A 72,089-nucleotide genomic window follows, 5' to 3' on the forward strand; every position below is an offset into this window, starting at 1 on the left:
CTGAGTTGTTGCATGTCAGCTACGAGGCTTCTCTGACCCTCTGGAACACTGACAGTCTGATCCCAAATGACGTTATATTTGGTAAAACTAGAAGTCCAGGAAAAATTAGGGAACTCCTCAATGCTGTCGATTGACACCACAACCACAACAGTGGGCGGAACTATACCAACAATTTTGAGGAAGGCGCAGGGAACACGCAACTTTTAAAATATATACATAAATTAGAGCCAATTTGATGAAAACAGACCTATCCATGCCTCCCTTTACTAACTCACAGCACTGATTTCACTTGGAACTTTAGAATGCTACCTCTTTACTCTCCTAAATCTTAACATAAAACGTTGCCATCCACCCGCCTACTTCTGCATACGGTCAGGAATGCTATCACATAAAGAGGCAGGAGAGATGTTCTCTTACTTGCTTTCAAAAAGAAGATAGAGGATTTATAGACTTTCAGTGGAAATTTTCCAGATTCTTGGTGGCTAGACAAAAGTAAGGAATATTTATTTTCTGACTGATCCACATATGTGCAAGCTCAGTCATCTAAAACACAGCTAATTAGAAAGGTCAGTGATACCTTTCAAGCAACGCTGAGAAATAGACCTGAGGCAAACGGAAAATGTGCATGTTACTGATGAGTCCCCGCAGCATGGAAGCAGTGGGTAGACTAAGAATAATGCTTGTGCCTAGTGGAGAACTTTTGTGAGCATTTTTTGTAAGGCAAAGGAATGAATACTGTTGCTGGAGAGGTCACGGTCAGCAGGCTGTGTGCAGAACTAATCACGCAGAGTGGGTGGTACCATGGTTTACTGTGGCCGTACCGGGAATAGCTGCTTTATGAGGAAAGGGAAAGTCTAAGAGTAAAGAAGTCCAAAAGCTTCGCATGTCCATCCCCACCCCCTGCCAGACCTGGGGCTTTGGGGCTTGGCTGGGGCTGGGGGCCCTCTGGGACATGGGGGTACAGTGAGTGGTGTGACCCTTTGACTGGGCATGCCTACACAGTATGATGTCACTGTGAGGATTTAGATATGCCTTACTCAGGTCATGGCAATGTCAATCACTTCATCTGCATGTGAAAGTAGCACAATGAGTAAAGAAGACAGGCGAAGAACTGCTGGAATTGAATGATGGGGTTTGTGAAGAATATTGAAAGTACTATGGAATTTCAAAAAGAACAAACAGGTGTGTCTTAAGAGAAGTACCCCTGGAATGCTCTTTCGAAGTGAGTATGGGAAGACTTAGTCTCACCTATGGTGGACATAGTATCAGCTGAGATGGGTCGCTAGGATGAGAAAAGGGCAGTAACCTTGTAGAGGGGCAACAGCAAAGAAGATTCTTGATGAGCTGGATTGAACCCATGGCTGCAACAATGAATTCAAACGTAACGATTTTGAGGGTGGGACAGGAGAGAACAGTGTTTCGTCTGTGTTCACAGGATTGTCTTTACTCAGAACCAACTTGACAGTACCTCACAACATTCAGAAGAACAGTCGCATATAAGCATTAACTAGGAATGCCATTAAAGCACAGATGCCTAGGTTTTGCTATGACTTCATAGACTCAGAAACCCAGGACAGGACCAGGGAATCTACAGTCTCAGATTACGGCCAGTTCATGGATCAATTGTAGGACTCGCTGCACACATGCATCATCTCTAGTCCCAAGCAATGTGTTCACAGATAGAATATCCAGAATCCTGATAGTTACACTGCCTACTTTCTGTTGGCAAGGAGCGTTTGTGGTGCAATGGTTAAAGCCCGCTGCCAACAGAAAGGTAGACCGTTCCAACTCACTACACATTCCACCAGATAAGGATGTGCTTCCATAAAGTCTGCTTCCATAAAGATCACTGCCTTGGAAACCCTGTGGGGCAGATCTGTGTCATCTCATAGTGTGACTATGAATTGGAACCAATTTGATAGTGATGGGTTGGTTTGGGTTTGAGCATCTTGTGCTCAATGCTGGAAGAGAAAATCCTCCAATCTATGCCAGAGAGTGTGTCAAGGAAATGGAAACTGCCAAAAGCAGCTGCATATCTTCACGTAAAACATGTACCGTGTGATCCTTTCCACTGACTATTTATCATATTCAACTATTTATTATCACCATAAAAAAGCACCAGGGGCAGAATGTCTTTTTTGAACTGGGAACCTGTGTTAGGCTGAGCTGTCTAGAGAAACAAAACCAGGGACACCCATACAAGAAGGAGCTTTAAAAAGGAGAGATAGTTCACCTTGGTAAACCCCTGCACAGTCCTGCACCCTCCGCACAATTATTCCATGCCTGAGGCCACTGTTGCAAGTACCATGTCAATCATAGTGCAGAGGGCCTTCCTCTTTTTCTCCGCCTCTCCACTTTCCCAGACATGACATACTTCTCCAAGGACTGGTCTCTCCTGACAAAATGTCCAAAGTATATTCTAGGGGATACCCTAAAAAACAGATTTTTTTCAAAACTATCTATTTAAATTAAAAAATAAAAAACCTTATCACCTTCAAAGACTCTCCATGACACTTAGTACTTTTGTCAAATCTGCGATTCCATTCTTGGAAACATTTTTCAAACTCATCTGTTTGGATGGCTGACAGCACCTCTCTTGTTTTCTTGGTTTTTTTTTAACTCACCTCTTCTACATCATCAAATCACTGTCCTTTCATGTCCCTCTTTGAGGAAACATAAAGAAGTTACATAGAGCAAGGTCAGGTGAATCAGGTGTGTGGGGCAAGAGAGTCGTGCTGTTTGTTGTTGTTGTTTTGGGGGGCAGGTGTAGCCAAAAACTGGTGCAATGTGATGACTGCATGAGCCGGTGCATTGTCATGGTGACAAAACAGTCCCCCATCTGCCACAAATCAGGCCATTTTTGTCACACAGCACTACACAGTCTTTTCAGAACCTCTAAATAGAAAGCTTGATTAACAGTCTGACCTGGTGGAACCAACTCCAAATGCAGTATGAATCAATATTTTGTCCATTCGGGAAGTTGAAAGATATGCATAACAAGATTTGTCATCAATTGACATTTCACCTTTTTTGAGTTTTTCCCATAGTGCTGCCCTTGTAAGCAGAGCTCAATATTACAGCAGTTTCTGCAGCATTTTTCTTGAGCAAGAAACAAAATTTCACAGCCACACGCTTTTCTCTTAAATCAGCCATCACAAAAAAAATGAGGTTTGAATGAAACAGCTTTTATGACAAAATTCACTGACCAAAGAAAAGTTTCCCAGGTGATGACGCTGAGTGCACTAACTCAGAGTGAGTTGCTCCATGCTCACCTAGAGGGAAATTCTCAAACTACAAAAGTTCCCCTCAGTCCAGTGCAATTCCAGTTCTTTGGGGGTACCCTTCATTAGATGAAATCTTGCCAATCTTTCAGCTGGTTGTATTTCTTCCTAAACAGATTAGTTTGTCCTTTTAGCAGTTCATGGTATTTTCAGTTTTCTTCTTTACTAAAACATTCAAATGCATGAATTCTTCAGTTTTCCTTACTCCATGTCCAACTTTCACATGCATACGAGACAATGGAAAACAACATGGCTAGAGTCAGGCTCCTCTTAGTCCTCCAAGAAACACCTTGCTTTTCAATATTCTAAAGAGTCCTTGTACAGATATTTACCTAAGAAAACATCTTTGATCTCTTAACTGCTGCTTCCATGAGAAGTGATTGCGGATCCAAGCAAGACAAAATCCTTGACAACTTCAACCTTCTCACCATTTGTCATGATGTCAGCTATTGGTCCAGTTGTGAGGACTTTGGTCCCCTTTGTACTGAGTTGTAATCCAGACTGAAGGCTCTCATCCTTGATCTTCATCGCAAATGCTTCAAGTCCCCCTCACTTTCAGCAAGCAAAGTTGTGTAATCTGCGTATTGCAAGTTGTTAATAGGCCTTTCTGCAAACCTGATGTCACAATCTTCTTCATATAATCCAGCTTCTTTGATGATTTTCTCAGAATACAGATTGAACAAGTAGAGTAAGAGGATAAACCCAGATTTACACCTTTCCAGATTTTGTACTGTGCATATTCCCTTGTTCTGTTTACACAATGGCTTCTTGATCCATGTACAAATTCCACATGTACACAATGAAGTGTTCTGGAATTCCAATTATTCTCAAGATTATCCATAGTGTATTATGATCCACACAGTAAAATTCCTTTGCATACTCAATAAAACAGAAGTAAATCATAATCTGCTTCCATTCGTTAGACCTTCACTATCTGACAATGTTTCAAAGCTCTGCACAAGTCCTTCCATGTTTTTCTGTAAGCTCCACTGAAACTTCTTCACTTGGGTTGACCCTGCTGACATTTGAAATATCAGTGGCATAGCTTCCAGCATCAGAGTAACACAGAATTCACCACTCCATGACAAACTGACAGACAAGCGATGGAGGCTCCTTATAGAGACGATAAAAAGAGTCTTTTTGACACAGGTTCTATGGGAAGGTGGGGGTAGGGCAAATAGGTAGAACCAAGGGCTTTTCCAGGCAGTGAAACTATTCTGCGTAATAATATTATCATAGGCACATGACATTAGGCATGTGTTATGTTGACGTTCTAACCCCTGTATCTGTGAAAGTAGACTTGTTTGGAAATAGGCTGCTTCTTTTGTTGTTCATTCAGACACTTTTCTATTAGAATAGATTGGGTCCTAATCCTAATCCTTGTATGTGATATTTTATTAAAGTGGAGACAGACATGAAAACAGACCCATACACAGACACAGGCACAGGCAGACATCCTCTTACAACAAAGGCCCACGCATCTGTAAGAAGCAAGGAATGACAGCGCTATCAACAAATAGAAGACAGGCACAGAATAGCTCTTCTCTCAAATTCTCCCGAAGAAATCAATCGAGTCAAGGTCCTGATTCTTGCCTCCAGAAGTGTGAAACTATACATCCCTACATTTAACATCACCCACTTATTGGTCTTCTGTTAAGGCAGCCCTAGCAAACCAAGACACCGTACAACATAAGGATGGCCTAAGTCTATTCTAAAGGAAGTGTGGCCTTTAGATTTTATTTGAACTTGCACTTTTGTAAAAGTGGAGGGTCCTACGTAACAATCAGGAAACAACCTGATGATGCCTACTTGCGGGAGTGGCCTATATATAAGAGAGACACTGGGACCTTCTCCTGTCTCTGCTCCCTCACACTCCCTGCTTGTTGGAACTCTGCATCTGCCTCCAGGGGTGGCCCCTGTGGGCTGCTGACCCTGCGAGCCAACCTGGGAGCTGTCTGTACCTGACATTTTTCCATAGACCTTGGATCCCAATTACCTGAAATCCACCTGCCTCCCACCTCACCGTTCTGATTCATCAGCCTGCAACTACATGAATCTCTGGCTAGCATCAGACCCTTGGACTTAAGTTGGACTGGACTAGGAAGACTTCTTGATATAAAGTTCTTCTTATACAAGTATGAGAGTCCTTGTTTGTGTCTATAGTCAACCCAGCCTAACACAGTAAACTATGGACTTTGGTTAATAATAATGTATCATAATAGTTCAGCAATTATAACCAACATTCCACATTAATGTATGACTTTACTATTAGGAGTGAGGTAGTTAAAGTTTATTGTGCCAACCTGGCCAATAAACACATGTAGGGTTAATTGAAGGGCGGAGAGATACATGACTCCTTGAGCCCTGTCTTTCTAGTTCTCTTGCTTTCTGATGGTCAGACCAGGGTGCAGTTCCCTGCTTAGCCAGTTCCCTGCTTCAGCTGGCAAGGCTCACTTCCTGTAAGACATCCCTGAGGAGAAGGTACATGGACCTACCCCGATGCAGCCCTGGGTGCTGGAGCAGCCATGTGGAGACCCCTGCCAGTGCTGAGATACTTACACATTCACTGATTCGGCTTTCCTCCTGCAGCCGACGTCATTGCATGTGTTTTGTGAGATGGAGGAGCACTTTGTGGATTGGCATCAGACTTATGGGTTAATGTTGGATTTTTGGGCTTGGACAGCACTGGGTTGGGATGTTTTCTTGATGTGCACTTTCCCGTTATATAAAATTCTCTCTTACAAATATGAGTTTCTGTGGATTTGTTTCTCTAATGTATGCAGACGAACCCAAGAGAAACTGTTCGCAGAAGCAGAAGAGTGGGGATAGAGCAGGTATATGAAACTCTCTATTCTATCTGCTAAATTATTTGCATATCTAAAACTCTATTAATAAATAAAATCCTTTAAGAATGAGAGTAAGACGGAAGTAATCATTATGGTTTGCTGAGTGCTCACTGGGTAGGGAGCATTGAGCTGAGAATTCTCCACCATAGATCCATTTAATCCCAGCAGTTCAACTCTAAAGTAGCATGAGGGCTGGGGGAAGTGAAAGTGAGAGCAGTTAGCCCACGTCCTGGGTGACAGAGCCAGTCAGTCACCAGATTCAAACCCATGTCCACGAAACCCCAAAGCCCAGACATTTACCCAGAGTTCAGAACTATTCGGCTGACTTCAAAGTGCTTCTGCCTATATGGACGAACTGAGTGCACGCTTACTACATTTGATCAATCACTGGAAGCCAAAATTATTGGAATGTTAATTTCAGGCTAAAAGATTCACACAGTTGGTCAATGCCTGAGAGTGAGCCAGGTACTCGCACTGAGCAAACCTCTCAAGATCCTGCCTTCAAGAGCACCGGGTGACAGAAAAGCACTCAGGCGACTGCCTAAGAACAAAATCCTATTTCAAAAAAACCAATAATGATATTAGATATAAACATAAAAAAATAAGAAATCCGCTACGATCAAGTCGCACCTAACGCATAGATGAAGTAGAACTGCCCTGTAGGATTTTCAAGACTTGGCATCTTGATAGGAGCAGCCAGTTTCACTTTTCTCCTAAGGAAAGGAGCGTGGCCACTCACTGCAGATCAAGCTGTTAGGAGCCCAGTGCGTAACTGGCTAGGCTACCAGGGCACTGTGTCGTGTCAGCCAATAAAGCGAAAAGATTCAACGTTATTGGAGTGATTCAAACTGATGGCAACACATGTGTTGTAAAGTAAAATGAGCTTCATAGCGGTTTCTTGGCAGTAACAGACATGGAAGCAGATCCCCTAACCTGCTGTCACAGAGCTATTGGGTGGTTTTGAACTGTCAATTTTTAGGTTACAAGGGGAACACAAGTTATTTAACCACACAGTGATCTAATTTAAGTGACAATATTTTGTTTTAAAACCAAAGGTATTCTTCAAAAATTAAATGGCAAGAAAATAAAGAGAGAAATTGGATCTGTCCCTCAAGGACTTTCACAATGTAGTGCTCTGGGTGGATGTTCCAGGAACCCTGACTTCAGTGGCACTGATGGTGGGGGCAGTCACGCAAGAAATCAGGGATATCGAAACGCAAAATTGACATTAGATGATGTTAAAAATCATAAATATTCAGATGTGATCATTAAAATTAGGTTTGAAAAACTACGAACTGTCAAAAATAAACCTAAAAGAGATAAAACCTTCATTTTCTGAATCATTTCAAAATCCTTGGAGGCAGAATAGAGAGTGGGTAGAGGTCGAACAAAGTCAGTCATGAGCTGATCGTTATACAACTGTTGGAGCTGCTGGTAGGTGAAGAGGGTCATTACAACACTATTCTCTCTCCTCTGAATACGTTGGAAATGGCCCATAGTAAGAAGTTTGCTTGGATTTTGTTGCACTTATCAATCATTAACTCTAGAATTTATCTAACCTCACGCAAGAATTTCATTACATAAATATGGGATATGAGCATCAATTGTAAAAATAATACAAACAAGTGAAATTAAGACATACGTGAGCCATACACACGCATTTTGACTCTAATTGTTTTAATAGATCATGCCGTGCAGTTCTGTTCACCTTTCCAGGAGACAGTTTACCCCAATTTCTTCTGCTTCTCCAGATTGTCTATCCTTTGCTCATTTCCTCAAGTACCTGTGGCCAGAGAAGAATGTTCTACACAGAATGAGCAAGTGCACGGGGTGCAATTACTTCTTGATATTGCCCCCTCAAGGCTAGGCCAGAACAGCTCTCAGGAGTACTTGCTGCTGATCTGAACACAATACCAAGTCCCCTCTGCCCTTGGGCATCACCTACTATCCCAATCACCCACCCTTGAACCTAAGAGGTATGAAAGAGTCTGTATTGTTCCCACTGAGTGCAGATTGGTCTTCATTTGGAAGCGCATTCTAAGAATTCTAAGTGTTTAATGTACTGTTGCCATTAGTAGTTGCCTTCAAGTAGATGCTGATTCATATTGACCTCAGGACATCAGAACAAAGCATCGAGGAGTCCCCAAGCCATCTTCTTCATCATTAGTAGATCAAGTCCATCCTAGCCACTACTATGTATTGTGAGTGTCTTCCACCTTAGGTGGTTCATCCTCTAGCACTGCCTAGACAATCTGCTGTCATTGTCCATGTCTTTTATAGTGGGTGGTGTTTGGAAGTAGACCACCAGGCCTTTCTTCCTTGTCTAGAAGCGCCACTGAAACCTTTTCACTGTTGGTGACCTCACTGGTATTTAAAATACTAGTGGCATAACTTCCAGAATCATAGCAACACACAAATGACCCCAGTACGGCTAACTGATAAGCAGGGGGAAGAAGTGCTCTACGAAGGGAAATTATGGTCTAGGTCCTTACCATCAATAGTCAAGGTTCCCTGGTTGGTTATGCATTGGGCTGCTAAATGGAAGGTCAGCAGTTCAAACCTACTGGTCACTCCTCAGGAGAAGGAAGAGGCTTTCTGCTTCCTTTAAGATTGACACTCTCATCAACCCACAGGCACAGTTCTACTGTGTCCAGTAGGGCCCTATGAGTTGAATCTATGGGATGGCAGTGGGTGGACTGCTTAGTTATAAGGAGACTCTGGTCAGGAGTTGGATTGTAACAGAAGGTCATGAAATGGCACCGTTCAAGCAACCAAATATAAACCCAAGTCACAAAGCACCCTCAGAAACCCGTTTTCTGAAGTTGTTATCTCGTTTGCTTGCAGACATTTCTTTGACAGTGATGCCCAGACCTATGTTCACATTGGGCAGTCCGAGCAGTCTGGACCTCCTACCACGTGTCGATTCAGTTTCAAAAGTTTATTGTTGGGTTTTACATCGTACATGTGAATAAATATGCAGTGTTTCATTTCTAAAGGTGGCAAGAGGTGCGTTGCCTGTTATCCTGCTCTCCCCAAGGGGTCCCTCACTTCCTAGAAGAGAAGAACTAGGCCACAGAGGAGTTAAATGGATGTTTCAACTCTGGTTGATTTATTCAGTCAACTGCAGATATTCTTTTTCAACTCTTGTCACTTATCTCTGAAGTTTTGGCTTTTGATATTCAAAACATTCCTAATGCCTGCATTCGTATGCCTTTCATGAGGTTTCAAAGGCATCTAGGGGATTTCACTAAACCCAGCTGTTTCCGATTCTAAAGGTCAGGAAGTGTAACATTTCATACTTAAACAATGACCCTGCAAAAGTGAAATATTGATTATGCAAATTGATGATTTCATATTGTCGAAGTTACCATTGCATAATATTGAATGGAATACCCTCAGGGGCAGGTTCCAGTCTCACAAACAAATCGATGCTAGGTAAATTATTTTCTACTGGCCTCTCTAAAATAAGGAATTCAGATGAGATGATTCTTGTAGAGGGTTATGCCAGGGGCTGTGAGCCCCAAGGTCAGTGGTCAGAACCCCCCAGTCACTCCGAAAAACAAAGCACAAAACTGAAGCTGTCTGATCTCATACAGCTCTCTCTACAGGACAGCTATGAGTTAGAATCAACTCTGTGGGTGGAATTCAAAATCTCACATTCAAAGAAACATTTAGTACCCTAAAAACTTCAACCAGTAGCTATTTGATTTTCTTTGTGATGATAAGAAGGTTCTACATAACAATAAACTTCCAAGACACTGCCTGAAAGCCACACGCAGAAATTTGTCTGGAAAACGGGCATTTGTACAGGACGCTCCCTTCCTAAGGGCTAAGTCCATGTGGAACACGGAATCTGAGGCGAATTGGTGAATTTAGAATCAGTATATGACATTGTGTTCCCAAAGACCTGCTTCCTTCAAACCAAGATAGCAATATTAGACTTCAGCCATTACAGAAGTATGTTGTTGGCTAGAAAGAAATGCGCAAAGGAAACGAGGTGCCACGGCAGGAATTCTAACTCAGATGAGCGGTAGAGACACACTTCCCCACAGACCGCTCGAGCACAAAGGACAGTGAAAGGCAGACAAGACACATTTCCGTAGCAGTGGAAAAGACCAGAGACCGAGAAAAGGCTGGGCAGGAAAAGACATCACGTTCACATTACCCACACAATAGCTAAAGAGACTTAGATTTGGGGTCTGGAGACTAGAGGAGAGCAGGAAGTCTGAGGTGAGGGAGGTACATATCTGGGAAGAGGCGTGCACTACAGAGAGCCAGCCAATAGCAGAAGACCCGCCCGAAAGCCAGCCAATGGTAGGCCATCCATCATTACTAGAATTAAACCGACCCATCTCTACATTCTCTCAGGCCTCTAGACTAGCGAAGGGCTCTTTGGAGTTTTGTTCCAAAGCATCTCCTTCAATGAAGCCACTCTGACTGTTCAAACCTTTTCTGACTGTGCTCTGAATGGTGTCCCTCGGGCGACATGACAAGAACTGAGCAGAGAGTATCGAAACCTTCAGCTCTCTCCCAGTAACAGTGCAATATAAAAACCTCCAAAGTCACTGCCATGAAGTCATTGCTGACTCGTTGCGATTCTCTGTGGGTGTCCAAGACTGTCACTGCTTAGGTGAATAGAAAGCCCAGTCTGTCCCCCGCACAGCTGCCGGTGGCTTCCAAGAGCAACCATGGGGACCGCAGTCCAGCCCATAACCACGACACCACCAGGACATCGATACACTCAACAGTGATTATAATAGTTACAGACCTTCTGATTAATATTGGGGAAACACCTTAACTCACCTTTCATTTCTTACAAACCATGACCCCCAGCTATGACATTACCGCAACCTTGTTGCAAACGATTAACGTCTTCTCTTAGACTGTTCGCTTTCTCCTCTGTGTAGTTCACACCTGTGCTCTTCCACAATTCTTGGCCTGTGAGATTTCAGCACATCTGTGAAGGGCAGTCCATGCAAGCGACCATCATCCCACCTCAGCTTGTGCCATGTTGTCTCTCAGAGTTAGGATTTTCTCACTCATCGTAGGTCAATTTGTTGTGGTGGCTTTGGTTATTGTTATGTTATTATTATTGTTATGAATCTAGGAGATATTATGCAAAATCCAGTAGGGTCACCCACCCATAGTGGACAGATTTCAGCAGAGCCGACAGACTAGGAAGAAAGACCAAGTAATCAACTTCTGGATATTAGCCAATGAAAGAATTATGAATCCCAACAGACTAGTATATGATGTAGTGCCAGAAGTTGAGCCTGCTTGCATGGAAGGCACTTTGAAAGAACGGTAGCTGCAACCGTGGGCTGGAGCACACTAAGGATCGTTAAGATGGCAGGACCAAGCAATGTTCTGTTCTATTGCACACAGAGCCTTCAAGAATTGGAGTCAACTCAGAGACCCTCGAACAGCAATTGCTGAAATCACTCTATGCATCTCTCAGCACTCCTTCCCCTCAAGAGACACAGCTTGGAAGTTTGTGGTGCAAAAAAGGCTCTTGGGACAATACGCAACCAATAGGAATCACTGGGAAAGGGCCAGGTCTCTGACCTTCTTGGGAACATTTCTGAAAAGAAGTCTACAAATGTCCCTTAAAGATATCCAACAGAATTAAGCCAATTGACCACAACTTAGTAATACTTCTCCATCTTCCTGTGTCACTCTCCCTACACTCACTTCTGTTTCCTGTGATTAACTCCCAAATAAATAACTTGCGTCTGCTTGGGTTTTTCCCCCCACAAACTCTGCTTTCAAGAAAATGCAGATGAAGAGCCTACTTTCGCTATCATCTAGAAGCTTCAATCTCATGAGCAAGATGCTCTAACTTCATTCTCTATTATGGTAAACATTTTGCTGGTATTCCCCCTCAAATTTTAGAATTGCTTTCTGTGTGGTATATGCATCTCTCCTATGTAAATCTGGGTATCTCGAGCTATTTTTAGCATCATCTCATTATCTGACTGCCTATATAATTGTATGATTTGAAGAAAAATACCCATTGTTTAATTGCTAAAAGTCATAACCAGACTATCAGGCACCTTGCCATTTACATCACCTAAAGAAAATTTATGTCCAAATTTTCAAAGTCAATGTCAAAATTCTATACATAGTTTGTTTTCAGAGATTGCTATGATGTATAATGGTTTTTTAAAAAACCTTTAAACCCACTGCCACCAAGTAGATTCCTACTCATAGTGACCCGACACAGGTTTTCCAGGATTGAAAATCTTTACAGGAGTCAACAGTCTCATCTTTCTCCCATGGAGTAACTGGTGAGTTTGAACTGCCAACTATGCATTTAATAGAACATCACCTAAGCCACAGCATCTTCTCAGCTCATTAACATACATCATAGAGAAATAAAAATGATTTGGCTAAGCTTTAAAACTCTTTAAATAGAATTTTTAAAATTGAAAGCTCAGTATTAATTTTTAATTGTCAGACATAGGCATTTATAGAACATAATAATAATTTTAATCTTGAGCTTTAATCCACAGCAAATCAGATAAAAGCAACTCTATTTTAATACAAAGTATCCCTTCATTTTAAAAAAGCATGCAATTCTTCAATAGCTTTTATTATCCATGACAATAATAATCAAGGTACTTCCTCTCTTTATCTAATATATCAGGCTTGTTTGTGAGTGATAAAAGCCTACGCCAGTCTGATTTTTTAAATGGAGGATTTTGATACATTCTTTAGCTCAATATTGCCTGAAAGAGTTACAATAAGTGGCCCACTTAATGGCACTATCAGATTGAGTCTTTTGCAGTCTGTAAATCACTGTTCATCATTTTCATTGTCTTACAATATAAGCCAACTGACTTAGATCAGCTGTTGAAATCACTTTGAATGAAATTTAACACCTCCCCTTCAATTAATAGATTCATAAGATTATTATTGCTTGGAGATAGGAAATGAATAGGCATATTGTCCTTGAAATTAAATTGCCACTCAAATCAATGCAAGAACTTACTGGCATTACATCTTTTGAAACTTTTGAAACTTAAAATGATTACTTAAGCATTTGCAGTACCAAGATTCTCTCAACATTTCTAAAGTAACTTTAATCACCAGTTTGCTTACATTTAGTTTTTCATTTATGTATGAGTTATATTACTTTACAGAAATGGCTTTTACAATTTTGTTTTATTAACTGGTACTTCAGAGTATCCAATGACATTTTCTTTTTTAAACAACTGAGCCTCATAAAAGATATTGATAATAAGAACATTTTAATTCAGTCAATTATAGTGAAAGGATTAAACTTTAATAAAAATATATCACTGCTCTTTTTAAAAATAGTCATTTGTTAATGGCATGACATGGTGGTGTCATGATGAAAATTCAGCTCTTCCAGCTCCAACCTTAATAATAAAACACTTATCCCTTAAGTATTACCATTTCCATAAAGAATACCTTTTTAAAAATCACTATATGCATTGCAGCAAGTGCAATTGAAACACACCTCTCACTACCAGTTGCTGGGGAATCAATTTCCACTCATACTTACTTCTTCTGCCATCATGAGTCAATTCTGATTCATAACAACCCTATAGAACTGCCTTGTCCTAGACTAAATATTTATAGTAGAAAGCCTCATCTTTCTTCTCATATGGCTGGTGGTTTCAAACTGATAACCTTGTGGTTAGCAATACAATTCATATAAACATACAACTCACTATGCCACCAGTATGATTTTCATCTACATTTTTAAATCATTTTATTGGGGGATCATACACCTCATCACAATCCATACTTACATCCATTGTGTCAAGAACATTTGTACATTTGTTTCCATCAACCAGTACGATTTTTAATAGCTTCATCTTTTATTTTATTTTAAGGCATTTCTGGGTGGACGTAAGCCCCTATCCTTTTGGTTAGCTCATCAGAAGACTAACCATTTGCACTAGAGTGGCATTCAACGTCAGAAAGTAAGGTCTTTCCTTTATGGAATAAGTGCCTCCTTAAGCTGATCTAAAGGCCATATTGGTCCATTCCCAGCTGTCTGGATTCCAGGAAAAATGGCCTCATTGTGCATGCAAGGCACCTGCAGCAACCTGATAAAACATAACTGATAAGCTTTATCAAATCAATGATCCATAACAAAAATTCCTCTAAAATACAGCTTGACAGAATGGACTGTAATAATTCTGTGGGAGTCATGAAGATTTCTCACATTCATGGTACTGCGCTTACCTGACAAACTACAACAAACCTCACTTGCAACAAACCTTGACCGTGGGTGATGAGGTGAATATCACTTATGTGTGAGGTAAATATTGCTTACTTGTAGTCATGTCTGTGTAACTCCCATCAAATGAATGGGTGGGACCTTGCCTATCAGCTTGTGTGTGAAACACCAATGACGGGATGAGTCAATTCTGCCAGTCCTTTGGGTACGATAAAGGAATCTCAGAAACAGGAGGGACGAGAATCCCATGACCTTCCAGAAAAAGGAGCCAGCAGCAGAACACATGCAAGATCCCTATCTGAAGTGGTGGAAGCAAAAGAGGCACCAGTGGCCTCAGCCCAGTGATCGGGGACAGAGCGGAGGAGCCATGTAAGGACCATGAAGCATAACACATGATTAGCATGAAGACTATGAGACAGTCTTGGGTTTCCTGACCCAGAGAGCAAGGCAGAAGACAAGAGTACCAAGGAAGTCCATGTTTAATGATCTTTGAAACTGTCATATCTTCTCTATTTACATTCAAGGTATTGTCTTTAACAGCAATGTACCAACTCTACTTTGTTTTTTCATTGTATCTGAGTGCCTAGTAGTTCTCTGCTTTCAAAGAGCCTCATTATCTGGCATCAAACTGGCAGTATCTTGTTGTAAATGTGTGCATATGTTTACCAACTAGTGCAAAAATTATTCAACCTGTTATTTCTGTGTTGCTTTAATTTATAGTTCTGATGTTGCATAAGCTAAGAAAATGTATTCTTTAGTGGGAGTAATAAGGCCTGCTAAATTTCTGCCATCTCTATATCTGTCTTCTGATATGCACACATAAAGGCCAGCCTCAAACATTTAAATCATATAAAGAATGTTATAGGATTGTTATAGGATTTCAACAAATCAGGAAGCATAAAGGAAATGTATGTACAAGGATAAATGAATTTTAAATACTACTACCAGATCTTATAAACCTTTATTAAGCATAAATGTCAGAATGTGAACTGTTGCTTCTCAAATACCCTCCATCTGGGCCTAAGCACATCTGAAGGCGGGTTTCCACCCTTTGAGCACTTCCTTGAAGAAGTCTGTGATCTGCAGTCCTAACAATGGGCTAAATGTGAGCAGTGTGAGGATGGTATAGGGCTGGGAATAGTTTCATTCTGTTGTGCATAGGTTTGCCACGGGTTGAAATGGACTTACTGGCACCTAACAACAATACAGAAATGCTCTGCGTCACATGGAAGTTTTTGGAATTATTGAAGGACCCAGATCATGTTTCTCTTTAATTGTCTTTGAGATTTGGGAGCACAGAGAAATCTCAGTGGGCAAGATGGTGGATGGAGTGGATGGAGTAAGGTTTCCCAATGAAATCCTCATGACAGCCCATGCTACTCTTGAAGAATGAGCAGGTATATTGTGATGGGGAAAATATCTCACAACAACTTTCCTGGCTTTTTCCTCATCTATTCAGTCTTCTGGGAGCCCTCCTGGTATAGTGGTTACTGAGTTCCTAACTGCAAGGTACACTGCTTGAAATCTCCAGCTGCTCCTGGGGAGAAAGATGAAGCTTTCTACTCCAGTAAAGAGTTCCAATCTTGGGAACCCATAGGGGCAATTCTATTCCCTCCTGTAAGGTTGCTATAAGTCAGCATCAACTTGATGGCAGTCAGCTATGTAGTTTTCTATTTTCTTAAAACTTCATAATATCCCACTTCCACCCCACTGTCATCCTATATTTTTTGGGGGAAAAATCTATTAATATTATCCCTTTGGAGTCCCCCAAACAGTCACCATAATCTTCTCAAGTGATCCTTTGCTTTGAATTTAAACTGGAACCTATTTTATTTTTAAAGCACCCTGAGACTAAGACCAGTGTATTGGAAGAAGCACACCAGCCTGTGTGATCATGAACTATAGATTGGATCAGGTATCAGTCATCTAAGAACCAGAATAAAATCATACCCTATGAGATGGAAAGGGGGAGTACGTGGAGTGGAGACCCCAAACCCATCTGTAGGTAATTGGACATCCCTCACAGAAGGGTCACAAGGGACAAGCCAGTCAGGATGCAGTATAGCACCGATGAAACACACAACTTTCCTCTGGTTCCTTAATGCTTCCTTCCTCCCCTCCCCCGACTAGCATGACCTCAATTCTACCTTACAAATTGGACTAGACCAGAACCTGCACATTGCTACTTATAAGAGCCCGCAACACAGGTAATCCAGGATAGATAAAGCCCTCAGGCCCATCAATGAGAATAGAGATGCCAGGAGGATAAACGGGGCTTAAGCGGAGAGAAAGGGGGAATTGATCACAAGGATCAACATATAACCCCCTCCCAGGAGGACGAACAACAGAAGAGTGGAAATTACTTCATTTTTTTAAACAACCAGTGTATTACTGAGACTGCATGTCAGTGTTCATCCACTGGTCATAGAGACATGCTTAAACAGTCCTTGTTTTGAATAAATCCATGCAGGTATGAACTAGAATCTGAGGAGCAATACTTCTTGACTTACCCACCCACAGAGGAGCAATGAATGGATGTATGATTTGAAAAGTAGACTTCCTATAAAATTTTCACTTGCTACTTCAAGGTAGTCCTAAATTTTTCTGCTTGTTAAGGTTTTCTTAGAAAATAGTACTGTAACATGTCAGTATTGCTTTAGAACAAATGATTTATGAAGTGGATTATAATTGAATTGTTAACATTTATTAATGTATATAATTTATGCCCATTGTGTCATTATGCGAAATATTTTCAGAATATAAGTTTTCCACAATGTGGTTAAGTGAATAGAAGGCTGAAAAGTAAGGTGATTAATTCTTCATAAGCTCAATTTCATAGGAATTGAATGTCAAAAATGAAGAGCTTTTAGTAGCATCGGATAAAATATTGCTTTTCTTTTTAATTAGCTATCTACTGTCCTATAAAAGGTCCACTTGGTAAAAATGAATTTTTTTAAAATCCAACAATCCATAGATTCCAAATTGTATATCAGTTTTTATTAACATCAAGTTGACACAGGTACAAACGTACTGGTAAAGATTTCGATGGAAAGGATCTTGCATATATATAATAAATTTGTTTGAAAATTACACTAACCACAATAGTGCCAGGTTTCTTCTCAAATAGTGTGATTCTGTAAAAAGAAAAACCTTTATGGAAATTGGAAATATTTGTTTCCTCATGTCTGATTTCAATTACATCTTTTCTTTTCAAAAGCAATATACAAAATTTTTGCAATCGTTAAGAGGAAAACAACACTCTTTGATTGACAGATGAAAGAGCTGTCACACAAAATTTTATTATTTCAAGTAGTTGGAAAAATTATTTTCTACTACTTTAGGAATCTCAGAGTATAGTTAATCTATCCATCAAAATTTAGCAGACAATTTATCTCAGTGGGAAAAAAAAAAAACTCCTGTTCCAAAGGAGATTACAATCTAGCTATATAACCAGAATCTTAACTGGTGCACTAACAAAACTACCTATATATTTAATTTACTAAATTAAAATCCTGGAAGTTGTGACTAATCAGATGTAATTAAAAGATTTACAGATATTGTTATTATAGTCAGCTGGCATCAAGTTGGCTAATGGTTGATAGTGACCCAGTTGTTACAGAATTGGACTCTCTTAGCTGTGCTTTTTTTCTTCTAAATTTTATTTATTTTCCTGTTGTTGAGACTTTCAAAAATGGCACAGGGGTAGTGTCTGACTTCATAAGGGGGAAGGAAGAAAATCACCATCAGACCTTGGCCAAGTCCTATGACTCTGAGGACAGATAGACTACCCCTCCACCATTCGCTACCATATTCTGACACCAACGTTCCCTCCCACAGATCTCTTCTTCTCTCCTGGGTTCCATAATCCATTGTGATACCCACACAGATGATTTATGGGGGTTACTAGAAAAGTGAACAGCTTGAAGTTTAGGATCAGAAATAGGATCAGGATAACCTGTTCTCCCAGGTGGGATAACCTCTTCCCAGCCATACCAACTGAGTCTGGGACCCCTTGGTTTTTCAGCCAGGCAACTTCTGCTTTGCTCAGGCAAGTGTTATAAAGCTCCTTTTGTGAAGCAGAAATGACTAATGGCTGAAGGCTGAAGGCACTCAGCTCTAGCTCCCACAGGTCTGAAAAACTAGCTTCCTTGATTAAATGTCTGGAAGCATCCATTCCAGAAGGGAGCCTCCTGACCAAAGGCATTCACCTTTATTCACTCTGAGAGATGTGAAGCTTTCTGCTCTGCTGTGTCCTATCTTGGACTCCTGGTTCTACTGCCTTGGCTGCCATTGGTTCTCTGGTAGGTTGCCACCACTTCTTTGTGTCCCTACCCTTTTGCCTAGCATTTCAATCTTCAGTGACCTCAAGGTCTAAAGAAGCATGCTGCACTCTGGCTCTACTGTTCTGATGGTCATGAGATTCCCCCATTCCTACGTCTGAGATGATTCACTTTCTATCTGGTGAGATGACAAAACTGACCACCTTCTCTTTAGAGTCAGAGGGCAATGAAACTGTGACTGATGCGCAGCTACTTTCTCAAATAGAGTAGACCATGGGGATGTGAGTGGAGTAAAGTCTGTGGGAATGGAGTCCTCCAGATCTCCATTTGCTGATGGGGGCACAACTCAGGTTAAGAGGAAATAGCCACAAAATCTAATAATCTGAATTTGGAATGTAAGAAGTATGAATCTAGGAAAATGGGAAGTCATCAAAAATGAAGTGGCATGCATGAAGATCGATATCCTAGGCATTAGCAAACTGAAATGGACTAGAATGGGCCATTTGAACCATAAAATCCTATGATTTACTATGATAAGAATAACAAAATCAAAGGTGATAGCATTGCGTTCATTGTCAGAAAAGACATTTCAAGGTCTTTTCTGAAGTACAATGCTGTCTGTAATATGATAAAGTCGATGTGACTTCTGGGAAATCCAATCTTTACAGCTATTACTCTAACATAAGCACCAACCACTAAACCTTGTGATGTAGAAGTTGAAGAATTTTACCCACATCTTCAGTCTGGCATTAATCAAGTATGCAATCAAGATGCATTGAAATGCAAAAGTTGGAAACAAAGAAGGAACTGTATTTGGACAATATAGTCTTGGTGATAGAAACAAAGCTAGAGATCATATGATAGAATTTTGCAATACCAAGGACTTGTTCACAGCAAATACCTTTTTCCAGAGCACAGAGACTATGCACATGGACTTCCCCAGACAGAAGACACGGAAATCAAATTGACTGCATATGTGGGAAGAGAAGTTGAGGAAGCTCAAAGTCAGCAGCAGAAACCAGGCCAGGTTCTGACTGTGGAACAGATCATCTATTTCTCAGCTGTAAGTGCAGGGTGAAACTGAAGAAAATTAAAACAAGTCCACAGCACCAAATTTCAAGAACATCTCAAGAACAGATTTGACTCCTTGAACACTGAGGACAGAAACCTGATGAGTTGTGGGGGGTGTGGCAGTATATCATCTATTGTCAACTTGAGGAAGAGGTGGAGTCAATCCTATCAATCAGATCACAGCTTGGTGACCTCTTTTGGAGACATGACAGAAATAAATAGCTCACTGGAGGTCAGATAGACTCTCTGCTACACATTCCTGTTGAGAAGCCACAAAAAGCTATGCTGATGGAGCCAGAACCTTGGAGCTAGAGGAGCCAAGTGAAGACCCACACCAGTGCTGAGATGCTTCCACCACCATTGGATCCACAAGACTTTCCACCCACTGGCATTTGATCTTCCTGTCTATGGTGTCATTGCATATGTTGTGTGAATCTGAAGAGGGATTTATAGGAGAATGTATAGATTGGTATCAGACAACTGGGCTAATATCAGATTTACGGACATGATCTGGACTGGGTTTGGAGTCAATATACAATTATTATTTGATATAAAGTTCTCTATTACACACATATGAGTGTCTCTGGATTTATTTCTCTAGTTAACCTGGACTAACCCAGAAGACATTAAGAAAATCATAATGAAGAAAGCAAATGGTCATTAAAAAGAAAGGAAAGAAAGATAACATGCACGTGGATGTCTGAAGAGCCTCTGAAACTTGCTCTTGATCATAAATTAGCTAAGGCAAATGAAGAAGCAATGATGTCAAAAAATTGAATAGAGAACTTCAGAGGGCAGCTCAAGAAGACAAAGTAAAATATTATAATCAATGTGCAAAGACCTAGAATTCAAAAACCAGAAGAGAATGTCATACTAAGCGTGTCTTAAAGTAAGACAATTCAAGCCTCAAGATGCAAGATAAAAAGATTCCATGAACAAAGTATTGAATGATACAGGAATCAAAAGAAGAGGGAAAGAATACAGAGAATCACTGTAGCAAAAAGAACTGGTCGGCATTACCCCATTTCAAAAGATAGCATATGAGCAAGAACAAAGGATACTGAAGGAAAAAGTCTAAGCACTGAAAGCATTATTCAAAAATAAGCCTCCAGGAACTGATGAAATACCAAATGAAATGTTCCCACAGCTGATGTAACTATGCCAAGAACTTTTGAAGACAACTACTTGGCCAACTGAATTGAAGAGATCCATATTTATGCCCATTCAAAATTAAGGTGACCTAGCAAGATGTTCAAATTATACAATAATATCATTAGTATTATATGCAAGTGTGTTAGGCCAGGTTGACTAGAGAAATCCAGAGACACTCATATTGGTAAGAAAGAGCTTTATATCAAGAAGTAACTGTGTATCAACATCCCAGCCCACTCCAATTCAAATCCATAAATCCATAATTCCGTCTTCAGTCTCATGCAGTCACAAACAATGATGCCAAATGCAGGAATTTCACAGGCCAGCGGGTGGAAAGTCTTGTGGATCCAATAATGGTGGACGCATCTCCAGGACAGGTCGTTCTCAGAGTGGCTGCCCAGCATGAAGGTGAAGGAAGAGAGTGGGGGGGGATTTCCAGACCATCCTTATAAGAAGGCCAGGAGGCACCATTGGGCTGTGGCCTGAGTGTGACCACTCCCACACATTTATATGTTCAAGTTGACACGAAATTATGTAATTATCACAGCAAGTAAACTTTTGCTGAAGATCTCCTAACAGCTGTTGCAGCAGTGCTACCAGAGACTCAGGCCAGATTCAAAAGAGGATATGGACCAAAGGATATCATTGCTGATGTCAGATGGATTTTGGTTGAGAGCAGAGAATACCAGAAAGAAGTTTGCTTGTGTTTTATTGACTATGCCAAGGCATTCAACTGTGTGGATTATAAAAACTATGATTATCCTTGAGAAGAACGGTAATTCCAAAACACTTTATTGTGCTAATGTAGAACATGTACATAGAGCAAGAGGCTGTTGTGAGAATAGAGCGAGGACATACTACATGGTTTAAAATCGATTACACGGATCTACGTATGGCCTCCTCCTTGGGGGACGGACAACAGAGAAGTGGGTGAAAGGAGACACTGGACAGGGAAAGATATGACAAAATAATAATGTATAAATTATCAAGGGTTCATGAGGAAGAGGGAGCAGGGAGGGAGGGAAAAAATGAGGAGCTGATGCCAGGGGCTTAAGTGGAGAGCAAATGTTTTGAGAATGATGAGGGCAATGAATGTACAAATGTACTTTACACAATTGATGTATGTATGGATTGTGATAAGAGTTGTATGAGCCCCTAATAAAATCATTAAAAAGAATAATAATAAAATCTGGAAAGGTGTGCAACAGGGTTGTATCCTGTTACCATACGTATTCAATTTGTATGCTGAGCAAATTATCAGAGATTATATGAAGAATGTGGCATCAGGATTGAAGGAAGGCTTGATAACAACCTGAAATTTGCAAATGACACAACCATGCTTGCTGAATCTGTGGAGAACGTGGGACACTTACTGATGAAGATCAAGGATTGCAGCCTTCAGTATGAGTTACAACTCAATGTCAAGAAGACCAAAATCCTCACAAATGGACCGATAGATAACATCATGATAAATGGAAGTTGACGTGGACTTGGTCTTGCTGGGTTCTACAATCAATGCTCATGCAAGCAGCAGTCAAGATATGAAAGGTGAGTTACCTTAGGCAAATCTGCTGCACAAAACTTCTTCAGAGTACTGAAAAGCAGGGACGTTCCTTTGAGGAATAAGGTGCCCCTGATCCAAACCATGGTATTTTCCATTGCTTCCTATGCATGTGAAAATTGGACATTGGATGTCAGGAAAACCAGAGTAGAGTTGATGCATTTGAACTGTAGTGCTGGAGAAGAATATTGAAAGTTTCTAGGACTGCTAAACAGACAAAGCAATCTGTCTTGGAAGGAGTATGGGCAAAGTGTTCTTTAGAGGCAAGGATGGTGAGACTTCATCTTACATACTTTGAACATGTTGTCAGGAAAGACCAGTCCCTCAAGAAGGACGCCATGATTGGTAAAGCAGAGGCCCGGCAAGAGAGCAAGACCCTGAGCAAGAAGGATGGACCCTGTGGCTGAAACAATGGGTTTAGGCATAGGACCAATTGTAAGGATCGTGTGGAGCCAGCAAGTGTTACGTGTTGTTGTTGTATGGGTGGCTGGGCAGATGGCACCTAACCACAATAATTTAATTGATCACACCCAATCATGTTGTGGGAGTTAGAGATCATCTGGCCAGAAAAGTCATACCAAGAAAATTCATACTAACAAGAGCCTGGTGGTATGGTGCTTATGCATTGGGCCGCTAACCACAAGGTCCACAGTGCAAAACCACCAGGTGCACTGTGGGAAAGAGATGTGGCTTTCTCTTTGAGTTACAGTCTCAGAAACCAACACAGGCATACTCTGTCCTATAGGGTCACGTGGTGTCAGAACCGATGAGAAGGCAGTGAGAGGGCGAGTAAGAGAAGACTGTCGACAGCAAAACATATACGAGTTCAACAGTTTCCAGATGCCTAATTTGGGGACACTAACTACTGGCTTTGACACTGTGCAAGCATTCCCACCTTCCTCTTTTGTTCCTCAGTCATTAACCTAAAATCACAGTCCCAGGTTCCTGTCGAATCCTTCAAGTTGCTATTGTAAATTGGATCCACATAGATAATCCTTAAAAGAGTATAGTGCTCAAGGCAGATATTTATTGCTAGTTAAGCTAAACCAGTGTTTGATTTTGAGTTTGACTCCACTTTCCCTCTGACAAATCTGACATATGAATCAACTTAAGGGTCTAAAGCAGCGGTTCTCAATTTGTGGGTCGCAACCCCTTTGGGAGGTCGAAGGAGCTTTTCACAGGGGTCACCCAATTCATAAGAGAAGCAAAGAAAAATAATTTCATGGGGAGGGGGATTCACCACAAATGAGGAACTGTATTAAAGGGTCACAGCAGTAGGAAGGCTGAGAAACACTGGTTGGTCTAAAGCAATCTGGAAAAGTTCAGACATTTAAAAATATTCAAAAGACACGGGAAACCACACAAATGTAGTCTAGAAAATCCCGGAATCATTTACAAACGCAAACACCATGGGCACATCCACATAGTGCCTGGTTCCATTGTCCTTCACTGTCCTGCACACCACAGATCGTACTTCTGTTGTAAATGGAAGGTTCAGGGCAGCCCTGCATGGAGCAAATCTGTCAGTGCCATTTCTCCAATAGCGTGTGCTCACTTCCTATCTCTGGGTCATGTTTTGGTATTTGTGACAGTACTTCACACTCTTTTATACCGCTATTGCACACTTTATCATAGACTATAGTATCATGTAAACAGAACTTTTACATTCACTAGTCATGCCAAGAAGTTTGGACGACTCATTTTATTACAATATTTGATCTATTGAGTTAGTCTGAAACTAAACCTATCTTACAAGTAAGCCTATAAATGTTCACCATAGTAATATCAGTAGCTGTTGAAAATTTCATTGGCGACCTCTCTCTGCTCTGTCTTCTCATCCCACAGGTTGTGATCATAGAGTGATTCTCTGCCATGGCATGGTTACAAAATAATGTAGAGTAGCTAGAGGTGCACTATTCATATTTTTCCTGTATCCTTATTAAAACTTATACAGTGTTCTAAAATTAGATGGTGTTCTATCTGTCTATCTTCTAATGATTATTGGGTTGTGACTTGGGTTGCTAACTGCAAAGTCAGCAACTCAAAACTACCAACCATCTGGCAGGAGAAAGATGAGGCTTTCTATTACGGTAATGATTTACAATCTGGGACTCACAGGAACAATTCTGCTCTATCCTAGAGGGTTGATTTGAGTCAGAATTTTACACTACTTGATGGTAGTGAGTGACCCTTTAAATGAGTAAAATTTGTAATATATAAATAATAAGCAAAAATAATAAGCATATTTTTATTATTTTAAATTTTGTTCAAAAAGCAGCAGCAGCATGGTACCAGTATGGAGTAAGACCAGGAAGAATTACAGTGCAACAAAGTTGGCATGGACGCCCATTCCTACCTTTAAAACCTCCACTCCAACCACGGGACCCAGCACAAGAGGTGCTCTTTAAGCAGTGGTTGAATCAATGGATGAATGAACCCCAAATGAATACCTGGAGTCTTTTTCTTTTGAAAGAAAATCAAAACAAAACACCATGTCCAGGATCTGACTCAGCATTTCCCATGGTCCTATCTGCATCATCGTCCAGTCTTGTACTTATCTGGACTACCATAAATTCCTTTGGTTGTGTGCTCGCTTCGGCAGCACATATACTAAACTCCTTTGGCTGTACTGGCCATAAGCACAATATGGTATTGAGATGCACATTTCAATCTTTGAGCATTTAGGGGTAAATATGATTGCTTAAATACCCAGACCCTTTGAGAACTCAATTTTCAACATTTGTAATCTTTGTCCTCTCCAAATCAACAGGCTTTAGCCACTCCTAATAAAATTCACTTAAGATTCTGCTTTTACACTTTTCATAATGCTAATTAATTCATCAACCCCATTATCACACATTTTTCTGTAAATGTCAAACAGGATGCAGCTGACTAGGTCATTGCCCTTAGTTATAAGTTCACGGACACACACATTTTCCTTGAGAGGAGTCAACTGGGGCTAAACTTTGACTTTTCATGCTTCCATTACTTGGATGTCAATAATTGTGTACAATGTTCACATTTACAATTTCACTACATGTCACAATTTCCAAACATCAACGAGGAATGTCATTTACTGACATATGAATCCTTTATTACTTTGCAAGTGCCCTTTTCTTTGTGAAAATAGTTTTACATAATTTTATTTTAATATTTTTTTCAGTATCTGTCCTCATTTTGAAATAATAGGTATTCTAAAATACAGTAATATTTGAGGTCTCCTAGACACTGAGTCTGAACCAGAGATTTTATCCTAGGGAGTGCTTCAGGAAAAAAACAGGAAGGGAGGGATGGTGAAAGAGAGGGAGGGAACAGGGGTGTGTTAATGAGGGTTTAAGATAAAGCCTAGCCTTGGTAGGCTCCCACAGTGAATCCTGAGTAAGTTTATATATATATATATATATATATATATATATATATATATATATATATATATATATCACTGTCATTGACTCAATTGTGACTTTTGGTGACCCCATAGGGCAGGAGAGAACTGCCTCTGTGGGTTTTCAAGACTGTGACGCTTGATCAGAGTAGAAAGCCCTGTCTTTCTTTCTCAGAATGGCTAGTGGTTTCAAACTGTTGTCCTTGCAGTTAGCAGTCCAACACTTAACCACTATGCCACCAGAGCTCCTCAGAATAAGACAGACACTTGGAATTTTTCCACCTTAAGGCCAAGGAGTCGACAAGTTCTTTCCTATCTGCTTCTATACTGATGGATTCCTAGAGGCATAATTGGTTAGGACTTGGGTTACTAAAAATAAGGTCAACAGTTCAAATCCACCAGTTTTTCCATGAAAGAAAATTGAGGCATTCCACTCCCATAAAATTTCACAGTTTCAAAAAATGAGAAGAAGTTCTACTTTATCCTATTGGGTTTCTCTGACTTGGAATTTATTCAATAGCATTGAGTGAACGAGTCCAGGTACTGCCAGAGTTTATTGCACATCTCCCCCAGCAGTTAGCTGACTCCCTCCTATGAGTTGGCATGAAGTCAGTTCCTATTCATAGAGAGCCCATAAGTATCAGAGTAGACTTGTACACCATAGAGTTTTCTACTCCAGTAAAGAGTTACACTCTTGGAGACTGACAGGACTACTTCTACTCTGTTCTATAGGGTTGCTAGCCTGTTCGATAGGATATTTAGTGCCTTTCAGGGTCTATGACACCTTCTTTGCTCATTTTTCATGTCATAGAGTATTTATGTATAAGTAACCTTTCAATGGATTAACTTCAGTGGAATAAACTATTAAAGGAACAAGACTATTCAAAGGAGGATCAAATGGATTTAAGAATACACAAACTCTGTGTCTTGCTCTACTGTATCTATGCATGTTTATGACTGAGCCCATCATTTAGGGACCATCATTGGGCATCAAGGCTACACCCTGGTCTTCCTTGTTGCTACATCAATAAGAGATACAGAATAAGAACGAGGGCTCTGGGGGTCTACTACATACCCTACTTGAAGGGTTGCTATGGCATTTAGAATATGCTCTGTACATGTCTGTACTAGAGACAGCAAATGAAGATTAAGAATAAAAATAGCATGTGTAGTCATGGTACCATCTAGTCAATTTTAACTCATAGCTACCCAATGAGATAGAATATAACTTCCTCATAGGATTTTCTATGCTGTAAGTTTTACATGAGCATATCACCATGTCTTCTCTCCAGTGGACCAGCTAGGAGATTTGAACCACCAACCTTTCCATTAGCAGCCACACAGTCACTGATAGAACCACCCATATTCCATTAAAGAACTGCAAATATGCAACTTCTACAGCAGTACAATATCTATACTACATTTCTTCACAATATTTGTGAAGAAATGCATACACAGGCTTAGAAGGCTATAACAAAAACAACAACACTCTTCAGAGATCCATCGACTATTTCCAGACAACTATTATGGAAGGATTTGAGGTGAGATAAAAAAGGGGCTTATTTCATGAATCATGGAAGGTGAAGTTGAAAGATAAATGCAGGCATGAACTTGGAGATTAAAGAATTTCCTCTCAAGGCTGTGGTGTGAGTGGGTCCATATCACTGGAGCACCAGCCTCCAGCCAACTCTGAATTTTATCTGCTTTCTTCTTTCAGAGTTCTTTACTTCAATCCACTTCATGAAGATACTCTGACACATCTCCTTCATCATATATAGTTTTAGCTGCCCAACACTAGGTTATATTGAGCACAATATTAGAAGGTAGCAGATGGATATTGGGCCTTTACTCAAGTACTTCCTCAATGCAAGAACACTGTTCTATTAAACTGCCATTCCGTGATAATCACCTTCCCAACATGATCGCTGAAGATAAAGTGGGTGCATAAGCAAAATGGTGAAGAAAGCTGATGGTGCTCGGCTACCAAATGTTATAGCATCTGGGGTCTTAAAGGCTTGAGGATAAATAAGCAGTCATCTGGCTGAGAAGCAACAAAGCACACATGGAAGAAGCACACCAGCCTGTGTGATCATGAGGTGTCAATTGTATCAGGCATCAAAAAACAAAAAAATTATATCATTGTGAATGAGGGGAAGTGAAGAGTGGAGACCCAAAGTCCATCTGTAGGCAACTGGACATCCCCTTACAGATGGGTCATGGGGAGATGAGCTAGTCAGGGTACAGTATAGCAATGCTGAAACATACAAATTTCCTCTAGTTCTTTAATGCTTCCTCCTCCCCACTATTATGATCCCAATTCTACTTTACAAATCCGGCTAGACCAGTGGATATACACTGGTACAGATAAGAACTGGAAGCACAGGGATTTGGTAGTTAGGTATGATGCAGTCAGGTAGCTATGCAATGATGTAGGCATACTCCACTTTGTGATCCAACACAATCAGCCTCCATTTTACCATAACACTGATAAAGTTATTTTTAACACAGATTTTTACCTAAGGACTTGGTCTTTGAAACATACCCATGCCAATTACTGAGGAATTGATGTATTTAGATAGCCAAGAAGGATGCAGATTACTTGTTATCTTTGGTTTCTGCCTTAGGGAAACTTACAACTATTTCTGCTGCAAATAAAGTAGTTACCACACTGTTGAGCTCCATCTAGACCAGCAGTTCTCAACCTTCCTAATGCCGAGACGCTTAATACAGTCCCTCATGTTGTGGACCACCCCCAAACATAAAATTATTTTTGTTGCTACTTCATAACTGTAATTTAGCTACTTTTATAAATCAGGCGACCCCTGTAAAAGGGTTGCTCAATCCCCCCAAAGGGGTCACGACCCACAGGTTGAGAATCACTGATCTAGACCCTGGGAGGTCGATGGCTTGGTTTCCTGGTGCTGCTATAACAGGAATACCAAACGGGGTGGCTGTGAAGAATAGAAATGTATCTTCTCCTTGTTCCAAAAGGGAGAAGTGCGAACCCTGAGTATGGCTCCAGGGGGGATCCTTCCTTCTCTGTCATAGCTTCTCGTAGCTGCCAGTCCTTGGAGGCCCTGGAGTTATGGCTGCATCTCTCTCCTCTCTCCTCCGGGGACAGCATCTGTCTCCCCCTCTGTACTCACTCTTCACTGTGTCCATGCTACTCTTTATATCCCACAGTAGTGATGCATTTTAAGGAACATCCTACACTGACCATGGCCCCCTCTATAGAAAACCCCCTGTTCTAAAAAGGATCTCATGTCCAGGCATGGGCGTCAGGACTTTGACAGATATATGAGGGACTAACACTTTAATTCACAGCCACCTAAAACTCTAAATCACTGACATCCAGTCGATACCGACTCACAGAGACCCTGCAAGACAGGATAGAATTGCCCCTGTAGGTTTCCAAGACTGTAACTTTTTATGGGGGAAGAAAGCCTCATCTTTCTCCCACAGAGCAGCTGGTGGTTTCAAACTGCTGATCTTTTTTTTTTTTTTTCCAAACTGCTGATCTTATGGTTAGCAGTCCCATGTGTAACCACTATCCCATCAGGGCTACGCTAGAACCCAAAGTGCCCACTAGAGCCACCCAGTGCCTAATTTCCACTTTCATCTGTCTGACACACTTTCGTGTAAGAACCCTAACTTTTCTGAATATGTAGTCACTGTGTTAATAATTCTGAGCACTTGCTCCACATCAGCTACTGTTCCAGGCACTGGATGGTTCTAGTGGACACAAGAAAGTGTGGTAGAGAGAAGAATGTGGAATCACTGACTCTTCACCTTCCAACAATAAAACCCACCAAACCTACTGCCTATAGGATAGAGCAGAACTTGTCCATAGAACTTGTCCCATTTCTGAGACTGAACATCTTTATGGAAACAAAAAGCTGCATCTTTCTCCCACAGAGAAGTTGGTGAGCCCAGAGGTGGGATGAGTGTCTGGCCCACAGATTGTAAAAGGTAACCATCAATGCTAGCTACCACACACCTTACCAAAGAGAAGCAGTTCTAGGTGTCACATTAGGGGTGAGTTAATAAAATGTTTAAACAATATGGCCCCATAGTGATGTTCTAAATATCCAAATGGTCCTTGGCAGAAAAAGGTCCCCCAAAGCAGGACCACTGGCGTTATAGTTAGTAGCAGTTCTGTGTTTCCGCCACTATGCCACCAGAACTCTTCTCTGCAGCTATAGGGAAATCCAGAGAAGGCTGAAATAATTCAGACGAAAGGATTCTCATTTAAGGCGTTCATGGAGCTAGCACAGACTGGGCACTCATTTCTCCCTGGCCTACTTCCAAGTCCCCCTCTGAGCTCAGGAAGACTCAGTCTGTTTAACAAACTGTGATCTGTGCCTGTGTGCTGTGCTGAACCAGCCTAAAAGTCCTTGTCCTAACATGATATACTCCCACTTATATAAAATATCTAGAATGTTCAAGTTTATAGACGCCACAGTGATTACCAGGGCTAGTCAGGAGAGAGGAGGAAAGAGAACTCAATGCTTAGCATACACTGAAAGCAATGATTAAATTGTGGAATAAATAAGGGTGATGGTTGAACAACATGGTGAGCATAATTCATGGCAATTAACTATACATGTAAATATTGTTGAAATAGAAAATGCTTTGTAACCATATAACATGAACTACCAAATTGAGGGGAAAAAGATTTAGCTCTTATCTATAGCAAGTACATAGTTTCAATAACCAACAAAAATTTATTAATTGCTATGTCATTGTGTGCTAAGCACTTGGCATATGTTACCTCTCAGCTTTAGGACAAGCCCCGAAATAGTTTGTGTTATACTCATTTCATATAGGATGGTATGAAATCTAGCATAGCTAACCAACATGGAATCACCTTGTGGGGATTGGTGGACTCAGATTTTAACTCATATGTGTGTGGTATGTGGAATTCTATGCTTAATATCTATGCCCAATTGTGTTGTTTGATGGAAATGCATAAAAGCAGTAAAAACAGGGGAATAAGGCAAGAAGAACGTGAAAATAACCTGACGCAGTGTCCCATAATGGGACATTCTGAGAATCCTTTTCCAATCCCTGGCCCTAATGGCATGGACAATGACAAATGGTTCCCTTGGGTCCAATTCAGGCTGTCTGCTTGGAGGTAAAATCTTATTCAAGTAAAGTAAGCAATAGAATGTTTCCAGGTTAGTGTCTTTCGAAAAAAGGCATACTTTTATTCCTTAATCCTAGTTGTAAGTTTTATTCCACCTAGAATTGGCGCCATCTATGAAGCACTACAGCAACACACACACACACACACACACACACACCACAATATGACAAACCGACAGATGAATGGTAGGAAAAAAATGATGAACCAAAATTCCTGAACTGAAGATTTCAAATGATAGCTCAAGAAAACAAGGTGAAGTATTACAATAAACTGTACAAAGACCTGGAGTTTGAAAAACAAAAGAATACTCTCAGCACTTCTTAAGCTGAAAGTACTGAAGAAACCCACAATCTTGCAAATCTGAATTTGCAATATTGAAGGAGTCTATGGGCAAAATATTGGAAGTATAAAAGTAAGATGGAAGAATATAGAGTCGCTGTACCAAAACACAGTCGATGTTCAGACATTATAGGAGTTAGCATATGATTAAAACTGCTGGTACTGAAGGAAGAAGGTCAAACTGCACTGAAGGTACTGGAGAAAGTATAAGTCTCTGGGAACTGATGGAACCCCACATGAGATGCTTCAGCAAACGGAAGCGATGCTAAAGGCACTGACTTGTCTATGCCAAGAAATTGAGGAGACAGCTACCAGATCAGCGAACTGGAAGAGATTCATATTTGTGCCTATGCCAATAAAAAAACCAACAGATTTCATAAATCATTGTACAATACCATTAATATCAGAGACAAGTAAAATTTTACTAAAGATAATTCAAAAGCTATTGCAATAGTACATGTACTGAGAACGACCAGACATTCAGGACAGGTTCAGAAGAAAACTTGGAATGAAGAATACCTTTGCTTACGTCAGATGGATCTTGGCTGAAAGCAAAGATTACCAGAAAGATATTTACTTGTATTTTATTGGCTAGGTAAGGTCATTTGACTCTGTGGATCATCACAAACTGTGGATAACATTTTGAAGAATGTAAACCCAGGGTATTTCCTTGTGCTCATGCAGAACCTGTACATGTATAACAGAGACAGCCATTCACACAAAAGAAAGAAGAACTGCTTGGTTTAAAAACAGGAAATGTATGTGTCACGGTTATATCCTTTCACTGTAAGTGGTGGTTAGATATTGTGTCAAGTAGACACTCCAGGCAAGAGGTGGAGTTCAGTCTGTCCATCAGCTCACAGTCTGATGATGCCTCCTTCAGGGTGTGGCCTTTATTAGAAAGAAACTGGGAACATTCCTCTCTCTCTCTCTTCCACTTCACTTTCCTCCTGCAGACTCTGTGTTTGCCTGCAGGGGTGGCCACCTGTGGGCTGCCCAACCTGGAGAGCTGCTGGCTCCCTTCCACCAACCTGGTGGCCATGTGACTCCACACTAGCTGCCCTGTGAGCTCCCTGCTTTTCACTGCACCTTTGGGCATCACTGGCCTGCAGTGAGTTTGAAGAGGGCCCGGCCCTGCACTGGACTTAAGGACTTGAGTTGAATTGGCTTGAGGAACCTTCTGGATATAATATTACTTCTTCATATAAAGTTCTTTCTTGTACATAGGTGAGTGTCACTGGTTTGTTTCTCTAGACAACTTATCCTAACACACCCTACTTACGCAGTCTGTGTGCTGAGCAAATGATCCAAGAAGCTGGGCAATATGAAGAAGAACGCAACATCAGGATTGGAGTAATGCTCCTTAACACCTTGTGATATGCAGATGATAAACCTCCTTGCAGACAGTGAAGCCTTGTAGCACTGATTGATGAAAGACAATGGCTATTGCCTTCAGGATAAATTACAACACAATGAAAAGGGGGTGTCTGTGTGAGATTTTCACAACTGATAAATAACCTCATGATAAAGGGAGAAAAGCATTGGAGCTGTCACAGATTTCATTTAACTCCGATCTGCGATCAAAGCCCATTGAGGAAGTAATAAAGAAATCAAATGATGTATTGCATAGGCAAATCTGCAACTTTAATGTGTTACATAGTGAAGATGCTAATCCGAAGACTAGTAGTGTAGTTAATTACTTGATATGGTCCTTCTAGCTATTGTCCTCTATTCTGTGATGTATAATAAACCCTAGCCTCTGCACCTATGGTTAGTCCCATTTTGGAGTGAGTTATCTGTTATGCTAATGAGTATCAGGTGAGGCATATTTTGAGTCCTCATATGACTAGAAGATGGGACTGAAGTCACTATGCTTAGTTTCCTTGGAGATGCATCTGCAGATTAACGATCTTCTTTGAAATCTGTGTTAATATAAGAACTAACTTCTGGTTTTAAGCTTTTCCTTAAATAGGCCAAGGAGCTGTGGGGCAGAGGGGGTGCGTTGAGCTGCCAACCACAAGGTCAGTATTCTGAAACACTGAAGGAGAAGGAGAAAGCTTTCTACTCCTGTGAAGAATTGCAGCCTAGAAAACCCACAGGAGTTAATGCTCCTCTGCCGGGTCGACTTGCTCTGACTCAGAGTTGACGTGGGGGAAGTGAATGCAATGGGCAAACTACCAGTTGCCTGCTGAATGGAGGAAAACAAGAGGCTGGGATCACGGATCTGGCTGAGACTAGAGTTAGCCTAGCTAAAGTGCACAGAGGTGATCAGCATGTCCTTTTCCTGATTTTTTTATGTCAGTAAGCAAAAATCGCACATCTATCAAAGTGGCAGACAGAGCAAAGCATCATCTTTGTGATCACTACTTCATGACTGAGCATGCGCAAGAGACTAGTGCGGTGTCACCCACCGAGGGATACCTATCATACACCAGCTACCACCCGAAAAGACTGTGAGCCCCGGAGTTGGATAGCCAACTTCACACAGCACTGGTGGGCTTCTTTGCCTGGCTATGCAAATGAGACCTGGTTTCGCTTTCAGGCTTTCTGCATCTCGGTTGCACAGTGGTTACACATTGGTCTGCGAGGTCCGCAGTTGCTGCTGTCTGTGAGGTCCGCAGTTGAAAACCATCAGCTGCTTCGCGGGAAAAAGGAAAGGCTTTCTACTTCTGTAAAGAATGACAAGTCCCGGCAACTCACAAGGGCAGCTCTACCCTATCCTACAGGATGGCTGACACAGTAGCTGCATCGATGATCTCAGATATAAGAAAAAATGTGAGAATGGCATAGGACCATGCAGTGTTTCATTCTGTTACCCATAGGCTTGCTATGGGTCGAAGCTGACTCGATGATACTTAACAACACAGGGTTGTTGGCATCGACTAAATGACAGTGAGTTTGTTTGTTGTTCATAGTTGGGCTGGACAACTTTGGCAAAGTTCCCCCTCTGGCTCTGGATCTGGTGTCTGGTTGCTTCCACCTTAGCTCTCTGTCTTGGGACTTGATTTGTCCTCTCATCTGACCTGATTCCCCAGCTTCTTCAGCCTTGTGAATGAGAAATATACTTCACATAGATGTCTGAACATAGGTTTGGGGCTTACCAGATCTCACAATCATGTGAGTCATTTCCCGGACAGTTCTCGGGTGCAGGGAAATGTTGCAGCACATTTCGGGAGCAGGAAATGTAGTCAGTCCAGCTGCTGTTAGACAAATGTGCTGACAAGGCATTTCTAGAGTTGAGCAGAACATCGGACTAAGACTCTCACGATATGGACACATTATGGCCAAGCTACATTGGGTTAGATAAGAACATAATTAGATCTAATCACTCCTGGCTGAGCAATCTTCACAGCATTTGAACTGATGGGTACTTGGTAGTCCTGTGTTCACAAACTCACACAAAGATGCCCAAGGAAAACATATCTGTTTAGGTGATGACAAGGAATATTGATTTTTAATTATTTCAGAAGAGTGGCTAATCATATAATGCTATTAACAAAGTAACAACAATATTACTTATATTTTATAGGTTCATCTTGTTATTTATTCCTTAAGAAAATAATAAGATAGATTATTATAACAAATAAAAATATGTTCCTCATTTGAGTTTTCTAAATATCATATTTTTAAGTATGAAATAGAGACGATACAGCTTGAAATCAATGGCTAACATGAAAAAGACAGAACTGTTAAATATCTGTCTACAAGTCAAGAGAACCATAGGTTTACTGGAAGAATTCATGCAGGCTGAGTTCTTGTAAAACGATGTATTAATGCCACCCAACGAGGAGACACGGTCTCACTCTAGTTCTACACACCTTGTTTTCAAGCTGTGTGTCCTGGATGACAGTCCTTCTCCAGACTCTCATCAAAGTCCCAGTTGCTCTCAGGAATGTGACCAAGGAGTGGATTGAGTGATGTACAAAGTAAGACAAAAAGTACTGCAACAAATATCATAGAAATCTTTGTTAAACAAAATGTGTGAAACTATTATTTCTCTATACACCTCCAACTAGGTCTATACACTTCTGATGGCAGTTTTCCATCTCTCCACGTCTTCTCTGAAGAATTCTGTGATCTTTGATTTATGCCATACCAAAAGGGAAGTCTTGACATTCTTGAGTGGTTCAAATCTGATTACTTTTCAATATTCTTTGAGATTTTGGAACTAAAATAAATATGAATGGGCAATATCAGGGCTTTAGAGTAGATGGGGTAAGATTTCCAAAAGAAATTTCTGTAGCTCCCTCTTATATAAGCACGATGCTAAAATTACAGAAACTGGGGCACTGGCTGGGTTTTTGTAATAATGCTGGCCGAGCACACACAGGAAGAAACGTGAAACTGCACTTGATCGGGAAAGACTGGCGCGGACCTCTTTCTTCATGCCCAATATCCTTCGTCATAAGATTTGGTGCGATAAGTCTAAAAAAAATTCCTATAGAATAACCCTGGCTACCCTCGAAGAATAAACACATTCATCATTATAAGGGGAGGCAGGGCAGGTCGCTCTAACTGCCCTGGCCTTTTTCTCACTAACCTATGTAAGGTAGTAGAGAGGCGCCAGAGACCAAATCAGTCGAATTTAAGCAAACTGGCTTTATTAGGGAGAAAAACCCAGCCTGGGCAAAGTTCCACAGTTCACAACTTCCAGTGTCAGGGGAAGCCAGCCCCTAACACATCATTACGGGTCCGGTAGGCGCAATTGTACAGCGATAATAAGTAAAGATCATAGTAAAGTTATAGAGAGCATGAGAGATAGAAGTGAAATATTGAAATAAATGGAGTCATATACGTTTTATGGTAGCATGCTCACCTCAGCCCCACTTGATGGTCCACGTGGAAGGAGAGAGCCCTCTTAAATGCTAGCCCAGGCTTTTTATATTCTCCGGGGACATGCAAGCCCCCTAATTACAGGTGAGTACATACATCACAGGGAGGGGTTGTGCCATAGGTAATACAGTAATGAGAGGGGGTGGTCTAGGGACATACATGCAATAGTAAGAGGAGGGATTGGGGGTATACATGTGATAAGATGGGGGGATCACTTAACTTTGGATGTCACAGAGTCAGTTTGGCCTGTTCCCTGACTCAACTGATAGAGATCATTATTGGAAGGGTGAGAACGCTTGGTCGCAGGCCTCGGGGAGGAATAGTTTACTGTCCCCAGTAGCAGGGAGTGAGGCCTGCCATATAGTCTGGTGACTAACTGCCCTAGAGGCCTACCCTGTAGTCTTGTGACTAACTGCCCCCGGGGAGGATGTCTGTAAGCATCTGACCTCTCCCCACAGTCCGGGCAGACGGAGTCACGCTCCAGGCTACAGAAGTGGTGTTTATATAGCAGGGAACATGTAACTGTGCTGTCTTGAGTCCATATAAGGTAAAGTAGTCAAGATTGGGAGATACAGGTATGTCCTGGTTTCTGGAATGTAAGGTGTCTTCCTGGTTCCCGGTGTATTTGTGCCGGGTGCAGAGCAGTGGATGAGAACAAAGCAGGCACTGAGCCAAATGGTTCGTGAACAAAACGGGCCATGACCAAAACGAGCTGTGAGTAAAAGAAAGAAAAAAAATTGCAAAGCTGCTTTACATTAGCCAGTTCTGGTCAGCCCGCAGGTGTGTGGGAGATTCAAGGTCACTCTCTGCTAGTTGTTTCAGCCAACTCTGATCAGCTCTGCATGGGTGGGGGAGATTCAAGGTCCGGCCAGACAATGTAGATTTCCATTTTCTGAAAAACTCTTCATAGTAAGTATTGTGGTCATCTTGTGTCTTTTGAAAAAATTATCAAGATAACCCTTTGGTAATTAAAGAAAGAAAACAAATAGTGACCATAACCTACTGAGTCGACCGCTCTGCCTTACATTTAATTAACTCAGAAATGCCCTTTGGAAACTACTGTCTTGATTGGCCCTTACTCTTTGGCTTGGTTTGGTAAATTCAAGACTCATTCATGGTTCTGATTTGTTCTATGCAAGTTTCACTAACGTTGTTTTCCATGAAAGACTGATAGAAAGATCATTCTTTAAGTTAGCTGCTCATCATGCAATCTCTATTTATTTGTTAACTCTTTCTTGTGGATAGGTTTCCGGAGCAGATGATCTGTTTTACATTCAACAACTCCTACACATTTTGTTTCCACTCGTTCATTGCTTTCCTCTCAATGTGCCATTCCTTATTCTGCATTCTTCCTGTTTCCATTCCTCCTTATTTCTTAACCTTCTAAAGTCTGTCATCGGGTAAGGCTGACCCTTGGTATTAAATAGTTGATTATTCTATCACAGGGGTGAATTCAGTTCCAGACCTGAAGGGTGCCTGAGGGTCACTCTCTTAGAGTTCTCACCTGTGTCTTTCCAACAAGTAACTCTGGTCTGTTTTATGATTTTGAGCTCTGTTCCATGTTTTTCTCCCATTCAGTCCAAGACCTTCTACTGAGATTCTTTCAGAACACTTGGCAGTGGTAACCAAGGACCATGTAAGTCTCAGGTGTGTGAAGACCAAGGGACTCGTGGTCAATTATTCCATTGTACTAACTGTTTTCATGTGTCTTTCTTTTTTACTCTGTCTTCTTTCCTCTGGATGGGGAGAGAGCCATGACTGCTCACAAACTTTTAAGACCCCAGTTTTTACTTATACAAGTAGAAGGTGGAACAGTTTTTGTGAACTGTATCACGCCAGTTGAGATTAAGATTCTGATTCATCAGGTCTAGTGACTCATTCTCTTAAGGACTTTAGTTGTACATAAGAATTATTCATAATTTTGCCTCCTGTATACTGCACCCTAATCAAGTACATAGTCATACAATATTTTTAATATCTTTTTTAAGGTGCGCTAATGAGACTAAGGCAAGTGCTATGACTGTGAAAACTTGTCTGCAGTCATCTACTGATGACAGAGACATGTTTAAGCAAGTTTCGTGTGGAATTTGCCTTTGCATATAGGAACTGGAACCCTATTAGCTTACCCTCAAAAATGTCATAGTGAATACCTTGACAAGAGTCATTCAGGGAGTAAATTCGTAAGTCTGAAGTTTAATGCAAATAGAGTCCAGAAAATTCCAGAGAAAATGGGGGACAGGAGTAGGAGAGAATGAGGAACTTGTAAAAGAAGGGAAATATCAGAGAAACAAAGACTTTATATTTGTGTTGGTAGTTACATAATTTCATGTCAACTTGATAAAATGTAAGGGTAGAGTGTAGCCTGTCACTCAGGTAACAGCTGATGATGCCCCCTTGTGGACATGGCCTTCTCATGAGGATACTGGGAGCTTGCTTTCTCTCTGTCTTCGTCTTCCTGCGGACAAGGCACATGGAGACTTGCTGAGTCCTATGGAAGCCTTTCTCTCTCTGCTTCACTTTCCTGCTGTCCGCTCCCTCATTGAGTTGCTGGAGCCACACTTAAACCTGAGAGACTCCTGGAGATGCTTCCACCACCACTGGATCCACAAGACTTCGCACCCACTGGCCTGTGATCTTCCTGCCGCTCGCATCATTGCATGTGGCAGTGTGAGTCTGAAGAGGGATTTGTGGATGAGTGTCAGACCCAAAGGCTAATATTGGACTCATGGACTTGATCTGGACTGAGCCGGGATGTTTCCTCAATATATAATTGCTCTTTGATATAAATGTCTCTCACAAATATGTCTCTGGATTTGTTTCTCTAGTCAACCCGGCCTAATACATGTGTATATATCTTAATATTACACAGAGTACAAAGTTTTTGTGCTCTGAAAGAAATCATCCCGCATTCACAGCCTCACCATTCCCCATCCCGACCTACACTGTCCTATATGGTAGTTACCAGTCACAAGCAGCCACTGAGCACTTGAAATGTGTCTGATCTGAATTGAGATATGTGACAAGTGTAAAATACACATGAAATATTAAATCTAAAAGGAAAACATATCACTTGAGTTCTTAATACTCACTACATATTTAAATTATATTTTGGATATGTTGAGTTACATAAAAGATATTATGGAAACTATTTTTACTCATTCCCTCTTTCTTTGTGTAATGTGGCTACTATTTTTAATTAGAAAGTTTAAAATTGCTCACCTGAAATGGGCAATTTTATTTTTGTTGACTCTGCTAATTTGAACCATACTGCCAGAACACATGGTAGTAAGTTTGCCTTAGTTGCCTAAGAAGACCTGGATTAGTTTGTGTTAGTCCAGGTAGACTAGAGAAACAAATCCAGGGAGACTCATATATGTATAGAGAAGAATTTTATATCAAAGAGTAATTATATATTAAGAAAACATCCCAGCCCAGCCTAGATCAAGTCCATAAGTCTGATATAAGTCCATATGCCCATCGTAGTCTACAAATTCCTCTTTAGACTCACACAGCACAGTATACTGAATGTAGGAAGATGACAGGCCTGTTGGTGGAAATTCTTGAGGATCCAGTGGTGATGGAAGCATGTGTGTGGCTCCATGTGGCTTGGCATTAGGGATGTGAAGTAGAGAGAAAGTCTGGCTTCCAGTGAGCCATTTATCCCTGTTGCACCTCCAAATGGGGTCATCAAGCTGTGACCTGATTGACATGCTAAACTCCAACCCTTGACTTTTAATACCCTCAAGTTGACCTGAGATTATGTAACTATGACAGCATCTCACCCTTCATCCTTGAATACACTCTAATTGTATCCCATTTTCCCTCCATCCACGATGCTGACTCCTTTCCTTGCACCTTGTGGAAACCAAGCAAATTTCCTCTATTCTCTACAGCTTCTCTGCAGACGCTCTACCTTCTGATTCTAAGGTTGTTCTCAGCATGCTTGTTCATAAGAATCATCTAGGGAGTTTCAAGTAGCTCAATATCCAACCCCATTTTCAGAATGCGAAATCAGAACCTCTAGCTGTGGGGGTGAGGCTTCTGAATTTTTAAAAAGAAGCTTCAGGCAATTCTAAAGTGCTGTCAGAAGAACCACTCACTGAACCAGCTCCAACTTTCTACCGACCTCCACACTGCCTGGTGAGAATGGATGGGACTGGAGAGGAACACACAGCTGGCAGCAGAAGTGTGAGCCTGGGCTGTTTAAATGAAAGGCCACTCTCAAGGGGAATTCTGACCGGTTTTCCCATGTGCATTCACTATCTATCTACCATCTAGAGAAATATTCTCTCCCTTCCTCACAAAGCTTCAACTCTTCCTTCCCCATCCTGACACTCAGTCCAGGACCTTATTTTCTACTTATGTGGAAAGCAAAATAATCACTGAAGACCTTTCACCAGCGTCTACTCACTCTATCTACCTACTTACCTACATAAACTTACACCCTCTGCCTTCCTTCATAGCCATAGTTGAGGTCTACTGAATAGGAATTTCTAAGACAATCAGATGTATGGTGGTGCTATCAATTAAAGTCACTGACTGCATGTGACCACTGAGCACTTAAAATGTGACTAGAATAACTGCGTAACTATGCTTATCTAATTTTAATTTATTTAAATTTGCATAGCCTTATGTGTCCAGTGGCTATTTGTGATGGTCAATGTTATGTGTTAAGTTGGTGAGACCATAATTCCTCAGATTGTGTGGTTGCCCTCCATTTTGCGATATAATGTAATTATCCTCTATTTTATGTGTTGTAAATCCTAAGTGTGGGTATATCCTGAGTCACAGTCTCACAATAGGGCTTGACTCAAGTTACATCCTTATTGTGGTACAATGGATAATTTGAGCCAGGTGTTGTATCTTCCATCGAATGACTGGATAAAACCATTGAGATAAGACATATGGGAATTGCTGTATTTTGGCATCCTACTGGGTATTAAATGAACCATTGGAGAAACAACAATGATGGGATCACACTACCATCAAAAAAGTAAAGCCAGGAGCTGCGCTGCTGCCAGACGCCCCAAGATGGTGACGTCTCTGGGTTCCAACACCTACAACAGGCAGAACTGGGAGGATGCGGACTTCCCATTCTGTGCCAGACGTGTCTTGGAGAAAACCCCTATATCCGAATGACCAAAGAGAACTACGGCAAAGAATGCAAGATCTGTGCCAGGCCTTTCACAGGGTTCCGGTGGTGCCCTGGAGTCCGAATGCGCTTCGAGAAGACAGAGGTGTGCCAGACCTGCAGCAAACTGAAAAACGTCCGCCAGACCTGCCTGTTGGACCTGGAATATGGGCTGCCCATCCAGGTTCGTGACGCCGGATTGCCTTTTAAAGATGATATGCCAAAATCAGATGTCAACAAAGAATACTACACGCAGAACATGGAGCGAGAGATTTCTAATTCTGATGGGACACGTCCAGTTGGCATGCTTGGGAAAGCGACATCCACCAGTGATATGCTGCTCAAACTGGCCCGCACCACACCCTACTACAAGAGGAACCGGCCCCACATTTGCTCCTTCCGGGTGAAAGGCGAGTGCAAGAGAGGAGAGGAGTGTCCCTACAGACATGAGAAGCCTACAGATCCAGACGACCCCCTTGCTGATCAGAACATCAAGGACAGCTATTACGGCGTCAACGGCCCCGTGCCGATAAGCTTCTAAAGCGGGCGTCGACCATGCCCCGTCTGGACACGCCAGAGGACAAGACCATCGCCACGCTGTACGTCGGAGGTTAGGCGACACCATTACTGAGACAGACCTAAGAAATCACTTCTACCAGAGTGGAGAGATCCGGACGGTCACTGTCGTTCAGAGGCAGCAGTGTGCCTTCATTCAGTTTGCCACCAGGCAGGCCGCAGAGGTGGCTGCTGAGAAGTCCTTTAATAAGTTGATTGTCAATGGCCGCAGACTCAAAGTGAAGTGGGGCAGATCCCAAGCTGCCCGAGGAAAAGAAAAGGAGGAGGACGGAACCACAGACTCCGGAATCAAGCTTGAGCCCGTGCCCGGGCTGCCAGGCGCTCTGCCGCCGCCTCCTGCAGCTGAAGAAGAAGCCTCTGCCAACTACTTCAACCTACCTCCGAGCTGAGCGGTCCTCCAGCTGTGGTCAACGTCGCCCCGCCCCTGCCCCCAGGGTTTGGGCCACACGTGTTCCACCGCATGGGACCACCCCCTCCTTTCATGAGGGCTCCAGGACCAATCCACTACCCTTCTCAGGACCCACCGCGGATGGGGCCCACGCCGCCGGCAAGCACAGCAGTCCCTAGCACACCGGTGCCACGCTAGCAAACTCCAGGAATGGGTCTTGGATTAAAGCTATTTTTTCCGTCTTTGTAGTCTCCCTGGTAGCTGAATGTGTTCAGATGTGGGGCAGGCAGAACTGCAGCCGGCCTCTCATGTTGAAGGACGGACAGATCTCCAATAAGCCGGAGCAGTCAGGCTGTTGCTCTCACATTGCTAAGGAGACCTAATGACTGCCCCCAGCTGTGCTGGGAGCGCTGGGCGTTATTATCCCAACGACATGTTCCTTTTTTACCTTTTTCGGAGGTGGGGGGGGCTTGACCTGCAGTCCAAAACAAAAACAGCTTTTGTCCATTTTTCTGTCCATTGGGTATTTTCCTATTTCTTACCTAAGAAAGATAACCAGGACTAATCATTGTGGAGACCTGAGCGGGACTTGACTCTTCCAAAGTCACCCCTTAGAAAGAGACCAGCAGCTGGGGTCTCCTCTTCCTCATTGCTACAAGAACTCTGGCTGTGCTTTGACTCCTCTGTGCCGCCAACCACAAAGAAAGAGGACGGGACCTGATATGCTTCCAAATCATAAGGATATCCAGATTCTGGGGAGCTGGGTATGACCAGAGCAGCCCGGTGTTTGGAATCAAAATTATTTACCACACCTGTGAAACAAACAGGCTTGGCGTGTTTGTGTGTGTGCCTGGGAGCCCCAACTCAGCCGGGACTCTGAACTGAAGCATTCACCTTCCTGTGTCTTCCCTGTGCTGTGCAGGGGCGGGAGGTCTGATCGTAGAGCCTTTGGATAGAACTGAGTTGTAGAGGGTCAAGGAAATGTAATGTTGTGTTTCGTTTTGTTTTAAAATAATTAAAATGGGTCAGTTTTCAAAAAAAAAAAAAGTAAAGCCAGGAGCATGTTCTTTGGAATCCAAGATTCTTGCACATTGAATCTCCTTGATGTAAGAGACAGAGAGATATGATACCAGAAGAGTGGCAAAGAAGCTACAGCAAGAGAACTCATCAGAGATATGAACCTCTTAGCCCACAGAGCAAGTAAAACTGAATACCTTTGGGAAGGAGGCTTCCTTGTGGAATAGGTTCCTTCCAAGTGCATAATCAGTGGAGGCTCAATTAATCAACCCGTGAAAACTAAAGCCGAATATCTTGAGGCTGATACTTTCTTAAGGTAGACTAGCGTTTGCACCAGAAACTTCGATTTATTTATTTTGGACATGTATTGATAGCGCTAAAAGAGCTTTGTAACTTTGCTCAATCAGGAGAAGAAAACTGGGAGGCCAAGGACCAGAGTGGTGTGTCTGCAGGTACCACTGAAAGCAGGTACTACATTGAAGAACAGTATTTTGAACATTTCTGATCATGAACTGTAACCTGAAAACTTCCCTAATAAAACCAATAATAGTGAGTACTGCCTGCAAGTTCAGTGTAACCACTACAATGAATCATTGAAGCCCGCAGAGAAGTAGCAAGGACTTTGACAGCTGATGTCATAATTGGTAAAGAACATTGGAGGGTGGAAGCAAATCTCACCTGTGCTTCATAGGAATTGGCCTTGAGCCACTACATTTGTTTCTTCTTTCCAATTGTGAAGTCAGAGGTGCTCAGATGCTGCCTCCCATCATTCTTCCATTTACTCAAAACCTACTCGGTCACACCCTTACGACAGGAACAGCCTCACTGAAGTGGCAAGAGCAGTTTCCTGGGGAATGTGATGTGTGTCTAATATATATGCTGTTGTCCTGCCAAGGCTCCCTTTTGTTCACTGTTTCCTACATCTGTTAGTTCTTGAGACAAGAGTCCTATCATTTCGCTTGACAATTCTGGGATTCACCAGCTTCTACAACCCTGTGAACCAACAGCCTGCCATCTGAGCTGCCAATTGTGGCCTAATCAGCTCTTGCAACCATGTGAATCAGGAGAAGCCTCCAGACTGGAAATTATTCTCTCTCTCTCTCTCTCTCTCTCTCTCTCTCTCTCTCAGCATTTGTCTGTCAGTTTGTTGGATTGTGGTGGCTTGTGTTTTGCTGCTATTTAAAATACCAGTGGACTCACCCAAAGTGAACAAGTTTCAGTGGAGCTTCCAGACTAAGAACAGAAAGAAGGGATAGGCTGTCCACTTCAGAGGGATTAGCCACTGAAAGCCTTATGCATAGCATGGAAACATTGTCAGATGCTGAAGACCCAATGAATGGAAGTAGACTATTATCAGAGATGGTGCCAGAATAGGAGCCTCTCAGGTCAGAAGGCACTAGAAATGTGACTGCGACGGGGCTGCTTTTTCAAAGTAGAGTGGGTCCTGGTGAAGTGAATGTAATAAAGCTCGTGGGAGTAGAACCTTTAGAATCTTCATTTGCTGATGGAATACAAGAAGAAACAACTGCCCAGATCTAACAATTGGACCTTGAGCTCCATAATATAAAACCTAGGAAAAGTGGAAGTCGTAAAAATTTGAAATGCATGAATGGAATGCATAAAGATCAATATTCTGGGCATTAGTGGGATAACATGAACTGGTATTGGCCATATTTATTCATAAAATCATATGGTTTGCTATGCCAGGAATGACCCAATTAAGAGGATTGGCATTGCATCCATCACCCAAACGGACATTTCCAGGTCTGTCTCAAAATACATTGCTGTCTGTGATAGGATTATGTCTATCTGACTTCAAGGAAATCCAACCAATCCACCTATTATTCAAGTTTATGCACCAAGCTATGGATAAAGACATTGAAGAATTCAACATCTTCTGTCCGGAATTGATCATTCAAGATGCAGTGATAATTATTGAAAATTGGAATGCAAACTTTGGGGTGGGGGGGGGTGGAGAGAAAGGAAAAGTAGTTGGCGAAATCAGCCGTGTCGATAGAAATGAAGCTAGAGATTGCATGATAGAATTTTGCTCAACCAATGACTTCTTCATCACAAATGGCAACTACTCACTTGAATTCTCCAGATGGAATACACAGAAATCAAATTGACTACATCTATGGGAAGAGAAGATAGAGAAGCACAAGATCAGCAGCTACAAATGGGCCAGGGGCTGATGGTGGAACACACCATCACTTGCTCATCTCTACGTTCAGACTGCAGCTGAAGCAGACTCAAACAAATCTGTCAGAGCCAGAAAATGATGTTGAATCTATTGCACCTGAATTTCAAGAACAGATTTGATGCATTGAACACTAATAACAAAGGACATGATCAGCTACAGGAAGACATCAAGAACATTATTCATGAAGAGAGCAAAAGGTCATTGAAAAGACAGGAAAGAAAAAATCAAAGTGGATGCCGGAGGAGACTTTGAAGCTTGCTCTTAGTTGTCTAGTAGCTAAGGCAAAGAGAAGAAATGATGACGTCAAAGAGCTATTCAGAACATTTTAAAGAGCAGCTCGAGAAGACAAAATAAAATATTACAATGAAATGCAAAAAGACCTAGAGTTAGAAAAACAAAAAGCAAGGACATTCTTATCTTACCTTAAACTAAAGAAAAAAATTCAAGCTTCGAGTTGTGAGACTGAAATATTCTATGGGCATAATATTGAATGATTCAGGCAGCGTGAAAGAAAGTTAAAAGAAAACAGAGTCACTATCCCAAACAGAACTAGTTGGGGTTCCACCATTTCAGTATATAGCATCTGAGCAAGAGCCAGCGCTCATGCCGCCATCACAGTGCGCCAGCCTTTGGCAAAAAACAGCACGCCTCTCTTGCCCCACGCACCTGACTCGCCTGACCTTGCTGCATATGCCTGGTTCTTCTTTCCTCAAATGAAGAGGGACATGAAAGGACAGCGATTTGACAGTGTAGAAGAAGTGAGGGGAAATGAGGGAGGTGCTGGCACCATCCAAACAGATGAATTTGAAAAACGTGTCCAAGAATGGAACCACAGGTGTGACAAATATACTAAGTGTAACAGAGAGTGCTTTGAAGGTGATAGGTTGTTTTATAAAAAGAAATCAAATACATAGCTTTGGGGGGAAATTCTGTTGGCTTTTGGGGGGGTGGGGGTAACCCCTCAAATATACCAGGGCTTTCTACAAGTTTTCAGAAAAACCTTTTCCATGTTCTTTTATTTGTCTTTGTTTGCCCTAGAACTTCCTGCCCCCTCACATGTGTATAGATGTAACGTATGTTTCACAGCTTTTTCTTCTCTAATATGGATGAGTAGGCTTCGTGCAGGTATATGTCCAAAATTAAATTGTCTTCCCCACTAAAAACTTTTGCTGATTCTGTGTTTTCCATTTTGTGGAAAAGCAGTTTTTCCTTGGTTTTCCTTCTGGTTTAATTCATTAGAAGTCCTAGTGGGGCAATGTTAACCATAAAGTTATCATTTCCAAATCACCAGCAGCTCCACTGGAGGAAGATGGAGATTTTTGCTTCTGGAAAGAGTTGCAGCCTCAGAACTTCACAGGGAAAGTTCTTCCCTGTCCTCTAAGGTCACTACGAGTCTTCACCAACTCCATGGCAGTCAGTTTGGCTTTGCGTTTGAGTAAATCTTTGGTGTCAATGGCACCAGTAACCTTTCTATCGCTAAACTCCTGTGGTTTGTTGCAAGCTGAATTATGTCCCCCAAATATGTTTCACTGGCTCTGGTGGCATCCCAGTTACAAGTTGGGCTGCTAACTGCTAGGTCAGCAGTTTGAAGCCACCAACTGCTCCTTGAGAGAAAGACAGGGCTTTCTAATCCCATAAAGAGGCAGTTCTAGAAACCCACAGGAGCAGCTCTGCCCTGTCCTATCGAGTCACTGTGAGTTGGCATTTACTCAATAGCCATGAAAAATGTTTTAAATCTGAATCTCTATGTGTGTCATAGAAAGATGGGACTAAAAAAAAAAAAGAAAGATGAGACTGTGTGCTTCTATAAATATTTGTAACATCTGAAACCATAGGGAGAAGTTCGGCTCAGTCCTCCCAGGTCACATCTGCTGGATGCAGGTGCTCGTTGGGCTTGTATGCCAGTGGCTATAATTCTATTTCTTCTTTAAAAAAATTATTTTATTAGGGGCTCATACAACTCTTATCCAAATCCATACATCTGTACATTGTGTCAAGCAGATTTGTACATTTATTACCCTCATCATTCATAAAACATTTGCTTTCTACTTGCTTTCTCCAATAGAATTATAGCCAATGTGTTAACAAGGCAGGATTAGTATAGGATATGTCTTGATTGAACCTCTTATGAGATATAAAAGACATTAAAACAAGCAATCCAGGAAGCAGGGATAGGGAAAGAGAGATGCTTCAAGCCACGTGAATATCTTCCAAGAACAGAAGCTCAGAAAGGCAAGAACCTTCCTCCAGAACTAACACAAAAAGCCTTCCTCTAGGTCCAGCACCTGAATTCACACTTCCTGAATTTAAAAAAATGCCTAGCTTCCCCAACTGAGGGAAAATAAATGTGCTAAAGGCATCCTCTTGTAATTCTGTAAGAGCAGCCCTAGATCACTGAGACAGGGCTGTTGTTTGATGTACCTGCAGCAACCACCCAGTAATCATTCTTTCTTTCCTTCAACGCTCTCTCGCTGTGGCTTCTTGGAAATTGTGATCTCAATTTTTTCCTTCTCACTGGCTACTCCTTTGCTTGATTTTATCGTTCTTGTTCATCTCCATACCTGTACAATTTCAAGCACGCCACACCTAAGGAATCTCCTTCTATACTTTTTACGTGACAATAAGTATTTCATTCACTACCATCTAGATCTCTCCCGCTGTTCTTGTTATAGATGGCATGTGTCCCTCCAAAAACTCATATATGGACATCCTCGAACTTATGCTAGTGAAGGTGATGTTGGTTAGGAAATAGCTTTTCTCTGCACATGTTATCAGTTAATCAACTCATACTAAAGTAGGGTGAGTCTAATCTTAACGCACTAATCTATTCATCCACAATAAATTTTGTTGACATTTTCATTTGTTCAAGAAGTTGACGGATGTCCAGAAAGAGTTTGTCATCAATCAACATTTCACTTTTTGAAATGAGAAAACCACTCGTACATTATCTTAATCCATTTCAAGTAGTGGTTTACTGTTTTAAAATAAACAAACCAAAATGGGCAGGCATAGAAAGAGAGTCACGTGTAAAGAAAGACACCATGTAAGGATTCAGCCGGTTCCCACCCGTTCCCCAGAACAATATCTAATTTTTGTTGAGTGTGGCAAACTGGTTGTTAAAATGACACTTGCAATCGGGCTTCTCTCTAAGGTGAGAGGCTGTGCACCCACTCAACACGGAAATTATAAATTTCCATTTATATTCCTTACACCTTTTTTTTTTACTCAAACACATTTTTTCCCCTTTTTTATAGTCCATTAGCTACAGTTCATGGGCGCGGGTAGACATACTGAGCAAGCACTGCACTGGGTCACATCAGATGCCCGTCCCGATGGCCATGAATGTGCCAACAGTGCCACCAGTCTCCATCACAGTTTTCCTAATGCTGCCTGCCCACCAGGTCCCAGCTCCGCACGCTGCCGCAGAGAGAGGAAAAGGAGCCGAAGAGGCCCAGCCACCATGTCCTGGGTGCAACTCACCACACAGTCCATCTGCAGGCAGTCAAGGCAGCGAGGTGGGGACTGCCTGCAGAGACCCTGCCCACGTGCATCCCAGTCGCCAGTGCAGGTGCTCAGCTCTCCCCTGTATTAACGCTCATCTGCCAGCAGCATAGTCTAAACTCCTATAGCAATGCTCATTCTATCCATAGGTAGAAAAATTAGACCGAGCTGTATTTGTAATATTTATTTATTCATTTCATAAAGCTCATTATACAATGGGGTACCCCCCAACACACACACACACACACACACAAAAGGGGAAAAAAGCTCCCCGGGTGGACCTTTGATACATTCCATTTTCCCACTAGGCAAGCATCGAGCCGCTCACCTTGAGTTAGTGCACCCAGTGGCATCACCTGAAAGGGTCTCTCTGGTCACAGTGAATTTTTTTCATAAAAGCAGTTTCCCACAAAACTCGTCTTGTGATGGTCCATTTAAGAGAATAGCATGCAGCTATGAAATTTTGTTTCCAGCTTGTAAAAATGCCGTAGGAACTGTTGTGATGTTGAACACGGCTTAAAAGGACAGTGCTCTGGAAAAAGTGTACAAGTGGTTTTCGCATTTCAAAAAGTGAAATGTTGATTGATGACAAACTTCTCTGTAGACATCCATCAACTTCCTGAACAGATGAAAATGTCGACAAAATTCATGTCCTTGTGCTCAAAGACCTGGGGCGAACCATTGAAGAGATGGGGAAGTTATTTAGAGTATCTTGGACCTCAGCTCAGCGAATTTTAACTGACAATTTGGGAATGCAAAGGGTCACTGGGAAACTTGTACCTTGGGTTCTGACTAACCAGGAAACAGAGCATCTAGTGGAATCATGTCATGCTTTGAAAGAACAGCTCCAAAGCATCCCAGATTTTTCCCAAGGTCATTACTGATAATGAGACATGGTGCTATTCTTATGACCCTGAAAGCAAACATCAATTAAGCCAGTGGAAAACACCATTGTCACCTCACCTGAAAAAAGCTTGTCACGTGAAATCAATCAAGACAGTGCTCATTTGTTTTTTTGATGTGAGGGAGATAGTGCATTTGGAGTTTCTTCCACCAGGTCAGACTGTTAATCAAGTTCTCTCTTTAGAGGTTCTGAAAAAATAGCATAACAGCGTGAGACTAAAAACGGCCTGATTTGTGGCACACGGGAGACTGATTTTGCCACCACAACAATGCACCCGATCACATTGCCATCTCAGTGCACTAGTTTTGGGCAAAGCACAGCATGCCTTGCCCCATGTACCTGACTCACCTGACTCACTCCATGGGACTTCTTTTTGTTTCTTTGAATGAAACGATAGCAATTTAACAACACGGTGAAGAAAAAAGCATGTAAAGGTGCTGTCAACCATTCAAACAGATGAGTTTAAAAAATGTTTCCAAGAATGGAATTGCAGGTTTGACAACTGTATTAAGTGTAATGGAGAGCACTTTGAAGGTGATAAGGTTGTTTTGACCCAAAGCAAGCCTTTCACTGCGTGTTATATGTGTGCATAGGTACAGATAAGAAATAAGAGCCCAGGACACATGGAATCCAGAAACAGGATGGGAATAGCAATACCAGGAGGGTAGGGGGAAGGTGGGGAGAAGAGGGAAGAAGTGGGAACCAATCGCAATAATCAACACATAACAACATACACACCCCAGGGGGACAAACAATAGAAACCAAAATAAAAATAATTTATCAAGGGGTCATAAGGTTGGGGTTGTTTTTGGTACCCCTCGTACTTTTGATGGAATACTACATTTTTGTTCATTTGCCTTTGTTACTTCAATAAACAAACAGGGAACCATAACAGAAAAATATGCCAAATAACCAAAGGATGAGACTCTAACATTTGTGTCAGCTTTGTAGTCAGCCCCAGATTCCAACGCGAGGTTCTGAGTGAATTATCCAATTCCTGAAAGTGTTCAAAGAGCATAAAATATTGTCACAGCAATTTCTGTCGGCTCCCCAGCAATGGAATAGGGCTTTTCAAAGATAAAAATAATGTGTTCAGAAAAGCCCCTTATTTTTAATACATCAAACTATGAATTTTGTCCAACTGGTCTACCTCTAAAGGAATGGGATCTTATTTCTACAGTGAAAGATGATTACAGATAAGTCACACATGTTGCAGGAGAAGACGCTAATCAAGAAGCAATATGGAGCTATTTTAACTAACGGTTCTATTGTGTTTTTTCAGGTATTATTTAATATTTAAAACTGTAACATATGTAGTTTGTGTACTTCTTTTATTGTTCTTATTTAAATATTAGCTGTATGAAATAATAAACTACTTTTCAGTATAACTTTTTTTATATACTTAACATGATCATTAGGACAGAGAACTGGCTGTTAAATTATTTGAATCCTACTATGGATGTACCAATAGTATAAACAGCAAAAGAATGCCAAGAATTGTGGACAATCACCAAAGCACTAGAAACTAGGAATGAGGCATGGCAGTTTTTCTCTCAAAGAACGCAGACGTAATCTGTGTTAGTGTGGGTTGACCAGAGAAACAAATCCAGAGACACTATTGTGTGTAAGAGATGACTTTATATCAAAAAGCAATTGTACATTAAGAAAACATCTCAGCCCAGTCCACATCAAGGCTGATATTACGCCACATATCAATACTAGTCCATCATTTATCTTTAGACTCATGCAGCCACTGGATGCAGGAAGATCACAGGCCAGTGGGTGGAAAGTCTTGATGGTGGAAGCATCTCAGTGCTGGCGTTGGTCTCCATATGGCTCCTCCAGCTCCAGGGCTCTGGTTCCATCAGTGTAGCTCCATGTGGCTTGTCAGGAGGAATATGAAGCAGAGAGAGCGTGTCTGGCCTCCAGTGAGCTATTTATCTGTGTTTCACCTCTCAATGAGGTCATCAAGCTGCAACCTGATTGACAGGCTAGACTCCACCCCTTTGCAAGTTGACAGATTATGTAACTGCCACTGGATCAACAAGGTTGACACCATGACCTCAAATTTCTTCTTTTGTACAAAACAATGACAAAATAAGTGTCTTTTAAAAGACTTCCCCCATTGTGGTATTTGTTATGACATCCTTAGGCAACTGAGCAAAGTCCCCTCATTCCTTCCACCAGAGTAACAATAGCCCTTTTGTTATCCTTCAAGCTTGTCAGATTCACCCTTGCATCATGAGCTGTCCTAGTTGCCCAGATTCTCATGTTACGAAAAGTTTCAAGTCATCATCCCTCTTTTCTTTGTATCTGTTCATGTCCTCTTATCAGTGAGGTCTGTTCTGAGCACCCTGAATATAAGAGCAAATCTCAAATCCCTTGCCAACAGCTTTTATCAAAGGTCAAAGTTCAGAACGATTAGCAAAGGGGGAGGCCTGGAATCAGGAAACACTGAGAGGAGGTGGGATAAATCATGTTTCATAAGTTGAAACTTCTGAAACAGTGTCCTGTGGATGGAGGCATTGTGTTGTGGGGTTGGTTACAACCAATGACATGAGATAAAATGGGTAAGCATTATTGAATGTAAAATTATTTCCCCTGTAAACCTTCACTCAGCAGTAAAAGTTTTTAAAATTTACTCCCCACATATACTTCTATCCTTAATCTCTTGAATTTTTCTCCTCATCCTCTTTTGTAATATACTGCACTCTATTTTGTGAAATATTTGTTTACTTTATGTAACCTTCAACTTGTCGATGTTCATTAAGTGTTGAGTTGATGGATTAATAGGATATGTTCATTTGTGATTAGAAATGCATCCAGAGCTCGGTATCACGATCTGACGACAATGTTCTATGCACCAGAGTTTCGAACGTCCGATGTTTAGCTTTGAAAGTGATGAGAAGCTGAAAGGAACACTGGAGGCCCATCCTGGAGCTTCTGAAGAAGAGGCAGAGAGTCACGCAGCAGAACTGACACTAAGGGATGCCTCTCTTTCATTTAGTTTGGCTGGTTTTACTGTCACCTGTTTTCATAATTAAGTCTGCTGAAGTCACCAGATCTGAAAAAAATGCCCTGAAATGGAGTGAAAACAGAAATTTAGGAGGAGTCAGGTCAACTTTGGCCATGAATAGTCAACTGAAAACACGCCAGGTACTCCACTTGCCTGGGTCGCCAGTAAGTGGCCATCACGTAAAGCAAGGCCAAAAGACCTCGCATCCCTTTCAGTTCTAAACATTATAATTAACTATCAATTCATGAGAAGCAAAGCTGTGGCCGCAGCCGGATGGTCGCGCTTCACCGGCCGCGGGTTCTGGGCTCGCCTTTCCGGCATCAGCCGCCGCTGTGTGGTGGTTGGGCAGCGGGTGTCGTGTCTTTGAGACTTCAGAGTCCAAGCGCCTGGAACTGCGCCCCTCTGCGGCTGAGCGGCCGGACTGCCGGGTTACAGGTCCTTTTGGAATAAACCATGGGATTGAGCTTCATTCAGGTGTGGTCGAAAATGCCAAGGAAAAGCTGGAGAGCTTCATCAGAAATAGTGAAGGCTTTGATAATCAGCTCCTAGCCCTAGACTATCTGTCTAGGGAAGCTGCAGGTCCAGGCGAGGTCACCCGATCTCCTGGCAGCTTATCAAAAGACCTATGTGGTCAAGTTGGCAAGGTCCCTGCTGTGCAGGATGCGTTGTCCATCCCATGATGAAGATACTCCAGCAAGCACCTTTAAAGAAGCACATTGTTCAGATTTGAGTTTTGTGAACCTGCCTTTGTTGTTGGAAATTGCCTCCAGATAGCATCTGACAGCCATCAATATGATCGAATTCACTGTGGAGCTGGAGTTCAGAAAGACCATGAAAACACTACTGAAAGTCGGTGGCATTCTAGTCATGCCTATAGAGGATCCGTTAACGCAAATTATGCGAACTGGACAAGACACTTGGGAAAGTGAAAGTATTCTGGCTGTTTCATTTGCTCCACTTGTGCAGCCAAGTAAGAAAGACAATGGTAAAGCAGGTTCCGTGGGACTCCCTCCATGTGCTGTCAGGAACCTACAGGATCTGGCTCCCATTTACATCGTACACTTAGAAATTTCATCAATGATGAGATAAAGGCCAAGGGGCTTCCGCCCAGAGCTCCCTCAAAAAGGAAAAGAAAGTTAAACAGATTGTTAGCTCCAACTCTTACGTGTTTGTGGGTAATCAGTTCTTTCCTCAGCTTCCAAACAGGGAGGAAGATGAAAAAATGGAAGAAGAGAGCAAAGAGAAAGAGGAGAAAGGTCACGGTGAAGCCATGAAAGCAGAAGAGCCTCCTCAAAATCTGCTGAGAGAAAGAATCATGAAGTTGCCTCTTCCTGAATCTTTAAAAGCGTACTTGACATGTTTTAGAGACAAATAACAAACCAAGGAGGAATGCCTACAAATGTAGCCTTTGTTAGGAATTTTAAAAAGAATATTTCTTTCATCAGAGCAAATTATAGTGGAAAGAAGCATAACTTGTTTTGTCATAGTAACAAAAACGATGTATTAAGTGATTAAAAAGAATCCCCTTTATAAAATATATTTTTCTTTAAATCTTGGGAAAATGCTGTTTTAACTGAGTGATTTCAAAGTGGATTACAATAGTCAAGACTTTGTGTAATGTAAATATTTTTCTGATTCCCTACAGATACGTAGTGGTGATGGTTAAATTTAATTTTATATAAGGTTAATTGATAAACATGTATAATCTAAGTTATAGTTGTTTGCATTTCCTCTAGAAAAACTTTTTTTTATCTAATAAGGAAATCAAACACTTTGTAGACCTATTTACCTGAATGTTGTTACAATCACTATTGCTGTGTTGCTAATAGATATATTCCGGGCAATATATGAGTGCAATGACAACACAGGTACTGAATAATTTAGCTTTAAAAAAAAAGGAAAACTTCATGGAATTCAAGAGCCCTGCTACTTTTGCTTTAAACCTGTTGCCAAAAGATATGGGGAAATAACTGCTTCTCTCATAGAGATTTTAAGAGGAAATCCAGTGGATGTCAAAATGTATATACTTCATAAAACTCTCACTTTGTATGAACCTTTAAATTCTCAGTGTTTTTAAATAATGAAATTTTCTTTCTCTGGAGTTTGAAAAGATGGGATATTTAGGATTTTTTCAAACGTTCCTCTCTTTCTCGCACATGCTGAGGGTGGGAAGCATGAGTCGCTCCTGCTGTTGTGGACAGCTAGAAGTAGCAGGGCCCAGCAGAGCCACTCAGCACATCGACGTTAGCAAAAGAAACTTCCATTTCATCGGAATTTTTATTTTTGACATGGTAGTTGAGTGATTGCCAGTACTTCAGAAATTCATCTTTTCATAGTATAAGGAATGTTCGTTTTATGTAGACATTGTTTTTGTTTGAATATCAATTCAGAGTCATAATGTCATCTTTGGGACCTTACATTTTGCTCGTTTAACTTCCTCCCATGTTTCCCTAAGTTTCTTTTGGTAAAATTACACTGGCTTTCACTTGTGCTTAATAGCACGTACGTCCACTCTTTATCATTTGAATTTTGATTTTAACTTAGCAGCAGTTAAACTGTTAGTTAATGATATAATTAGTCTGCTTTATTTCTGCTTTTCAAGGTAAAGCCTGAAAACTGTCATTCCTCATAGAAAAATAAAATGAACACGGTAACTTATTTACTACTTAAGAGTTACATCAGTTTTAAGAGAAAAAATATAAAAGGTCACTTATGAGCACCAGCACCACTGTTACAATAGTTGATAAGATTAGCTTAAGGAAGCCCAATGTTCCTTGAAAGGAGCATTCTCTCGGCAAAATTCAAATCCTGGTAATAAATGGTTATTTTTAAGCTTTCAACTCTATTCATTCCACACATATAAAAACAAGTGTTTGAAACATTCTAAGCATCAAGCATTCTAAGTAAATGGGGATATTTTAGGAATTTGAAAAATAAATCCATGGGAAAGAGTTGCATCTACTCTGCCATGTAGGGGTCACCACACATGTCTTAGATGATTTAATATGCCCTTACTGTGGAGAGATGCTCAGTGTCATTTCTACTGGGAAAAGATAAAGTCATTGTTTCAGTTGTTTTTAACAATGACCATCTATTATAAATGTTGTTTTAATTTAAATGCTTTTGAAGTTTAATTTCTGTTACCCACATATATTTATTTAGAAACCTGAGGAAACTTACCTGCCCACTCCTACTCCCCACTTTTTGAATTGGAACAGGTGTCTATAAATACAAAAAGTACATTCTTCAGTGATGACGTCACTCTTTAGCAGTTAAGAGTATGTTTGAAGGTTGATATTTCATGTCATCTTTCATTCTGTTGACTTTGGCAAATTGAAATGTACAGTAGATATGAATGTTGATTGCATTTTTTGGTCATTGAAATGTATCTTGTGTTTTTAAACGTATTCTTTTTACAGTTATGACTACTGACTTCAAATAAAGAAGTAAAAATGAAGAGAAAAAAAAGAACCAAGTTGCAAACAAATGCACTTACAGTAGACAAAATGTGTGTGTAGGGTGGGGAAGGAGGCAGGGCAGTATCTTTCTGACCACCAGAGTTCACAAAGAAAAGGAAAGGTATTCAGGGCCAGTTGTCCAGCATTCTTGCTTCAAGTCTGTGAAAGGTAGGTACGAGAGCTGAAGTTCTGAACACACTGGTTTGCAAAAGGGTATGGATGGCAGTGACAGTCCCAAATCCATTTGCAGTCCCCACCACCACCACCCTCCCCCCCTCCCCCCACCCCGCATAGATGAAGCATCCTTTGAATGCTTCCTGGTCCTTAACCAAAGGCGGAGATAATCTTGTCCTCAGGCAAAATGCCTGAGAGAGTGATTGCCTCCCCTATTCTCTGGCCAGCCCAGGGAGGGGCAGATAAACTTCACATCAAATGCCTACCAATGAAGACGAATTCCAAACAGAAGTAACCCCATGGGCAAATGACATCAGTGTTGTTGCCTGGGATACTTTGTCTTGATTTATAAAATATCTCTCATGGATATTATCCAGGTGTTGAATTATTGAGACTAATCAGATAGCATCAAGGACTTGAGTCACTCAAATGTGGCTTCTAATATCTTGGCCTGCCTTCTTCCAGGCATGTTCTGCATACAGCTTCCGGAATTGTGATGAGATTCTGGTGGAAGGCACCAAACAATGTTAATAGAATCCAATTTAAGGAAATAATTCCCAGTAGCTCCCAAGTAGTTACGACTGAAATGGTACCCATCAACTCTAAGCAAATCTCTGACCTGGTTTCTTCCATAGGCTAAGAATAAATATGGAATTTAATGTTTTCTAGCTTGGCTAGATGCTGAGACAGACTTTAGCATCATCTGAAAATCGCGACTTGAACTTTCATTATTTCCATCTCGTTTCCCTGTTTGTTTGTATCTCATTTATTCGGTGTAACTGACTTGACAAACCTACTAGAACAGGGGGTGGTTTGGGCCCTGGGCTCTGGGAGGTTTTGGTAACAGAAACTGCTTTCACTGACGATTGAAAGGCAGAAATGACACCATTCCTTTCAGACCTGGCTCTCTAAACCTTTTCCTTATTTTTCTTTTTTGGTTACAATAATGAGGGCTGACAGAGTCCCTTGACACCGCTAGAGGTAAATGAATTTTTCAATAAGGACTTGCAGGGGAAAAAATCATGGACATTCAGATTTATTTATTTTTGACCCAGAGAATTCTATTCTATATCTCTGTATGCCCTTACTCTCCATGTATACTTTATGAGTAATTTCAGCAAAGGCTTCTCTTAAAATTAATCCAATCACTGTCTCCTTCAATTCTCCTTCCTGGATCTCTGCACCATCTTCTTAGAGGTCTGTCCTGGCTGTTTTGAGGAGCCCTCCCCGCTGGCAAAGGGCAATACTGTGAACTCAATCAGTCGTATCATGAGCTTCATCTTTGTAAACTTAGCAATATTTTCTTCCTTTTACCTATTAAAACTTATGGAGATGTAGTCTGAAGAGTGAATTGACTTCTACCCCATTTTCTTCAACAGCTGGTTATAGGCTTGCACATTTATATAATAAATATTCAGTCACTATTCTGATATCTTCTATATAACTCCTATTTTAACTCCTACTGTAAAATTTCAAGATGCTTTCTATGGCACCTGTCATGCTCTACTTAAAAATGACTGTCAGGCTAATATTTATACTTTCTTCACTTATTAATTTATTTTCAAGGTCACATGGAAGCACCTTTTTGTGGAAACTGTCTGCTTCTACAAAAATGTACACTATGAACCTGCAATCTACCAAGGGCTACTGAAACACCTACAAGATTTTAGTTGGAATGTCTTCAAAGCAGGATTCTCTAAAGCTTGTTTGTCCAACATGAGTGAAGAGTGAGGTCATTTGGTTTTTTTTTAAAGGAAGTTCTCTTAAAACCAAACAATCATCTGCTTGTTTTAGGTACAAAAATAATCAAAAAAAAAAAAAACAAAACAAAACCAAGCAATCCAAAATTCAGCGCAAACTCACTGTAGCTGAGTCAATTTTGACTCAGAGTAACCCTGTATTGGGTTTCTGAGACTCTCTTTAGAGGAGCACACAGTCTCCTCTTTTTTGAACAGATCAACTGGCAGCTTTGAGCCAGTGGTGGGATCCAGTCTAGTCCTGCTTTTATTTTGAAGTACTTTGAACACAAACCCACTGCCACGGAGGACAGGGTAGAATGACCCCTGAGGGTTTCCGTAACTCTTTACCCAGTGGTGAGATTCAAATCATTTAACAATCAGTTCACTGTTGTTTTAAAAAGAGTTATACTGAAAGGTAGTCTATTATTTCATAAAGTTAATATTTACATAAGAATAAAAGGTACACAACACTAGATATTATGTTGTGAGCTTTAAAATATTAATGAAAAATTTTAAATAATACCTGATAAAAACAATACAATTGTTTGTTTGTTTTTCTTTTTTTTGAATGTTTTATTAGGGGCTCATACAACTCTTATCACAATCCATACATATACATACATCAATTGTATAAAGCACATCCATACATTCCCTGTCCCAATCATTCTCAAAGCATTTGCTCTCCACTTAAGTCCTTTGCATCAGGTCCTCTTTTTTTTGTCCCCTCCCTCCCCGCTCCCCCCTCTCTCATGTGCCCTTGGTAATTTATACATAGTTATTTTGTCATATCTTGCCCTATCCGGAGTCTTCCTCGCCCCCCTTCTCTGCCGTCCCTCTCCCAGGGAGGAGGTCACATGTGGATCCTTGTAATCAGTTCCCCGTTTCCAACCCACTCACCCTCCACTCTCCCAGCATCGCCCCTCACACCCTTGGTCCTGAAGGTATCATTCACCCTGGATTCCCTGTGCCTCTAGCCCTCATATGTACCAGTGTACAACCTCTGCCCTATCTAGCCCTGCAAGGTAGAATTCGGATCATGGTAGTTGGGGGGAGGAAGCATCCAGGATCTGGGGGAAAGCTGTGTTCTTCATCAGTACTACCTCGCACCCTGACTGACCCATCTCCTCTCCTAAACCCCTCTATGAGGGGATCTCCAGTGGCTGACACTTGGGCCTTGGGTCTCCACTCTGCACTTCCCCCTTCATTCTACAATTGTTAATTAAGGTGTTTCTATCGTGCTTTTTGACTGGTACCCTCACTTGCAATATTTTTCACTTTTATCCAAGCGCCATCCGATGTGTGATTTATCCTCACCCAGCTTTGCACTGTAGGAGCAGGACCTCATTCCTTTAGAAGTAGGTTAATTCGACAATAGTCACTGTGTTTGATATATTAGAAACAGGTGACTTCTCTGAGCATATTAGATTCATTTGGCGGGGGGGGGAATCTTTCTATTTCTGCTGAACTTACAGCAATGGTTCTGACAATATTTTTAGCTCTTTGAACACTTTCAGGAATTATGTAATTCACTCATAACATCTTGTGGGAATTTGGGGAGGAACACAAGGCTGAAACAAATGATAGTGCTGGTTGTTTGGCACTTTTTCCTTTATGTCCTATGTTTGTTTACTGAATCAACAAAGGAAAGGGAATACAAATGTAGTATTTTATCCAAAGTATAATAAGCTTTATGATATGAATAAATACATATTATAAGCACAGTTTCATATAATTTTTACATCTACGGGTAGAATGAACAATACTATGGGACTATGCTGTGGAAGCGATGAACTCTAAAAAAGAGTAAGGAATATGAATTTGTGATTTCCACATTGGGTGGTTACTCAACCACCCACCTTAGAGAGCATCCTGCTTGCAAGTGCCATTTTAACGACAGCGTCACGAGACTCAACAAAAAATTAGGTGTTGGTTCTGCCAAATCTGTTCAAACCGGCTAAGTCTCAGCACTGGTTTTAAACACCAACCTTACAAGACAAGCAACCTTGCCCTACACTGTTACCAGGGCTCCTAAAAATCAAGCCATAACTCCTAAAAACCGGGCAGTAATTCACTTTAAGTAGTAAAGAATGTCCGCCTTGAACGTTGTGCTCTTTCAAAATCTCTCTATATGTGATTGAAGGAAGGTAAGCGTTGGACTGATAACCACAAGGTTGACAGTTCAAACTTACCAGTGGAGCCTCTGGAGAAAAATGAAGCAATCTGCTCCCATAAAGGTTTATAGCTACAGAAACCCTGCCTACATAGTGTTGCTATGAGTTGGAATTGACTTGATGGCAGTGGACCTATGTGTGATCAAAAATAGAAAACTTAGGTGGCAATGAACTTAAGACAATGGAAGAGGAACAACTCACAGAAAGGCGATAAAAATGGCTGGTTGCACAACTTGAAGACTGTCCCTACTACCCCTGATTGTACATCAAGGAAGTGTGTATTTTACTATGTATAGTTTCAACAACCGCAAAATAAGATATATATTTTAAAGGGGTGGGTAATTCTGCCACTAGCTCAATCCTTTTTAAATGCAAATAAACTATTTGCATTTTTAAAGTGGAAAGCATTGTAAAGCTATTTGCTTTAAGAAAGCTACTTGCTTAATGCATTAACTTCAATATCTCAAATTTATTTCATCTGCATTAAATTCGGAGCATCAAGTATGTGGAAGGCTATGGACAACAATGAAAGCTCCAAGTTCATTTGTAGAATGGATTAAGTTTCCACTGAATTCCTTCTGACCATCAGCCAGGGAGGTGAACAATCTTGCTCCCAGGTCGAGTACATGACTAGCTTAGGGAGAGGTAGTCTCCTTTAGGGACTTGCCTGGGTGTGTCCTTGATCGAGACTGCCACACTGGAGTCTCATTCTCTGACTGTCTTGGTCAGAAGACACTAGACCAATCTTGTAAATTCTTCTACTATAAGGTTTGTGTCCCATTCATGGTCCCACACGCACTTCTGTAGTCCCACCTATAACTGTGATGGTAAGGATCTGCTGCTAATCATGCTTTTATGATTATTATTTCATGATTTGCTTTCTCATTTCCTTTTAAAGTTTCTGAATCTCTGCAAACCCTTGGTCACCATCAAGGTCTCTTTCTAATGGCCCTCATCGGGATGATGTATCTCTTTGTCTTTGTTGTATCTTTGTCCTGCTTAAGATTTAACATTCTCCTTCAGTTATATTTGCCATTTAGGGTCTTCTTCGTACCCCAAACAAATCATACAACTGTTTTTCAGTTATGTATGCAACACATGGTAACATACTGCCAGACTAGGGTTCCACAGTGCACAATTGGGAAATTGTGATAAAACATGTTATTTTTATTTTCTGAAAATATACAAAGAAGGCTTCAGGAAGTTTGTAGGAAAATTTCATTATCTTTTAATTCCATTTTCCATGAGCATATTGAAGTCTCCTTCTGCTAATTGAGTGCATATATGTTTGGGACATGACCTTGAATTATAATTCAGTTCTTTCTCATGGAGAATATTTATGGGTCATCGTTCGCATCCATACTAACTAAATTTCCAAGTAGCTGTTGATTCGCTCTAAGTAAACACAGTCTTTTGCATAATAACTTGTTATTAGTCTCATCTGAATTATTTTCAGCTCACCTGTTGGTGATAAATCATAGACTATTGCACACAACTCTCCAAGTCACATCACAGACACTTATCTCACTAATGTTCCCTCGTCTTTATTCATCACATTCATGTCATCTTCTATGTCATGTTCTTCTGATCCCTCAATATAAATGCACTTGAGGAAAAAATAATAAATGCGCTGAAGATTGAATTGATTTTCCTCATATTTCCCAAAATACTCATCTCAAACACTTTCTCTCTTTGCAGCTCAGTCTTGTAATTAAGAAGATGGCATTTGGACCATCTTCTTATGGAACCCAGTGCAGACCCACCCCGCCTGGTCTGCCTGAGGCCCTTTTTAACCTCCTCATTTGTGAAATGGAGTATATGTCACGAGTGTTTGGTGAGATCCTGCCTGCAAAAGCCTCAGCTTGCCACCCAACCATCTCCAGGCATTTTTATGATTTAATCTGGAGTCATGAGAGAAGCGTCTGACACACCCTTTCCCTATTTTTTTTCTAGTCTCTGTATCTCCAAGCCTTTCAACACGTTTCACATCGACAAACTTTTATCAAGAAAGGTTAAACTAGGTCAGGCAAGAGTCAGAATCTGTAGTGAGTTACAGTAGGTCACTGTCACCCTTTCTATCTGACCTAAAATCCTCAGCTCCACCATCTTTAGCTGCCTGCCATTCAGTTGGCTCCTGACTCCTGACAAGCCTATACGCATGGAGCAGGGTGTTTTCATGGAGGGATATAACAAATGAGTATGTGTCCTAGGACAGGAGTTGTCCATTGAATGACCCTAGGAACCCTGGGTTGTCCATTGAATGACTTAAGGAGCCCTGCTGGTGCTGGGGATTAGGCATTTGCCTGTAAACTGTGAGGTCAGCAGTCAAACCCTCCAGCTGGTCTGCAGAAGAAAGATGAGGCTTCTGCTCCCCAAGAGAGCCTCTGTAGGGTCACCGTGGGTGTGACTTGTTCTGATGGAGTTTTATTTATTTGTCTGGGTTTGTCATTGGGTGTCCTTTTTCCCTTATATGTACAGTTTTTTTCTGAATACTAAAGCTTATCTGCTATGATCTTTCTATTCATAGAAGGCTTGCTAGGACTTCTTGTTACCTCCTTCTCTTGCATTTAAAAGTCAAGCTACTAGTCAAAGGATTTCCCTCTTCTTTAAGAGAAGTACATGAAGAATCCGTCCTCTGCTTCCTCCAGGTGTGACTTGGGAGGAGACAAAGAAGTCTGTTTACTCTGGATCATATGAAAGCCTCCACCTCAATGTGTGTGTCCACAGGGTGGAGTGTTGGCAGTGGCCTCAGGCCATGACAACTCCCATGGAGACAGGTTTTCATAAACTGCTCTAGGGAGTGGCTGAAAATGGACCACATGATGTCGGCACTCTTCTTCAAGAGGTGGCCAGCCCAGTGTAATTCTATCAGCCTCTCAGGCAGGCAGCCTGCTTCCTGCACACCCTGCCATCGGTAAACCCCATGTCTGTCTGTCACGTAGCTGGCACCCTGGCTTGGCAATGGTCAGGGTTATGTATAATTCGCAGCTTGCTAGCTGCAACTTCATCCTTTCTTTCACTCAAGAAAGCATTTTGGGATACAAACAAGAGTACTTTGACTAAACGTAAACTTGAATCTGATCTCATTGACATATTTCAAAAAGCAAAATAATTCACAAATTTGGAACTTTTATAACTAATGGATTATTTGGGGATCCACCAGCATGTCAGTGTCCCAAGGCTAGGCTGAAAGCCACTGCATTAACTAGCAGCCGCCTACACAGTCAATGTAAGATTACATCCTGGACCGTGTAGGTCACAACGTGAAAGCTCTGAACTGCTGCTCTCTCTCAAGAAGAGAGAGAGCCAATTATTGTGCCAGGTATCTTTTTGACTGTGAACCAGTTATTGTGCTGGGTATCTTCTTAGTTCATTGCCATTACATTTGATGAAGGGGAGAATCAATCTCTCGCTCTCACCCTCTCTCACTCTCTTTTCTTTCTCCACGAGGAAATGGAGATTCTAGTAGGTTTCCTAACTATTTCCAAAGCTAATATGCAGTGGCCAAGCTTTCTGAAAGTCTGGGTTTTTTTCGCTTTTAAGTAGTTTCCAGCACACCCTTCGTGAACCACACAATGGACTGAGCGCTATGATGACCTTAGCTGCTGGCCTTATAAATAACCCAGCTGGATGAACTGAGCCTCACCACAAAACGACCTCTAGCCCTTGGGCTTAGGATGGAAATTCCTGGATGGGAGAGGAATCAAACGACAACCAGCCCAAGACTGGGGAGGTAGCAGTCCGGGGACCTGGGTTGGGATCCCTTGCTGCGTGGCTCTCCAATGAAAGGGGACCCAGAACCACCATATATTTAATATCTCAATACTCTCCTAGCTTTAATATGGCGTGTATTCATCTAATAGGCAAGAATCTGCCCCTGTAAGGAATGTTACAGGAAATGTTCTCCTAGCACCAATCCCCATCCACGCTCAATGTAAGCAGAGCTCAATCATTTAAGAATTCAATCTGTACAAAGCAACAGCTCATGATTGCAGTTTGAGGCTAGACTACGCTTTCATAACCTCTTTTTATCAACAAAATCTTAAATCCTATGCCATTGGATAAATTATTAATGGTATCAATGGAATTGCCTTAGACCCCAGGGGGAAGATTGATAATGTTTTTTTCTTTGTCACAAAATGATAACATTGCCAAAGTAAACCAGAGTTGTTCGTAACACAAGGACAAGCAGATGGACTCTGGCTCCCACCTAATTCTAGCCCCGATCCAAGAACACTTCGTTCCTAGAACATGTCCTTGCTCAGTACTCACCTTCATAAAGGGATCACTGATGATATGGGTACTATAGCAAAGTGTGGTAAAGAAAGTGGATGGTGCCTGGCTATCAACAGAACTATTGTCTGGGGTCTTAAAGGTTTGTATTCAAACAGGCAGAGATTATTGTAAACTTGATTAGGGTGGATGGAACTATGATATAATATGATTCCTGCTCACTTCATCTCTCTCTTGACCCATCCTGATTTTTCTTTAGGCTTAAATATTTCTCACTTATTCTACAAAGAATTTCTTCTCTGGCTTGTTTTAATGTTGATAGGTCTTTTCTGTCTTCCTCTTTATTTCTATTATTTTTTCTTTATGTTTTGTTTTTATTGTTTTTGTTGTGTTTCCCACTTTATGAAACACAGGAAGAATGGATGCATAGACAATAACTGATGCACAGGTTTATTGGGATGGGGAAAGGATGAGGGAAATTGGGGAGCAAATAATGAATGTGTGAGGGAGGAGGGTACACTAGAACTGATTGTGATGATGGATATACAATTCTTTTTTGATGTGACAGTTATGGAAGTATATGGTGTAGGAGTTTTATATCAATAAAACTATTTTTTTAAAAGCTGGATCCTTTTCCACCACTGCATGCCTTTGTGCTATTATCCAAAGTAAAGGGTGTAATATGGCTCCATTAAATCTTCCTGTTCTCATTTGTCATTGGGTGTAATCTAATCAATTCTAATCCATGTGACAGAGGAGTAATGGATTTTCTTGGCTATGATCTTTATGAAACAGATCCAAGCTGATCCAGAGTTCCTTATATCTTCCCACTTTCTCTTCCCCTCATGTTGTTCCTTTTGAGTCCATAAAATACAGGGATATTCTTTTAAATTAGCCCTTGTAGTAACCTTGGAATTACCATCATTCCTCAAATAATTTGCAAAAACCAGCCATCAATGGTATTCCCTGGCTAAATATAATGTTGCCTTCCTGTCACATTATTATTGAAATACACCATGCCCAGTTGTGAAATATCATTTATTTGAATCGCAAGGCTATCTTTGAAGTTGTGTGTAATAATTATAGGAAGGGACTCATCTTAAAAGCACTGTGTTATTTGAAACTTGAGTGTTGGTGACACAGTAGTTAAGTGCTCTGTTGATAATCAAAAGATCAGCAGTTCAAACTCATCAGCTGGTCCATGGGAGACAACATGGCCATTTATTCCCATACAGATTCCATTATGGAGCAGTTCTACTCTAACCTATAGAGTATCTATGAATTGTTGACTCTAAGGCCATTGATAAGTTCTTTTTGTGTATTGTTTGAAACTATGGGATAGTAGATGAAAGAAGTAGGAAAGACCTATAAATTCAGTAGAAACTTAAGAAAAAGGACAAGTGAGATATAACATCCTGCCTACAAGCAGTTGTGTCAGGCACGGAGTTAATAGTTGTTGTTAGGAACCATCGAGGGGCTGCCGCTCACAGCATCCCTGTGGACAAAGGTCTTGTACCAATCTCAAAATTGTCCTACATTTGAGCCCTTTCTAGACGCCACTGTGTCAAAGTATCTCATCAAGGGCCTTCTTCGTTTTCTCTGACCGTCCATTTCATCAAGCAGGAGGCCCTTCTTAGGAACTGGTTTCTCCTGCTAACCTGTCCAAAGCACTTGAGGCAAAGTCTTGACTTCCTTACCTCCAAGGCATATTCTGGCTATACTTCTTCCAAGATGGATGTTTGTTCTTTTGGCAGTCTATGGTACTTTAAATATTCTTCACCAACACCATCATTCAAATGCATCGGGTTTTCTTTGGTCTTCCTTATTCAATGTCCAATCTTCACATGCATAGAAGGCAACTGAAAATAGCATGGATCGGGTTAGTTGTACAACTAGTCCTCAAAGTAATATCGATGCTGTTAAACAATTTAAACAGGTCTGTGCAGCAATTTACCTAGAGCAATGTGTCATTTGAGTTGCTGGTCACTGCTTCCATGACCATTGATTGTGGATCCAAGCAAGATGAAATCTTTCACATCAGTCTTTTCTCCCTTTGCCATGATGTTACCTATTCATTTAGTTGCGAGGATTTTTGTTTCTTTACACTGAGTTGTAATCCATACTGAAGACTGCAATCCTTGATCTTCGTCAGCAAGTGCTTCAGGTCTTCCTCATTGTCAGCAAGCAAACTTGTGTCACCTGCATATTGCAGGTTGTTAATAAGCCTTTCTCTAATCTTGATGCCATATTCTCCTTCGCATAATCCAGTTTCTCTGATTTTTAGCTCAGCATATAGATTGAACACGTACGGTGATAGGGCACAACCCTGACTCACACCTTTCCTGGTTTTAAAGCATGCAGTTTGCCATCAGCTCCTCTGTTAGGGCAAGTTTCCGAGTTTCTTCTGACATCCACTTTGATCTTTTCTTTCTTTCATGCCGTTTAAATACCTTTTGCTTTTTTCATGAATGATGTTCTTGATGTTATTCCATAGATCACTAGGGGTTTTTTTGTCATTAGTGTTCAATGCATCAAATCAGTTAGTTCTTGAGATGATCTTGAAATTCACGTGGGATAAACTTGAGGTCCTATTTTGGCTCTTGTGGAATGTTTGAATTTGCTTCAACTTCAATCCAAACTTAAATATCCAAACTGATGAGGTGTTCAACATCAGTCCCTGGCCTGGTTTTAGCTACTGATAGTGAGCTTCTTTACTATATAGTCTCTTCGCACCGATGATTTGATTCCTGTGCATTCCATCTGAAAAAGTTCATGTGTACAGTGTGAACCTTTTGTATTGTTGAATAAAAGATGTTTGCTATGAATAAGTTGTTGGTCTTACAAAATTCTATCTTGCTATCTCCAGCTTCATTTCTATCACTGAGATCATATTTTCCAACTAATGTTCCTTCCTTTCTGTTTCCAGCTTTTGCATTCCAATCACTAATAATTATCAATGCCACTCAGTTACATGCTTGATCAATTTCAGACTAAAGACATTGTTCTAATTTTTCAATTTCTGCATCACTAGCTTTAGTGGTTGGTGCATACCTTTGAATATTTGTTATATTGATTGGGTTTTCCTTGATGTTGGATGGACAGCATTGCACTTCCAGATAGATATTTTTTTGTGGTTTTGTAATCATTTTATTATTGGGGGACTCTTACAAATGTTATAACAATCAATCATTCACTAGGATTAAGCACACTTGTACATATGTTGCCATCAACATTTCCAAAGCAATTTCTTTCTACTTGAGCCCTTGGTATCAGCTCCTCTTCTTTCCCCCTCCCTCAAATAGATCTTGAAATGTTCTGTTTATGTTGGATAGACAGCATTATACTTCAGGACAGATCTTGAAATGTCCTTTTTGACAATGAACCCAATGTCCTTCCTTCAATGATGCCATTGCCAGCACAGTAAATCATGATTTTCTCATTTAAAATGGTCAATATCTGTCCATTTCAGTTCATTAATGGCTTGACTATCAATCTTCATGCATTCCGCTTCATATTTAATGACTTCCAATTTTCCTAGATTCATACTTTGTACATTCCAAGTTCCAATTATTAATTGATGTTTGCAGCTGTTTCTATTTAGTTTGACTAATATTTGGAAGTAGATTACCAGGCCTTTGTTCCTAGTCTGTCTTGGTCTGGAGGCTCCACTGAAACTTTCCCATCAGGATAGCGCCTCTCAAGCTTCCATCGCTGATGGGGTGATGGCGGTGCATTTGGCTGGGGATTGAATTCATTAAAGGTGACAATTCTACTATGGAACGACCAGTGCCACTGTAACAAGTGCTAGGTGATCTAAAGGAGAGGCCATCTTCTGGCTTTGCTTATAATCAACTTTGGTAACCTTTACAAAGCACAGGTAATAGCCTAAACAGGATGACGGAGGCAGCATGAGAGATAAAACAGACTTGGGAACTTTGGTAAGTGTGACCCATTTGAGTCTATGGGGAGCAGGTAGGGGTTCTGTTGTAGGAAATCAATTATAGCCTTAGAAACAGACCATTCCATGTGCCAGCAGTCAGGTCACTCTTGGGATATTGGCAAAAGCCATAATCAGGCCAGAACCCATTCAGAGGCATATGGACAGGGTACAAAGGAAACGGAAACCAATGACGGAAGCGGACTTTGCCTGACAAGCATTGGAGTTTGAGAAGCTGCATGAACACAACAGGCAAAAAATATTTGAAGATGTGTTGTGTGAAAGATTGCCCTTGTCCGACTTGTTCACTGTGGGCACAACTAAGGTAAGGCATTTGCGTATGAGTTCAAAGAAAGGGATGTGGGCTTTCAATGAGATAAGGGTGTTCCCATAACCTGAAAGACCAAAACAGAACGCACAGTCTGAAGAGCTTCTCCCAGTCTCCAAATTTTGGGCATTTAGGTCCAAGGAGGGGTGGGTGGGTGGGGGATTCCAGCAGATGAGTGGTTGGCCCCTATTGTTCTAAGTAGGGACACGCCATTATTTCCTGATTGGCAGGTCTGGGTGATGCCTTAGAGAAGGAACCGACTTTAAATGCAGAACCTACGTGGTAGCTGAGGAGCTAAGAAGTTGTCAGAATCTCTGCGTGGTAATGTAACCGGGGAAATAAAGGGGAAGCCCATGATTTTGACACAGCAGCTAGTCTGTCCCCAGAGAAAGACCCCGGCCAGGGAGCACGTGAGTGAGATGAATTTCAGTATCAAAAAGAAAAAGGACTACGCCTAAGAACTTTGAAATTTTTTTATGGATTATAAGCGTATCTCTTGAATTTTATGTTCAATAAAATCCCTTACTTTTTAAAACCATTCCTTCCTTTTTTAGGACCAGCGCCATGGATCTTCAAGGTGTGCTGTCACGCAGGCCCATGCTCAGGGGGCCCTGTGCATGCTATCACTAAGCCTAATGAGGCTTCAACAGTTTTCAAGCAAGGGGTCCCACAATTTCATTTTACCTCACAAACTACAAAGCTGTCCTGCTCCCTCCCCATCTTTGATTCAGTCTTCTTTGCTTTCAGCTATCTTTGAGCGCTCACACCAGATGGGCTTAGAAGGGCTTCTGGTCAAGGTGTTTGAGAGGCAGTGTGGTGTGGAAGGTAGACAGCTAGGTTTTCCTGTTCTGCAGGCTGTTCCCTGCAGCCCCTACTTGGCATCACTTTCTGGTTGCCAGACTTGGGCAAAGTATGTACTTATAAAATGAGAATAAAAACCATTCGCACCTCACTGGCTTCTGTAGGAACTACATGACATGCTGTACGCATCAATGCAAATAACACATCGATAGCAAATAATTGTCCATATTTGGTGAGGACATAGATCATTCAGGGGGGAAAGTAATCCAAAGGTTAGGACTGCATGCGTGATACCAGGAAAGAAACTTCAAGAAAAGTGGTAGAAAAAGGCTCAGGAAGTCAGCCAGCATGGGGCAGGCTGACCCATCACTCCACAGTGCTCAGGATCATTGGCCAGCCAAGGGAGCCCATGAGACAAGAAGCCAGTTTTCACTGCAGGTCCAAACGTGGATCAGAAATCCTGCACAGCTCATTCCGAAGCCGAGCTCGCCCCCACCCCAGCGCCCAGTTAGACCTACTGTGGCCTGCAGTTTGGCCTCTGGTGCTCCTTCAGGCCAAGAGCTCTGGCTACATTAAGGCAGATCTAGAATGTTCACTAGCTAGCCACTGGACAATTTATGCTGAAGCTAGGAAAACGTGGCTTTCCAGAAGGTTCTTGCCTGTAATTTAGGGCAGACACTTGAAGCTCAAGGACACAGTCTGAGGTTTCTAGTTGTGAGGGTCGAACTAGCATCTCTCAAGGTCCTTTCCCTCCTAACTTCCATTTTGAAAACACATCATTTTCTCTGCCGGATAAATCTCTACTGACAGCAGCTCCCTTGTCCAAAACACAAAACAAAAGTGTAAACACCCTCCTTTGAAAGAGGAATAAATGGGTCGGCTGCTTCTTTGCCAGCTCCCTCGTCTTTCTCCTCTGGTTCTTTCTAAAGATAGAATTCCAGGTTGTTTCCTTTGACCAAAAAAAAAAAAAAAAGAACGGAAAAGTATTTTGCTCCCTTAACAAGCAAAGGCAGTTTATTTCCTCAAAGCATCGCTTATTCCCACTCTCTTTCAGAAAAGCCGCCCTCGCCTCTCCAAATCAAGACCCCCAAATCAAATAAATAAAAGATCAATCAACGAAATGGGGATAAAAACGCTCCTTCGCAGCGTCCTTTAGGCGACGTCCCAGAGAAGCCCGCGGGGTCAGAGGAATCAAGCTTAGGGCAACAAGCGATGAGAGATCTCGACTTCCCTGGGGCCCAAACGACCTATGGCTCACCTTTCCCTGAACGTGCACCGCCCACCTTCGGGCCCTACCCTCCGCTTCCTACCGCTCCGAGCGGCCTGGGACCCCAGAGGCGCTCGGGGCGCTGCAGGGGCGGAGGGCGCTGCGCAGGGCTGGGGGCGCAGGGGCCCGGGGCGGAGGCCCGAGGCGCGGAGGGCGCGCAGCTTCCCGGCGGCTCCGCTAGGGGTCACTGGCGGGCGCCGAGCGGGGTGCGCCGGATCAGCTGACTCGCCGCGCGCCGAGCCCCGCCGCCGCACTCCCGCTCCGTCAGTTTCCTCGGCAGCTGGAGGCGGGCGCACCCGGAGCAGCGCGAGCGCGGAGCCCCCGAGACGGCGAGAGCCGCAGACGCAGGCACCACAAGGGCGCGGCGGACCTACGGGCACAGCAGCCCACTCGGTGCCCCTAGCAGGGTCGCGATGCTGCCTGCTTTGGCACTGCTCCTGCTGGCCGCCTGGACGGCTAGCGCGCTGGAGGTGGGTGCCGAGGCTCGGGGGATGGGGGAGGGGGCGGCCCTCGGAGAGACCGATCCCTCCCGACCCCCCCAAATCTCGAACCCCGAGAAGTCGAGGGCAGCCCAGGGACTCCGTCTGTCTTCCGCACCGCTTGCCCCCACTGGCGGGCTGCTTGCGCATCCCCGGCTCCGGCCCAGCCCTGCCCCGGGGACGCGCGCCCGGGCCAACCGAGCGGGAGCAGGCGAAGCCCGGGCTTCCCGGTCCGCCTTAGCCCGGGGCGAGAAGGGGAGAGGGACGCCCCTAAGCTCAAGTCCCTGCTCTGGGGGTGGGGGTGGGGGAAGCAAGCGACATCCAGATGTGTCGGGGTGCGGAGTGCGTGCGGGAAAGTGACAAGGCTGCCTCCGTAGGTACCATGCCTCGACCCTAAAGTCCCTCTGCCCCTTCTGGGACTCAGAGAGGACAAGTCTGTGCAGCTCGGGGACCTGGGGATCCCCCCGCTTCCCTATGCCTCCTCCGTCCCGGTCACCTTCCCGTCCCATTCCCAAAGCCCTTCGTAGCGCGAGCCGCCTCCCCGCTCTCCCTGGCGGCCCCCGGGGTGCCACCCCCCGTCGCGGTCGGCGCCCGGTCGCGCCGTGCGGTCCCCGGCAAACTTTGTACATTTCCGCTTTTCCCTTTTGTGTGAGTTGCGAG

At 41.8% G+C, this 72,089-nt stretch overlaps 1 protein-coding gene, 1 non-coding gene and 2 pseudogenes across 7 annotated transcripts in view; all 4 read left to right on the top strand.

Moving 5' to 3' along the window:
* Positions 1–35,517: 35,517 nt before the first annotated feature.
* Positions 35,518–35,698, top strand: LOC142441694 (small nucleolar RNA SNORA81). The gene has a single exon (XR_012783047.1). It is a non-coding gene; the product is annotated as a small nucleolar RNA SNORA81 (small nucleolar RNA).
* A 5,433-nt stretch (positions 35,699–41,131) lies between these two features.
* LOC142441385 (pre-mRNA-splicing factor RBM22 pseudogene) lies at positions 41,132–42,380 on the top strand (annotated as a pseudogene).
* An 11,293-nt stretch (positions 42,381–53,673) lies between these two features.
* LOC142441386 (protein-L-isoaspartate O-methyltransferase domain-containing protein 1 pseudogene) lies at positions 53,674–54,217 on the top strand (annotated as a pseudogene).
* Positions 54,218–71,210: 16,993 nt separating this feature from the next.
* The window catches only part of APP (amyloid beta precursor protein), a 298,287-nt gene continuing 297,408 nt past the window's right edge, over positions 71,211–72,089 (top strand). For 2 of the 6 annotated variants that reach the window (XM_075542402.1, XM_075542403.1), the window contains exon 1: positions 71,211–71,420. In XM_075542402.1, the coding sequence (XP_075398517.1) occupies positions 71,364–71,420 (57 nt within the window). In that variant the 5' untranslated portion in view covers positions 71,211–71,363. The remainder of the gene's footprint in view (positions 71,421–72,089) is intronic. The other 4 variants (XM_075542400.1, XM_075542401.1, XM_075542398.1 and 1 more) reach the window with 2 other exon arrangements.

Source organism: Tenrec ecaudatus, chromosome 2 (genome assembly GCF_050624435.1).
Source record: "Tenrec ecaudatus isolate mTenEca1 chromosome 2, mTenEca1.hap1, whole genome shotgun sequence".
Classification (NCBI taxonomy): Eukaryota; Metazoa; Chordata; class Mammalia; order Afrosoricida; family Tenrecidae; genus Tenrec; species Tenrec ecaudatus.